Source organism: Cupressus sempervirens, chromosome 2 (genome assembly GCF_028749045.1).
Source record: "Cupressus sempervirens isolate cs-2001-9-10 chromosome 2, ASM2874904v1, whole genome shotgun sequence".
Classification (NCBI taxonomy): domain Eukaryota; kingdom Viridiplantae; phylum Streptophyta; class Pinopsida; order Cupressales; family Cupressaceae; genus Cupressus; species Cupressus sempervirens.
Genome location: NC_143119.1, coordinates 528,353,043 through 528,425,131, shown reverse-complemented (window position 1 = coordinate 528,425,131; position 72,089 = coordinate 528,353,043).

Below are 72,089 nucleotides of genomic sequence, written 5' to 3'. Positions count from 1 at the left end.
AATCTTACCTTGAAAATCCAACCTTGACTTGCATTGGTTTGATAAAATTTTTGTTCATGGATATCACAAGTTTTACAAAAAGGGTATTTGAATTTTCTCTCTAATTTTCTATTCCACACTTGTATTTGCAAGAAAAATGGTTTTGTTATTGGATGGGGGGTTCACCTTAGTCAAATCCTAGTCTAGAATTAACCTTAAAATATAATTGAAACAATATATATGCATAAACAAAGTAAATGGAACTATTCACCTTGCTTATGTGGAAATCCTTATGGAGGATTTAAATCCTTGAATCCAAAAGTATAAATGCTCCAAATGTATGTAGAATAGGGGGAATACAACTAGATCCATGCAAAGACCCATTCAAGGTGCTTGACATGACCCCAGACTACTTACTTGAATGACTAAAAGCTCTTAACATGGAAGTGCTTCCATTTTAAGACAATACATCTGTTTATCCTTTCAATTTGCTTCCTCTAAGCATCTTCTTATCTTCCACACATTCTCACTCATTCAATCCTCAACTTGACCTTATACTTATATCATATACATTGTCAAGTTGGATTGAATACAACTTATGAAAATAATACTTCATTTCTTCAATTAATTAGAACCAACTAACAAATCCATTAAACTCAATATGCCAAAACAAGAACATCCTTTGTTAGCTGACCCTACTTGGTAGACACTAACACTGAAATGAATTTCACATGTTAACTAGTGAACTCAGTTAATACTACATCTTTGTAATCTTCCTTTGGCAATTGAGTGAGCTTGGTTAATACTAGTTCCATCCAACTTTTCCTTTGTTAATTGAGTGAGCTCAGTTAACACTCAACTTCTTTGAACTTCTCTTCAATTCTTGAGTGAACTTGGTAGACACTATCTTCTAAACCTAAAAAATACTAGAATTTTTGGTAGACATAGGAAATTTTCTTCATCACCCAAGTCAATTGGACATCTACTGACTAGTAAAGATATGGCATCTTGTGTAACATCAAAGATAATATATAATTGATCATTTTTTTCAACAATCTACCTCTTTGGCATTGATGGCAATACAATATATCATAATACAATGAAATTTTAGATAAAAATAAAAGTAAGCATAATATCTAGTTTCATTTTGATTCTCATCCATGGGAACTCTCTCTATCAATGTGAACTCCCTTTCACTTTAATTTCTCCCTCTATTGGTAAAATCTCCAAGTTCACTCTACCTTTAATATCTTCTTCTAATAAAAAAGTCTCCCTCTTTGATATCAGACCAAGTTCTCCTTCTTTGACATCTTCAAACAAAATTTTTGTGATCTATGATATGACAGTATACTCTCCCTCTTTAGAAATTTTTTATGATATGACAACCAAACTCTCCTTCTTTGACATCTTATACCAAAAAAAATAGTCAATGAATTTCATTGTACCTGATGTACTGATTCATATAAAATCTAACCTTTCATTACTACATCAACTTAACATTCTCAGGTTGATACATCACTAAACCTCATTTAGTGAGCTTTAGATAGGGGAATAACCCCTAGCTTACCTCTTAGACTAAAAAATGCCTCCTTAAGTAATGGCTTTGTGAATGTGTCTACAATTTGTTCTTTAGTATTCATATATTCCAATCTCACCTCTTTGCCTTGGACTAATTCTCTAAGAAAATGATATTTTATTGCAATGTGCTTGGTCTTGGTATGAATCACATGATACTTTGATATATTAATTGCACTAGTGTTATCATAGAAGATAACCATTGGATCCTTGATTTCTACCTTCATACCTACCAACAATTGCTTGAACCAAACAATATTGGAATAGTTGAATATTGCTACAACATAATCTACCTCTATTGTAGATTGAGAAAATAAATTCTTCTTATTACTTGTCCAAGACACTAGTCTCTTACAAAGAAAGAATGCCCCACCACTAGTGCTCTTCCTATCATCAACACTACCTACCCAATCTGCATCAGTGAAGGCTTTCACATCTAAGGTGCCTCCTTTCTTGTACCATAATCTATAATCTTCAATACCCTTAAGATACCTCATGATTCTCTTTATTTCCACCATATGATTTTCTTTAGGATTAGCTTAAAAGCTTTCCACCATACCAGCTAAAAGAGCAATATAATGACTAGTATGTACTACATACTATAGTTTTCAAATCATTGATTTGTATGTGGTCTAATTTACCTCCTTGGAATTATTATTTTTTGAAAGCTTATGTCTAGTAGACATAGGTGTTCCAACTGGTCTTGAATCCTCCACTGCAAACTTCTTTAGTATCTCCTTGATATACTTTAGATTGAGTAATGTAGATACTATCCTTCTTCTATTGAATTTGCAAACCAACAAAGAATTTGATTTCTCCAAACATTGACATCTCAAATTCCTTACTCATTCCTCTAAAAAATATTTGCAAAAAAATCATTTCTAGTAAAAAATGTATCATCTACAAATATTTCTACCAACACAATATTCTTGTTTGATCCTTCTTTGATGTCTAGCCTATTGTTATCATTTATTCTTTAAAAAACAATCTTCATCCAATAATTATGAAGTCTTTCATAGCAAGATTTGGGAGCTTGTTTAAAACCATACCATTCTTTGTGTAGTTTACAAACCATATCTTTTTTTCTAGGATCTACGAAACCTTCAAGTTGATCTATCTAGACTTCTTCTAGAATTTCATTCAAGAATTCAGATTTCACATCCATCTTGTACACTTTAAATCCTTTATGTGCACCATAAGAAAGTAGAGTCATAACACCTTCTAATCTTGCAATAGGATAAATTTTTTCACCATAATCAATTCTTTCCTCTTGAGCATAACCCTTGCATAGTACCCTTTATTTGTTTCTTGAAACTTCTCCGTCTTCATTTAGCTTATTTCTAAAAGCACATTTTGTGCCTATTACATTCTTATCACTAGGTCTAGGAACAAGAGTCTATGTCTTATTCCTTTCTATCTGTTCTATCTCTTCATTCATTGCTTCAATCCAAATTTCATTATCTAAAGCATCTTTAAATGTTCTAGGTTCAAATTTAGTAAGAAAACATGTAATTTTCAACTTATTCCTTGTCATTCTACCATAAGTGCATGGTAGCTTTTGAAATATCTTGTTAAATAGGTAGTTTGGATTTAGAACTTGTTCTAATTACATCATCATGATCTTCTACATCATTCTCTAGTCCCACTGTCTATGATTTGGGTCTTTTAGAGTTAGACTCAAGTTGCATTAGGTACAACATGGTAGCCTTTGATTGTCACTTGGTTCCTTCAAACTAAGACTCAGGTTGCATTGGCTACAACTCAGGTGCTTCTGGAGATTTTGGGGACTCAAGAGGTAAAGCCTCTTGACTTCTAATTGGATCAAGCAATGTATTAGGTTCAAAGTAGATAAACTTTATGTAGTCTTCAGGTTCTTTGCTGCTCTCTTCTTCATTCTTTTCTACAAACTCATCAATCTTCACATGTGCACTTTCTATGATCTTATGAGTAGTTAGATTCAAAAATTTGTATGCTTTACTTCTACTAGAGTATCTTAAGAATATTCCTTCATCACTTTTGACATCAAATTTACATTGCCTAGTCTCTTTCAAATATAATATTTGCTACCAAATACTTTCAAGTAACATAAATTAGGTTTATAACCATACCATAGTTTATAAGGAGTTTGATTTGAGTCTTTCTTTAGATGTACTCTATTTAAGGTATGACCTATTGTACTGATTTCTTCCTTCTAGCATTTGATTTCAATATTCTTTTCTATCATCAGGGTTCTTGCAAAATCCATGATTGATTTGTTCCTTCTTTCTATTATACCATTCTGCTAAGGTGTACTAAGGGACGATACTTTCCTTTTCATCCTTTTCTCACTATAGAATTCATTGAATTCATCATAAATGAATTCACCTCCCCTATCTAATCTCAAACATTTTAGCTTGTTTCCTATTTCCTTCTCAACTCTAGCTAGATACCATTTAAAATTTTGAAAAGATTTAGACTTGTCTTTTAGATACATTCCTGTCATCATCCTAGAATAATCATCAACAAATAAAATAAAATACTTATCTCTACTATAGATCTCTATGCCAATAGGTCCACAAAGGTCTATATGAACTAGCTCCAAGATTTCTTTAGAATGATAGCTCTTACCCTTGAAACTTTTCTTTCCCATCTTACCAATTTGACAATTCTTGTACAAGCCCATGTCAGGTTTCCTCAAACTATGAATAAATCTTACTCTCTCTTTTTTTTAATCTTATCTTGATCAAGTTATCAAAGTTCACATGACACAACCTTTTATACCATAACCAACTTTCTTCTACTTGAGCAATGAATCATGAACTTTCACTTAGATATAGGTAGAATAAGTTACCTTTTGTTTTATTACAAGACCCAACTAGATTTCCTTTTCCATCTAGTAGCTTGGCCTTCCCATTCATGAACATTGAATCCAATGTTATTCAACTATTCTACACTTAGTAGATTATGTTTCAATCCTTCAACTCAATAAGCAGTGTCACATCTGAGTTCATTGGTTAGAGAAATACAATCTTTTCCTTTTATGCAACATGGTTTATTGATTCCAAATCTTACACTTCCACCATCATAGTGTTCCATATGTTCAAAATTTGTTTTATCACCAATAATATGATGAGAACAACCACTATCAATAATCTATGAATCATTTTTTCTAACATGAGAAATAAGTACCATATTAACTTCTTCATTACCTAATTCATCTTATACAACAATGTAAACCATTTCATCATCACCACTACTATTTGAATTTTTAGCCGCATCTTCTTATCTTTATCCTTGTAGTCCTTGTAGTTTTTAAAAATCCTTCTTGCCTTTTTAATTTCTATTATTCTTTTCATCTTTTTATTCTCTATTTGGATACCTTGTAGCAATGTGACCAACTTCTTCACAAGAAAAATAGATTAGAGGAATTTTACCTTTATACTTTCCTTTTCCTTTGGGATATACTCTTGCAAGTGATGCTTCAATGGATTCAAGATCACTATCAAAACTATCTTCCTCTTCACTTTAGATTGTTTTCCTTTAGATTTTGCAACTTTCTTCTTGACTGACAAATTAGCTTCAAATGCAAATTCAAGATTGCTATAACTAGGAACATAATTATCATAGTTATCTAGCTCAAATGATGTCAATCTTCCCACTAGAGAATCCAAGGTTATTTTATTATTTGGATGACATCTCACCTCTTTAATAGTTGACACTCTAATTGCATAGATAGGAAGAATGGTTTTGAGTACCTTGCCCACCATTGTTGTAATACCCCAAAATTGGCTCATTGCCATCTCAACCAATTCTGGTCTATTTTGATCAACCCTAAAGTCCTATTTCACTAGACAATTATCATTTTATTTTTTGCTATTTGACTTAATTTTCAAATGCAAAAAATCATAATCTACATTAATCATGCTATTTATTTAATTCATAAAGTATTGACTTAGATTAGCTACATTAAACCTATTGATTAAAATTTGATTTAATTTCAAGTATTTATACTTTAATTAAATTAAATTATCTCCTAAGGCTAATGTACTAAGGAATTAAATTTATTTAATTTAATAGTGCTCTCATTTTAATTATTGAATGTAATTATTCAATTAATGGGAATATGCATTTATGAGGTCATATCTCATTTTTATTAAATTAAATAACCTTCTAATTTCATCTATCCAATTCAGGAATGGGAATTCCAAGTGATCTACCTCTCGAATTGGAACTGGCTTAATCCACTTATTCTCACACTTGGGTGAATTCCAATTAACTTTTCATTACACTCAATATATGAGTTAGTTAACCTCACCTACACTAGAAATCTTCTATCCTGACTAAATCTCAACTTCAATCTTGACCATTAATTGATTTTGGGAATTCTATTTAAGAGGCTTCTAATTCCTCATTTAAGAGGCTAGAATTTGAATTGCATCGAAATACTATTGAATTGCATACTTAATTACTCAATCTTGTCATAGCTTTTTGAATTGTTGAGCATTAATATCATATTAGATTAAAAATGCATCCATCTAGTTTAATTCTCTTTTACTTGTTATTAGATTAAAATTGCACATCATCTAGCTTAAATACATTTTCACATTATTGCAAAAAATCCTTTGTATTAAAGAGTCTGGTTGCTTGTTTCTTGGTCTAAGAGTGAATAGGAAAAATACCTCTAGTTAGAAGGCAATAGGTTGTTCTTTCAAACCTCTCAGATGGAAAATTCAATGTTCATTCTGGGATGATCTTGTGGGTAAGGACCATGTTGAAGTGTATGTTTAAGTTTGAGGTTACATTTTTGCATATACATTTCTGGTGCCCATCACGAGGCTGAAAAAACCAATTTTTCTAGCCTCATTTATCTTATTTTCTAATATTTTTGTCATTCTACCGTACTTGTACATATTGACTTCCAAATTGTTGCATGGAAAATCTCACTTTTGCACAAATATTTGAGGATTTTTCTTGCTTCTTTGCACTTTGTCGTGTGAAAAAGTGCCTTATTGCACTTTTTTTCGTGCAGTACCTCATTTTCTCATGCAAGTCTATGTAAGATTTCTCACAGATCTGCATAAAAGTTTGCACAAGATCTTGCAACAACATATTTAAAATGCAAACTTTCAATGTTGTTTATCATTTCATTTCATTAATGCATTATCTCTGAAGCATCTTTATTTCAATTTTCTAATTTTCTATAGCATAATAGTTGTCTACAGGACGTTTTGACAAATAGTCCTTTTTATACCAACTTTCCAAACATGAACTGACTATGTGTTTTTAGGATGTTGTAAAAGATATGATTGTCGAAGATCAATTTTAAAACCCACATAAAACATTGTGTCTTTTTCCCACTTTCCAAACATAGTCTAAATAGAGCTTGTGAACTTCGTAGGGTGCAAGATAGGGGAATAGGGGAGTATGCTCTTCACCACTTGGAGGTCATGACCAAGGGTGAATAAAAAATATATAAGCCTCTGATAGAAAACATTTGAGGGAGGCAAGCAACTTAGTGGTTCTCTAGTGTGAATCCTCTTCTATGACGGGATGATGATTTCCTTTTAGGGAATCAGAATCTTGAGAAAGGATAAGTCTAGATCGATTAATCTAAGTCAATGATTAATGTGTTTTGTGTGTTTGGGTGAGGTAATAAGGTAGAGGAGTATGCTCTTTCCCCCTAAATGAAATTAGAAACTCAGACCCTTAGATTCGAACCACCAGTCCAAGTCAACCCTTAGAGGCCCTGCCAAAGTGATCCAACCTTTGGGAACAACCCAAGTGAGCACACTCCTTTTGTCAAAGATTCCAAGTCACTATAATAAAGAAGCTTTTTAAAATGAAAGACTCCAAAGCTATATTAATTTCCTTTTCTTTATTCTTGATATCGCATATCAAGAAGAGGCTCTATCTATTGCACTGGTCAGCATCAACCCAAGTCTTACTAGTCAAGTGTGTGCACTTTCATATGATGGTGTGAGTTGCTAGTCTCAAATATACTTGTGGAGCCACTAGGGATTAATTCAAATGGAATCCAAGTAAAAACCTTTAGATAGTTGCTACTTGAGTCACCTCTGAAAGGGGGCATAATCTTTGTGCAAGGAGTGGGAAGAATCTCTCTTGTAGAACTCACCAGAGACATGCTACTATGCATTGGAATTTGGTATACACTCTTGACCCCTACCACAAGGTTGTTTATTCAACATATATGTTATTGAGCCCTTTGAATACACAAAAAATATGAGTGCCCCCTAGGGGGTGACTTAACTATGTGAGGTGCACACATGCACATAAGTTGTGGGACAAAGGTTTTCCCTTCTCTACCATTTTTGGTTCTAGGGATAAAGTGTGTTTTTTATCAAGTCTTAAACATGTCCAAACCTATCTAAACAAACTAAAAGTCAAGACTCCCCCATCCCTGCGAGTTTTTTTTCCTCGGTTGGATTGTATTCGACTACTATTTGATTCCTATGTCTTTCTAAAAACCCATTGGTCTTGTTTGAAACCAAATTTTGTTCAACAACTTGAAAAGCAACCTTTCTATCTATTTGAAATATGCTACATCAACTAATAATCTATCTAGAATAGTTTGAAACCTTCAAAGTCTCTTCAAAATCTAGTTTTTATTGTTAGCTTGGTCTCTATTTTTGCGTGGGGACCTTTTTGTTCTGCACTTTCTTGTGTATCTCTAGAAAAGTCTTCACACGATCCCACAAGACTTTGTGCGAGATATTGTCAATCTTGTCTTTTATGTCCTATCATTCTAGCACTTCATTGTGTGGCCCTATAAAGGTCTTTGCATGAGAAATTTGGTTCAAAATTGCTATTTTAAATATTCACCTAGCCTTTTACATTTTCTCACATAGATCTATAATAAGCTTCATGCAGCATCTTGCACCCAAACTGTAAAAATTTTCTATTTGAACTACCTATGCTCTTAGTGTAGTCTGTTCCCTACAAAAGTCTAAAACAATGGCATCCTTCTTAGCTGATGACTTGTGATCCACATTTCAACTAGTCTTGTCTCTCAGTTACCTTGTTCTTGTTCTTTAGTGCTAGTTGTACTCTGTGTCATGATAGTCATAATCTTTGGCTATTCTAGCACTTACTCAGACTAATTGTACCTTAGTATACTGCACTCTTATCTCACCTTTTTGAGACTATGTTCTAGTGTGTTCCTTGTCTAGGTTTTTTTCTTCTTGTCCTTGTCTATGACTATGACAACAAGAAGTGTAAAAAGTGTTTTATCCCCTTAGACTTAGAAGAGGAAGAGCTAGGGGTCATAATCACAATAGAGGTCACATTCTTGTTTTTATATGGTCTATGTCCAATTCATCCAATGGGGAGTCTTCAAAATATCCATCACTTGTTAAATCACCTCACATCTAGAGAACATTCTTTATAAATTTACAACAAACCAGGAACCCCTTGTATCAAGAGGATCCTAAAACTAGCAAAGGTCCTAAATCTCCAAACCACACAATTGAATTCTTAAAAAGAGGACCTTTCCAATCAAAACATACTAAAACCATTCACATTCCTACAATGGTTGATCATGAGCCTGAACATGGTGAACACAATAGAAACCAAGACCAGCCTAGGAATGACAAAGAGAAACACCATTCCACTGATGAGGAGTAGGAAGAGGTGAAAATACTTCCTAAAGACATAGAAAAGAATTTTCAAAAGGTCATGGAATTTTTTCTCAATGAAGATAAAGGAAAATACCTTCTCAAATTTTCCCAAGAGGAAGCTTAGCTACCCCATCATTTCAATGTGGAAACTATCATCACTCCTAAAGAGGAAACTAAAACTTCCAAACTCCAAAAAAAACTAAAAATCATGCAAAAACAACTAGCTTAGATGATGCATGATAAAGGCAAACATATGAAAATATACACCTTAACACTCTTTGTCCATTCCCATTCGAGAAGAGTATAGACATGCCTCCTTTTCGACAAGGAGTTGAGTTACCCAAGTATGATAAATAATTTGGAACTACCAATACCCAAGATCATTTGTAGGAATTTAGTACCTTGTCTATGGAATTTATGCATAATTAGACATATGTCATGCATCTTTTCCTAGGAAGTTTAGGTGGTTATGCTATGGAGTAGTTTTCACACTTACCTCCTAGTATCAAAAAGTTTGATGAAATTGCCAACTTGTTCATCTAGTAGTATTCTTAGAACACTCAACACCCTATTAACATTTGAGATTTGTGTAACCTTGAGCAGAGGGTTGGGGAGCCTTTCCTCACATTCCTTTAGAGATGGAGACAACTTTATACTAAATATTAATGCAAGATTCCTAAAATGGAAAAGCTTGACATCTTTACTGATAATCTCCTACTTGATTTTGGGTATAGAGTCCAACTTCAAGGTCCATGCACCTTCGACGAAATGGTCACATAAGCTATCTGCATAGAGGACACAACTATTAAGAAGTGTGAACTTACCCTTTAGAAGGACACAAAACAATGATCCACATCTAACAAGGACAAACCCAAGTACATCAACAAGAATTGAGAAATTATACATGATGGGGTTGTTGACAATGTTACTCCTAAACTTGCTAAGGCAACCTTTAATCTCACAGATAGTCTCAACACAAAGAAGAATTTTAAGAAACCTCCTCCTGACAACAAGACATCTAGAAATAAATTGAGAAAATCATGGGCTACATGCCCTAAACAAGAGTATACACCTCTAGGTGAACCTTTGGACATGGTTTACAAGACCTTGCTACAAAACAAGCTCATTTCACCATTGGACAACTCTCACCTTTATGACCTACAACCATTCCTACTATGATGGAATGAAACCACGTTCTCTGAGTACCACCAAAATAAGAGACACAAAACTAGAAACTACATAAAATTGTGTCACAAAGTCTAGGATATGATTCATGATGGTGACATTGTGGTAGATAGACATAACAAGAGCTCAAATCACAAGGCTTTCAAGGAGCCCTTCCCATCTTACAAAAAGGTAGAGAGCTCGAAACCAAAATCTAACAACAAGGTCAACTATACATACTCTAATGAAAAAAATGTGATCAACAATTAATAAATCTTCACAATATTGTGCCAATGCTATTACACATTCTTGTGCCAAGTTAGTACTCAAAAGCCTTGTGCCTTCTACTCTTGATCTTGAATAGCACAAAGATAAAACCCTTGTTGGTCCATTTGTTAGAGGTGCAAAACTTGTAACAAATTTAGTAGCCACCAGCTATAGTGTCCTCAATCAATTAAAATGAACTAATTCTCAAATCACAATCTTTGAACTACTTAAAATATCACCTTCCCATAGGTAGATTCTTGACAAAGTCCTCACAGAGGTTAATGTTTTTCAAGATCTTGATCTTGAGAAATTTCAATCTATGTTAGGTCATCTACCCTCACCTTATTATATGTCCTTCTCTAAGAAGGATGATCATTCATTGAGTCATGCACACAATCAATCTCTACACATTGAGGTCATGATACATCAAACATGTGTATGTTAGTTACTTATCGATAATGGAGCTGTGTTGAACATTGTCTCTACTACTCTACTTAGACAAATAGACTATTCTAAGGAGTCTATTGATCCTTATCACAAGATCACTATTAAAACATATGATGAAGTCAAGTGAAAGTCTTTAGGTCTCGTGGTGTTATCTCTCTATATTGGTCCTGTAGAAAGGGATGTCACTTGTGAAGTCCTTGACATCCCCTTGGCTTACAATATTTTGCTAGGAAGGCCATGGATACATGAGATGTGCACTGTGCCATACCCATACCATCAATGCATAAAATTCCCATTTCATGGCTTTGAAGTCACTATCCCTAAAAGTACTAGCTATACCTACAATATGTTGAGAGTTGTTGAGAATTTTGTACCCACTAATAGGGAATCTACTAATTCTCATGATAACAAGCTAAAGCAAATTGAGTAGTCATTCAAGCAGAAAGAAACTAGCATGGGTAAATACCACATGGAACTAGTGCTGCCATTGACATCTCATCCAGACTCTCCCTGTCATTATGGGAGACCATATGAAGTGAAGAGGCCATTTGTGTTGACACCTCAAACCAAGTACAATGGTACTTTTGTCAAGGCTATAGTCCCCTTAGAGGATGAAAGTGAAAATAGAGACATTGCTACATGGCTTTATAAAGAGGAGGCTCTGGTTGACCTCACAGAATAGGCTCATGAGATCACTCTTGAGAAATATGGCCCTGGTCTTAGACTCATGAAATGCTTTGGCTATAAGGGAATTGGTCCTATTGGATGCAACAAAAATGATCTTATTGATCCTGTTAAAGCAATAGCTCAAAGAAACAAACACACATTTGGTTTAGGTATCAAGAAAGTTCCCTTCCATTTAGGGATTAACAAATACATGCTAGAACCTGAGAGTTCATTTGGAAATGAGTCACAAGCTGAGTCTAATGTTCAAGAAGATAATATTGATGATGAGGATCCTTATCCTTATCCTATTCCTCATGATCTTGCAAAATTCTTTGCTAAACTTGATGACTTTGTGCCACGTGTTAGCACTATGGACGGTACTAGTGATTCTTCTTAGGACAATACTGATCCACACCATGCCCATTCAGAATAGGGAGAGTTTAGTCAGGCATTATGCATTGAGTACCTATGAAAAAATCCAAATGATGAAGGGAAGTATGTCCCTACCACTGATGGGGAATTCTAAAGTCTGTCACCATGTACTATTGATTCTAAGGAATCAAAATTTGACTCCATTTCAGAAAAAAATACAAATAAAGACATCAATCAAGTTCATGTCTATGAAAACCAAGTTGAAGTAGGTGAAACATCTAGGGTTAGGTTGGACAAGTCCGATCCAACTAGTTTCCTTGAGTTTTTGATTGGTGATGCTAGTACTCAATGACATTCAAACACACTTGTGGACGATGCCACTCTAGGTCTTGAATTGTTGGTCTAAGCATTTAATGACTATACTATGAATGTAGGCGAACCCACCACTAATCTTTCACTCACATATCTTGAGCTTATAGACTAGAATTTCAATACATCTAGTGAAGTCCCCACATTCTAGAATGACTATGTTGTTGCCTACTACTTAAATGTTGTCAAACTAGTAACATCTTCCACTAGTGAACAAAGCATCAACATGACTAAAGCTGACATTAAATATCTTAGTCATAAAATTAAAAAAAATAAATAGAAGATTCGATGGTGAAAACTACATTATTGCAGTGTCAAAACATAAAAAAGTAAAAATGAAGGATGTATCCAAGGGTGAAAACCTCTCTAACATGAGATATTTGATGCACTTCCTAGTCATATTTTGGAAAGATGATTAGTGTTGATAGAGCCAACATGGCCGATTAACTTAGGCATAGAAGAGCATCTTCACATGATACATCTAGCACAGTCACTATCTCTAGAAGAAAAAGAGGATTTCATTTCCTTCTTTCAAGAAAAGAAGATAAACTTTGTGTAGACATATTCTGACATGCTAAGACTAGATCTTATTATCATTATGCATCATTTGTCCATAACACTAGGCATTAAACCAGTTAAACAAAAACTTCAGAAAATGCTTCCTCATGTTGCATTTCTTGTCAAAGTTTAATTGGAGAAGCTTTTGAAAGTTGGTTTCATCCATGCTATTGATTACACTGAATGGATATCCAACATTGTTCTAGTCTGCAAGCACAAAAAATCTATTAGAGTTTGTAAACACTTTTGGGATCTCATTTTAGTATGTCCCAAGGATGATTTTCAATTACCTAACATTGATATGATAGTGGACATGACAATAGGATATGAGATGTACTCACTCATGGATGGATTTTCTAGTTATAATCAAATCAAAATTGCACCAAAAGATCAGAGAAGACTAGTTTTACATGTGCACGAGGAAACTTTTGTTGGAATGTGATGCCATTTGGCTTGAAAAATGTCAGTTCTACATATCAGAGAGCAGTCACTGCAATTTTCCATGACATGGTACATAAGACCATGGAAGACTACGTGGATGATACCTTAGGTAAAGTGAAAAATTCATTACTCACCTTCAAGATTTGGGACCTATTCTGGATTAGATGGAAAAATTTAGTCTAAGACTTAATCCTAAGAAATGCACATTTGGTGTTACATTAGGAAAACTACTAGGATACATTGTGTCTATAAAAGAAATTGAGGTGGATCTAGAGAAAGTTCAAGAAATAATGGATATGCCTCCACCCTATAATATTATTTAGATGAGAGGCTTATAGGGAAGACTTCAATCTATTCACAGATTCATCTCACAATTGGCAGATAGATCACAACCTTTTACCAAGACTCTACATAAAGGTGTGAAATATAACTGGAGTCAGGATTGCAAGTAGAGCTTGACACAAATAAAACAATATCTTGCTAATCCACCAATCTTGATGCCTCCTATCTATGGGAAGCCTCTAATTTTGTACATTTCAGCAACTAAAACATCTTTGGGTATCTTACTAGCTCAAGAGGAAAATAGCAACAAGGAAAGAGCTATTTACTATCTAAGTCACACGCTGATCTCTTATGAGATGAATTACAATATCATTGAGAAAGCTTTCTTGGCGGTTGTCTTTGCTTCCCAAAAGTTGAGGCACTACATGCTCACTCAAACTACATGATTGGTGGCTAAGATTGATCTACTAAAGTACTTACTCAGTAAGGTAGCTCTAATAGGAAGATTAGCTAAGCAGGTAATGATACTAAATGAGTTTGACATCTAATATGTTGAATGAAAGGCTATCAAGGGACAAGAAATTGTTGATCAACTAGTGGATGCACCTATGTAGAATCTTCTTCTAATGAACATTGATTTTCCTAATGAATCAATCTTGACACTCACACACTAAACATGGATGATGTCCTTTGATGGTTCCTTCACACAATAGGGAGCTGGTGCTAGGTTACTCTTCATAACACCACAATGGTATTCGCTCCCAAAAGCATATAAGATTATGTTTCCTTGTAAAAACAACATTGTAGAATATAAGGCTCTAATTAATGGCATGAAAATAGTAGCTAAATGGAGAGTGGATTAGTTGAACATCTTTGGGGACTCTCATCTCATAATCAACCAGGTTAATGAAGTGTATTAGAAAAAGGATGAGAAATTATTCCCTTACAAATGCATGGTTGATGATATGAGGAAATAATTTCCTCATTTCAATTTTCAACAAATTCCTCAAGTAGACAATAAGCAACTGATGCCATGGCTACTTTGGCTTCCTTGCTACAAACGCTAGAAAATGATCTCCAACACGAGTTCCTAGTGGAAATGTTACTCTATCCTATCTATGATACCCTTGAATATAGGATGATCTATTCTACTGTAGGACAAGAATCATCTCACTACCACCACATCTACTCTTATCTCCATGAAAAAACTATTTTGGACAGTCTAACTTGGAATGAAAAATGTCACCTTATCTATAATGCTCCATGGTATGGCATTATCACTGATGACTTATTTAGGAGAGGTCTTGATGGAACACTCCTTAGGTGTCTAGAACCTGAAGAGTCCAAACATGCATTAATTGACATTCACAAGGGCATTTGCAAGTCTCACTCAAACGGCTTAACACTAGCTCGTAAACTTATTAGAGTTGGTTACTACCAGACAAATATGGAGCAAGAGGCAATCAAGTGTACCAAGTCTTGAAAATAGTGCCAGCTCCATGGGAATTTGATTTATGCTCCAACTAGGGAGTTGATTCCATCTACAACACTATGGCCATTTCAACAATGAGCCTTTGATCTTGTGGGTCAGATTCACCCATCTTCTTCTAATGGACATAAGTTGATTATTACAGCTATAGAATACTTCATAAAGTGAGTAGATGTAATACCTCTCACAATAGGAAATGGCAAAACTATAGCTCTATTTATGGAAAACTACATCATATGTTGGTATGGTGTACCATCCTCCATTATTACTGACACTGGAGGATAGTTCAAAAATAAAGACCTCAAGGAGTTATGCAAATTTTTCAGAATAATGCAACACTAGTCTTCTATCTATACCTCCAGGGTAATGGTCAATCAAAGGCATCCAACAAGGTGATACTCAAGATCTTGCATCACACAATTATAAAATCCAGGAGGGACTGACACCTCCAGATTAATCCATCTTTATGGGCATATAGAAAAAGTATTAGAAACACTATAGGTACAATGCCCTTTTCTTTGGTCTATGGAGTGGATGTTGTGCCTCCAATTGAGGTTGAGATTCCTACTCTGAGAATATCCATGAAGGGCCTCATCACTGATGATGACTATATAATATCTTGGCTTCAAGAGCTAGTGTTGTTAGATGAATGATGGCAAGTGGAGGGTGATAATATTTGAGCTTATTAGTAACATATGTCCAAAATTTATAATAAGAAAGTTAAGCCATGTAACTTCCAATTGGGTGATCTCATCCTAAGAGAAAACCCTAAGAATCAACAACAATGGGTCCAAAATTTTGAACCAAACTGGCTTGGTCCTACATAGTCACTATAGTGTTTGGATCCGGTACTTACCAAATTTCTATAGCCAAGGGATAAGTATTTAAGGATCCCATTAACACTCTCCACTTGAAGTGATTCTACAGCTAATCTGATCTCAAAAGTTCATTGCATATACTTAAATGTCTTGAAATTTTTTTTCTAAAAATTGTGAAAAGTCCTAAAAAAAATCATTAGCTTGGTAAAAACTTAGTATTGGGCACCTCATTAATACCAAAAAAATTTAAGAAAAAGAGAAAAAAATGGAAAAACAAGAAACAGTTCCATTGGTGAAAATCTAGAAATAGGCATCATGGTAGCAAAAAAATAGAATCTCTTCCAAGAAGGTGAAAACCTAGTAAATAGGCACCTCTTGTTCCCAATGCTCCATCTTGCAACACATCTTCTAGCTTCTTGTATAGTTTTTTTCCTACTTTCACTTCCTACTTTAGTTTCCTACTTTTTAGTCATGTATCCATGGATTGAATCTTGTTAGAACTTGGGGGCACCACCCCATAATGTCATGGAATCTATTTCACAACAATCACCAGTTGTTCCAACTGTGTCTGCCTACTATCACTAGTGTCCCTAATTTTTGAGATTCCTCTCATGGAGTCTCTCTCGTGACAGTCACTAGTTGTTCCAACTATGTCTGCCTACTATTGTTCATGTCACTTTTTGAGATTCCTCTCATGGAGTCTCTCTTGTGACAGTCACCAGTAGTTCTCACTACATGTGTCTATTGTCATTCATGTCACTTTTCAAGATTTTTCTCATGGAGTCTCTATCTTGATAGTCACTAGTGATTCACACTACATCTATCTAATATTGTTCATGTCCCTTTTTGAGATTCCTCTCATGGAGTCTTTCTCACAATAGTCACCAGTGGTTCTCACCACATTTTCCTACTATTGTTTGTATCACTTTTCAAGATTCCTCTCATGGCATCTCTCTCATGATAGTCACTAGTGGTTCTCACTATATCTTCCTATTGTTGTTCATGTCTCTTTTCAAGATCCCTCTCATGGAGTCTCTCTCGCAACAGTCACTAGTGGTTCTCACTATGTTTTCCTACTATTGTTTGTGTCACTTATGAGATTCCCTTTTATGAAAGATCTCTCTTGCATTAGTCACTAGTCATCCTGACTATGTGTATCTACTGTCACTTAGTTCCAACTGAGTTTCTTCTTCATGAAGATTCCTCTTTGATTTCAGTCACCAATTGTCTTGACTATGTCTATTTACTATCATCACCCTATTGAAGAGGTTTCTTTCATCCATGTTTTGAACATTGACCCTTGACATCAAAAACACAAAACTCAAAATGATATACTTGTTTGGATATGTCAAGATTTTTATTTTTTTATTTCACTTTCGCTTCATCATGTCTCCTTGAGCAACTCAGTGTTTCATTTTTGACTAGAGAAGCAATGACTGGGGACATGATCTTTTCTTTTCTTTCTGTTTGTGGTTTAGTTCCAATAATTTGAAGCATTCATATAAGAGGGGTGTCCATTATAAGAGTTTCCATCTTGTATTGGATGGCCATGTGTACCTCAATTTCTTTTATACAGATACATCAATAATGTTGGTTCTTCTCCTTTCTTATTGGAGTGAACTCTTCATGCTATAGTAAATACTGATACTTATCCTACTAAGTGAACATATGGGTCACTACATGCATATCTAGCACAATTCTATCTCAAGTTATGAATGCAAGGTTCATTGTGGATAGAACACTTACTAATTACTTAGCATAAGACAAATATCTTATGTGTCTGGTGTGTCTTCACACAAGCACCATTCTAGTCATCCTAGCATTTATGCTTTGAAGCTTATGTTAGCTTGCTACATTAAAAGGGACAAATTTTCTGGTCATTCTGGCTTCTTGTGCCTTGAATGCTTAGATTTCATCTCGAAAAAATTAGAACATATGTCCTATTCATATTCCCATGATTGCAATGTTAGTGGAAATTGTACAACATATAGAGTTTTTTTATATGCCCAGTGATGAAAATAGAAGAGGCTTGGTAACTAGACCGAGGGTTGCATCTACCATAGGTTTTCATTGCATACTTCACTTGGCTATACACATGATTCAATTCCAAATCTCCTTCCATCCTTTGTGATGCAAGATTGATGGTCTCTTCAAAGTATCATGTTACTTCACAACTATACAAGCATTTGATTCTTCAGTTCATCCTCTCACTCCTTGATGGGATACCTATCACTATCAAGCATAAACATAAAGCACTACATGAGATGTTAGCTCAACCACATTTTCATTTCATTCATAATTTCATAATTCATCTCATCTACACTATAGTTGCAAATCAAATCAAATATGCATCCATACACCACATCATGTTTGTATCTCATAATCATAGAATAGAACATCTCATATACATCATGTTAAAAGATAGACAATGACATGTACAAAGGATATTCGACTCAAAATCTTGTATATATATCAGTATCAAATAATATGTTAGTTGAAAAATGAGCACTACTCGAGCACTGTCGATACAAAGTGATACAAAATGGTGCTAGCATACCAATCGATACATAGCCAGATCAAAAACTCAAAGACAAAATCATTCTAACTCTCTCTAGCTCCCTCATCTCCTAAATGAGGATGAGGTGGTGGAGGCATATCTAGCCTAGTAGGTGGTCATGCACCTCCTGACTCCTGAGCATATTGTGAGAATCAAGGCTCTTGTTGAGCCTCATTTGGCACCACTATGGAGTAGGCTACAAAATAATATGCCGCATGTATTTCCTATAAGTGGACCTCATCCTATAGCTACTCTACCCTCTTCCCAACTATCTTTAGTTGCTCTCACAACCCACACATCTCATGATCCTCCTTAGAAATCTAGGTGTCTCGCACCACTATCTAGATCTACAGCTCTCCTAACTGTCGAGAGGCCTATCATATCCACTCTCTAGTTCTCCTCAAGACATCCTATGATCTAATAGCCAATTGGTCTTGCATCTCCTCCTCAAGTTGCTTAGCTTGCTGCTTGGCTAGCTACTACTCCTTATTTTGGGGTCTTTTCCACTGACCCTACTCTACCCCACCACTTCCTATGCCCAAATTTCTCCCCATCCATTGAGGGGGAATCTGCACTTGTCTAACTCAGTTCCTAACCTATTGTGGTCCCTGCTTTGGTGCCTGTGGTGGTCCCTATGGTGGCTGCAATGGTGGTACCTACTAGGCTACCTGTGGTCCATGAGTTGGCATCCCTACTAGATCTATAAATCATGGAAAGGGATGGCTAGAAAAATATGCCTAATAGGTAGGCATCATCCTAACATCTACTACTACTAGTAGGTAATCCCACTGTGTCACAACCAAGTTGCACACATCAATCATGGATCTCCTTAGATCCAACCTCAACAACCATCCATGACTCAAATCCCTGGCCAACCTCACATATGAGTAGTACTCCTTTGAGATGTCCTACAACCACTTGTACTGTCACCATATGCATGTGATAGGGAATATCTCAATGATCTGAGTTGAGAGGCCTATTAGTGGCTATGATGCAAATATATGGCTCAACTCCTGAGGAGCATCATCCTAGTCCTTAGTCTCTAGGGCCACCATATAATGAATATTAGGTCATTGAGACATGTTCTCCCTTGCTCAGTCTTCCCTAGAATTTTTTAGGTTAGTTGGCCTTTGTACCTACAAATGTATGTCGTTGTGAACTTTCACTCATCCTCAATTATGGGCCATATAATTGGAAAGTGCTCCAATGCCCAGATTTGCAACACATATAGCCCAATGGCCATACACTTCCACTCATGGTACACAATCTCATGCATCTCATTGAACATATGCACAAGCATGCACTGTCCCCACCCAAATCTCTCTAGAGCATCCATCATCCTCTACAATATCTATCCCCAACTGCACTCTAATCTATGCTACCCTTTGTCTAGCACTAGGAAGAAATTGATAAAGATCACCAACATTGAAGCTAATTTGTGCATGGGGCCATAGGTGTGGATGAGCTTGTGCCATGTGATGGCTTGCCCTATAGCTAAGGCTCATTAGAAGATGGCTTGGAGTGCCTTTGTACCTACTCTCAGTACTATATCATATACTAACCTCAGCCCATGGAAGGCTATGTGTAGAATCTTGTACATGTACTTAGGGGTGACTCATCTTTCCCTATGGTAAGTGGAATGTGTTCATCTTCGAATGGAAATGCTCCACAAATGTGGTCAACAAGCCATGATTCACCAACACTATTAGGATTTAACATAAGTCAAATAATCTTAGATGATCTATGTGAACCATGTCAGCATCATCAAGACTCTACAAATTTTTTTGTATGGAAGTTAGTGAGACCTGAATCTGATGTCATCAAAGATAACCTACACACATGACCAATAAAAACAAGAAAATGGTTAGTCCTTGCTCACAAAGTATGATGAAACAAAAATTATTTGAACTTAAATGTTGCAATTGACACTAGTTTCTCATGCAAGAAAGCACTTCCTTGCATGAGATTTCACATCTTTGCGCGAGAAAACAAGTTCTTGGATGAGAAACAATGAAACATTAAGTGACATGCACCTAATATCTTGTACATCTCATGTGAGAGGTGGGTGACTCTCTCATGAGGAACCTCACCTAGGTGCATGAAGAAACATTGGGTTGGTGAGTCTTTGCCTGAAGAAACATCAAGTCCGCATGGGGAAAAAAATCCTCATGTGAGTACCGATAGACCTAAAATTTAAAAATGCTAAAAATATGCTTAAAATGCCTAGAAAAGTGTGAAAAACTTAATGCGAAGTGGGATTATCGACTACTCACTAGAGGTCTATAGTCTGCTAGCTAGTTGTGTCATTGAGAGCACTCAAAATGATGAGAAGACATGGGGACCGCCATTTTCACCTTAGAGCTCTCCTATTTACTAAAGACAAAAGTGCAAATGATTTGAAAATGACTATTTGGTCCCTTATATAGGTTTTGACCTAATTTTTCAAAGTGCTCTTATTTGTGCAAAAATCACCCCTAGCTAATTTGACTGCTCAAAATCTATTTTCGGGATCGAATTTGAAATCTGACACACTTAAGTAGCTCAAAATCACATTTTAAATTTTTTGGACTAACGTGATCAAATGCTTGTGCAGTTCAATTTTCTCTAATACTTTGTGAATCATGGAATCTTTTCAACTCAAAATTACTTCAGATTGCCTCATAAATTTGGAAAAAGTCAACTATGGTCAAATTTGGTCAACTTTTGGTCAAACTTGGTCTTCTGGACCTTGAAAACACTACAAATTGACTCCAATTTTTCTTTTGATCATTTTGACCTCTTCTATATTCTTTGCACTCTATGATATCTTTCATATTTCTTGCTATACTACTCTACCTCATATTTTTGGTGTGTCATCTTTTGATTTCACTCCCAAGGGAATAGGATGATTACGTCATTGAATCTAAATTTCAAACTCAACCTAAATCTTATGTCCTCATTACTGAGGGCATTTTATCACTCAAGGCATCTCATCTCCATTCTATCTGACATCTTTGTTATCTATTTCATCTTGTCATCAGTTCATCACATCTTATAGAAATTTTTATTAGAGTTTGATGGATAGGTATTGGGATAGTCTAAACTTTGGCTCCTGAGGATCAAGCCTCATTTTGAGGATGATTCTATGACTTATGGTGGGATCTTGTTATCTTTTGTCAATCTAGGTATCTAGGTGTTCTATCTGGATCCCTTAAGGTTAACCTTCATTTTGGAGATGATCTTTAAAAGCTTGTCAATCTAGATATCTAGGTGTTCTACCTAGATCCCTTAAGATTAAGCTCCATTCTAGAGATAATCTTTAAAAGTTTGTCAATCCAGGTATCTAGGTGTTCTACCTAGACCCATTAAGATTAAGCTTTGTTCTAGAGATAATCTGTAAAAGCTTATTCATCTTAAGTATCTAGGTTTTCTATCTAGATCCCTTAAGGTTAAGCTCCATTCTAGAGATAATCTTTAAAAGCTTATCAATTGGTCTCTATTTCATCAATTTCAAAACCAATCTTTATCAATCTAGGTATCTAGGTGCTCTATCTAGATCCGTTAAGATTAAGCTCAATTCTAGAGATAACCTTTAAAAGCTTATCAATTGGTTTCTATGTCATCAAATTGCAGAATCAATCTCATTTCTTGATCTGTGCATCATGATTTCTTATTCTCTTTAAATTGAATGTGTTGCTCACACATTTATTCAAAGAGGGGCAAAATGTAATACCCCAAAATTGGCTCATTTACATCTCAACCAATTCTGGTCTATTTTGATCAACCCTAAAGTCTTATTTCATTAGGCAATTCTCATTTTGACTTTTGCTACTTGACTTAATTGTTAAATGTAGAAAACCCTAATCTACATTAATCATGCTATTTATTTAATTCCTAAAGTATTGACTCAGATTAGCTACATTAAACCTATTGATTAAGATTTGATTTAATTTGAAGTGTTTATACTTTAATTAAACTAAATTATCTCCTAAGGCTAATGCACTAAGGAATTAAATTTATTTAATTTAATAATGCTCTCATTTTAATTATTGAATGTAATTATTCAATTAATGGGAATATGCATTTATGAGGTCATATCTAATTTTCATTAAATTAAATAACCTTCCAATTTCATCTCTCTAGTTTAGGAATGGGAATTCCAAGTAATCTACCTCTTGAATTGGAATCGGCTTAATCCACTTACTCTCACACTTGGGTGAATTTTAGTTAACTTTTTAGTACACTCAGGATCTGAGTTAGTTAACCTCACCTACATTGGGAATCTTCCATCTTGACTGGATCTCACCTTCAATCCTAACCATTGATATGAGTTGATCTTGACTGTTAATTAATTTTGGGAATTCTATTTAAGAGGCTTCTAATTCCTCATTTAGGATGTTGGAATTTGAATTGCATCGAAATGCTATCGAATTGCATACTTAGTTACTCAATCTTGTCATAGCTTTTTGAATTGCTTAGAATTAATGTCATATTAGATTAAAAGTGCATCCATCTAGTTTAATTCTCTTTTACTTGTTATTAGATTAAAATTAAACATCATCTAGCTTAAATGCATTTTCATATTATTGCATAAAATCCTTTGCATTAAAGGGTCTAGTTGCCTACTTCTCGGTCTAAAAGCGAATAGGAAAAATTCCTTTAGTTAGAAGGCAACATGTCATTTTGTCAGACCTCTAGGATGGACAATTCAATGTTCATTCTAGGATGATCTTGTGGGTAAGGACCATGTTGAAGTGTATGTGAAAGTTTGAGGTCACATTTTTGCATATGCAACTATCACATCATCAATTTTCCCTCCAAAGGATTTGATTGCACTTACACTAGCTTTGATTCTCTCAACATATTTTTCAATGTTTTGCCTTCCCTCATCTTCATCTAATTGAATTGAGATTTCAAGCTTTCTTTTTTGGGTCTTCTCACATTATCATCACCTCCGTAGATATCTTTTAGCTTGGTCCACATCTCATGAGTAGTATCACACCCTTTGACTTCATCAAATTCAACATAGTTAGGAGTGAATGCAATGTCAATCATAATAATGTTATGATTCTTCTTTTCAATAATCTCCTCCTTAATCAAAGTTCTAGTAGGAGCCTTATACCAAGTCTTCAAATATTTTAGACCTGAATCACTAATGGTTTCTAGATGTAGCTTCATAAGTTCTTTCTATGCATCAAAGTTATCTTTGTTCAACTTGGGAATTTTTCTCCTATAAGACATCTTGATCTTTGGCTTAGGTCTTTGAAACCTTCTCTGCAAGCACCAAAAAATTTGAGACCAATTGTTGGAAATATAAGAGGAGTAACTAAGAGTGGAGGGGTTAATTAGTTACCACAAAAGTAAATCCTAGATCCCTTAGATGTTAGTACAAAATATAAACTCTATTAAAACTATTGTTACTCAGTTAATACATAGATACTTGGTTAACACTAACAATATTCTATAACTTGGCAAGCATTGAATTAATAACTATAACTCAACAAATATTGAACATGTAGATCTTAAGATATTAAGTGTGATTCACCTTAATTAACTTTATTGCATACACATAAAATAAATAGCATAAACACAATTAACACCAAGATTTAACGTGGAAACCCAATTTTAGAAAAAACTACCAATTACAACTAGTTACTGATTTTCACTCTTCTTAAGTGAGCTCTATTAGGAGCCAACCATACTAAAATTTTTAAAGCATACTGTTAGGTGTGACCCTGATAGAGGATCTAGTTACTCTATTAGAAGTGGCCTTGTTAGAGGTCTTTAGACACTTCAATCTAGAAATGCCACCTTGTTAGAGGATTTACAAATATATGTTAGGCTAACTCTATTAAGAGATTTAGTTCACTACTACAATGGTTAGAGTAAAAATGAAATGACTTGATTGTTAATGCAATTATATTGTTGATTTAAGATCTCAATTTTGGCTCGAATACTTGATCCATCCTGATCAAATTAATATTTTTTGCCCAGCAAGGATATTCTACTTATCCTTCTAATTCACTTCCTCTAAGAATATTCTTATCTTCCACACATTCTCACTCATTCAATTATCAACTTTACCTTTTATCATATACATTGTCAAGTTGTCTTGCATATAGCTTATAACATAATACTTCATTTCTTCAATCGGCTAGAACCAACAAACAAATCTATTACACTTAATATGCCAAAACAAGAAAATCCTTTGTTAGCTAGCCATATTCAGTAGACACTAACATTGAAATGATTTTCATCTTTTAACCAAGTGAACTCAATTAACATTTCATATTTGTAATATTCCTTTGGTAATAGAGTGATCTCAGGTAACACTGGTTCCATCCAATGTTTCCTTTGTTAACTAAGTGAGCTCAATTAACACTCAAATTCTGCGAACTTCACTTTAACACCTAAACGAACTTGGTATAAACTATCTTATGAACTTGAAAAACACTAGAATTCTCAATAGACACAGGAAACTATCTTTGTTGCTTAAGTGAGTTTGACATAAATTGACCAATAAAGATATGGAATTTTGTGTAACATCAAAGACAATATACAATTTATCAATTGTTTTCAACAATTTGTCTATTCAATTGACATGTCTTTCATATTCACCATTTTTGACATGCTAATTATACATCCTTATTCTTAATTGAAATGATTTTCATGCCCTATGTATGAGTATGCTATGCACCTTTATGCTTAGTATCCTTTCTTCATATCCAAGTATAATATTGCATATTTAGTAGTGGGGTTATTTTTCACAAATTCCAATAAGTTGCAACACTAATTTGGGCAATCAATCCCTTATTTAGACATGGATAGATATGATTGGTCAATTTATAGAGAGTTAATAGACCCCTTAACATTTAGCTTATAAGGATTCTAACCCACTATGTTGTACTATATTGGACATAATTGACTAATACTAGGTCATGTGATTAGCATTCTAGTAATATTAATTTGTAGGATGATAATGTATATATTTACTTTTGGTTGATTTGTGACCCAAATAAAATGTGTAATTGTCATATGTAAGAGAGAGTTGAGGCATTGAGTACATCACCACCCAAGCATAGGAGGCATGCTATTGTAAGCACTAATGAAAGTGGTAATTATTTTTTGGAGTTATATTGTCAACTACTTTTAAAAGTAAAGAACTTGTCATATATATGTTTTGAACAATACTATAAATAAGGTTTCATTGATTTATGCTATACAAAAAAATAGATAGTGATTGGGGTGGAAGAGATGGTGGTTGATGTTGATAGAAACTAAAATAGTTATAGGGATAAGTTTGAGTTTTAGGGGAAGATACATCTAATGAGGGTGATGAAGAGAGCATAGATGATGATTATGGAGAAGGAAAATTTTTTTATTCCAATGCTTAAAAAAAGGAAGAGTGTGCCCCAATCAAAGACAAGGTCTAATTATTATTTTCCTTTCTCATTTTTATTTCTTATCCATAGGCTTCTATTAGTTTCTTATATCTACATGGATAGTTGAATTTCAAGTTTCTTTATGTTGGCATGGTTCTTGAATGTTTGAGACAAAATTATGTGTGCAAGAATGTATGCATCATTAAACAAAAAATTTGGGAGGCAAGTTTGTCTTCTTTTTTATGTACAAAGCATATCAAAATGAAGGTCATAGGTTTTGGGATCTATACAAGCTGAATATGTATAAGATGGTAAAGCACAAACTTGCATTAATTTCAATGTGAATATGTGACCTTCTGGGAGAAAATAAATCTTTTAAAGGGGAGGTGCCTCTAGGAGATTATCAACTACTTTATGAGAGTGAAGTATAATATGCATAGAATACAGTGCACAATGCTCTGATGATCTCCCAAAGGAAGGAAATAAATAGATTTCTAATGAAATTGTTGTTTACAATAGTTCTCTAGTGAGGACTAGAGAAGGAATAGGCTTTTGTGTTTGTTCAAACACAAGAAATTACTAAAAAAGGTAGTCAACAATTGTCACATGTAGTGTATTCTTTTATGTATTTGCAAGTGCAATGTGATATTTGCATGCATGATAATATGTTGTAAAGTTACCACTAGTATTATGATGGGTTTTTTCTAGGGAAGATCATAGAGGCAGTTTGTAGTCTTCAAAAAATGATCAGAGGAGGGATGTTGCAAGGAGGAACAAAGGAAAGATGCATGATGGAGGTCCATAAATAATAAATGAAATATGGCAATGCATTGTACATGTTTCTTTTAGAGTCTAATGATGTAAATTATTTTAGAGGAAATTGAGTTTGTTATTTGTGGTTATAAACTTTATGAATCCTTGACATTTTTTTTGTAATAATGAGACTATAAAATTATTTTTTGGTAGGTTTTTTGTAATGTAGTTTGTGGTGGGAATTTGACAAGGGTATAATTTGAGAAACAAATGAATTTTTTTTAAAAAAATCTATTACCTACAATGAGAAGCTATTACATTCATTATAATCCAAAAAAACTCAACTATATAACCTATAGTTGCAAAGTTATTAGATTTTGGAGAGAAAACCTTACATAGTACCTTCTCCCTAAAACCCCCCCAAATTTGTGTTAGAAATAGGGAATATAGAGAGGGGCAGGTGGGTGGGGGTGAATTAGCATTCCACAAACATTTTTCCAACTATGGATATTATTAATAATTTCTAAACTTGCATTTAGATCAACTAAAAAGTAAACATAACCATTACACAATGTAACTTATAACACCATAATTTACTAACTAGGGAATTAAACCATGGTCTAGGGAAAACCTTGGTGGGGATGGTACCCACAAAATGATTCACTAATCAAAAGTATCTTGTGAAAGATATTAGCCCTATTAGAAGTCTATTACATTCGTATAGTGTATATGTACTTGTTAGAGGACTAATCATTGTTAGAAGCCTCAACCCTTTTAGGAGTTGGTATAACAATATAGAAGTATGCAAGAAGAGCCCACTACTCAAACATACAAGTACAACTTTATAATGCTATCAATAGAGATAAATACATAAACCTTTATGTAGTGCTAATATCTTCAATATCTGATCAGCCTTTTGGTTCCTTCTTCAAAACTAATCATACAATTGTATTGCTCTAAACTAGCATCAAACTTCTAACTATACTGATAATAAAAAGTGCATATTAAAATATTATATCATTAAAATATCATGCCACACTTTGCTTAAAAAAAAATTCTTCCTTTATATCAAATTATTTCTTCCTTTTGGCCTTGCTATTCGATAATTTGCTAAATCATTTTTTTACTCCTACAAGTAATCATATTGCCAGTTAGTGTCAAAACTATGCATAGAAACCAAGCTATTGTATTTCTCAAGAAATTAAGGAGGAGATAAGTGAGTATTACAATTATGCCCAAGCTCAAGTATTCACTAAGTAATTCAACTTATACCAAGGTGAAGAGTTAGGTAGAGTTTACCAAGCTACATAGAGATTACCAAGAAAATGTTTACCAAGTGATAGTATCATAACACTGTATTTACTGAGTGATTCAAAGACAACATCAAATTTTATTTGGTACAAAATTTAATGCTACATTATTATACTAAGAAAGGAAAAGGGCTTAAATTGATTCAAATATTTTTTTGAAATATTTTTCTTGAAAAATGTGAATTAATTGTTGCTGATTTTAAGGTTTGAAGAACCAATGATAATAAGGGATGAAAGAGAAATCAAATGGTATACAATTCTAATCTTTGGGTGAATCAAAGAAAAATATGGAAATCTACAAAAAACCTAATTAGGTGAGTTAGTAAAAAAAGGGAAAAACAAATCTATAAAAGTAGTACATAATTGTTTATGGTTGTTGTTGTTGTAGTTATTGTTGGTTAAAGAGATTGAGAGAAGTATTATTGAAAAGATAGTGAAGAGTTATGCTATTTTTGAATAGGGTATTGAAGTGAGAAGATAAAAGATAGGTCAGAGATCAGGATTCATGATAGTTTTAAAATGATTAGTACAAAAGGTGATAATTATAGAGAAAAAGAGAGATTGAATTAGGAAAGTAAGTTTCTACTATAAAGATCATTGATGCTAGTATTTAACCACTATAGTAGTTTCCTAAATCCTTGAAAAGGTGGACATAATAGTCTTATATGTAAATATCCTAACCAAGGACACACTTGAAGGGTGTTGTAAAATCCTTGAAAAATGTATATCCTTACATATCTTATTGTATACTCCTAACTAAGTCATCAGAAGTAACAAAAAAATTATCCCTAATAAGGCACCATCCTATTGCAGTAGTAATCGATTTGTGGGTACTATCCCCACCATATTTTTTCCTCTAACCAAGGGTTTCTAAAATACAAAATGAATGTGTTATGTGTTATATTAAATGACCTTATTTGTTTAAGTTGGTAAATGTTAAACTAGCATTGCTACTTTTATTTATTAAGTATTGGGATAAGAGGATAGTGATTAATGAGTTATAGAAGAAAGAAAGTAAAAGTTATAAATCTTCTTAAAGTAAAAGGTTTTAGAGGATATTGGTTCACAACCCCCTCTTAGAATCCTATCTATCCTTACCATTCCAACATTAGTTGGTATCAAAGATTAGTTCTCTTATTGAAGGTTTTACCGCATGAGAGTAACAGATCAAAATAATGGAGAAGAATAGGTTGGATAGGAATACTGAGAATGAAATACTTGAGTGATGGATGACCATGAATCAAATCAATGAGCTAAAGAACAACCTAAAGTAGTCCTTCAATAGGAGAAAATAAATTGACTAAAAAATCAATGAGACAACCTACCAAGAGAAAGTTAATGACAAAATATTTGATGGAAACGTGTCTAATGAATTAGACACTATTATAAATGATCTATTGGAAAAATAAAAATCTTATTAAGTAGGTAAAATCACTAAAAAGGGAACACAAATTGTAGTCTATAATGTGTTGGTGTTTTTCAACTATTGAATAACAAAGGCTCAATACCAAAATAATAATAATCACAAATCTAAGGATTAGCTATGTCCTATTAACAATTATGCTTGCATATTATCTGGAACCAACTTCAACAAAACTAGGATTGGCTTTCTACTCTTTAGGCTTTGTAAAACCAAGGTGGGTATACCTGAGGGATAATTCAAAGTGAATGCTATTATATGAGAAGTTTATTCATTTCATTTTGATTCTCATCTTATACCTCTAACATATATATATGTATATATGTATGTATGTATGTATGTATGTATGTATATGTATATGTGTGTATATATATATACATATATGTATATATATATATACATATATATGTATATGTATATATATACATATACATATATATGTATATGTATATGTATATGTATATGTATATGTATATGTATATATATATACATATACATATGTATATGTGTATATATATATATATATCATCTGAAAGTGACAAGAAAAGAATAAACTATATATATATAGAGTTTATTCATTTCTTGTCACTTTTAGATGATATGTATCCCTTATAAGAAGATTTGGTCATAATCCTTCTCAGATTTGCAAGTATTTCTAACCATAGTAGCTAACTAAAGCTACAACGTTACATACAAACAGGTGTTGACCAGCTTTGGAACTCTTCAAATAGTAAAATAAAGGTGATTTTGATTTTAGAATTGATGCTTATTCATGATCTACCTATCTTTAGACTAGATTAATTAGATCAATGCTGATTCTATTGGGATTCAAAGTCTACTCCAATTTATAGATCTGATTTGTTGCATTACAACAAATATTATCAACAATTCTTACTGGATTTCATTCTTATAGACATCCTTTCTATTACCATAGCAATCCCATCAAATTCACTAAAGCTTTTACTTAATTTATTGAATTAATAGCAACAATGAATTGACATACAACCTAAGTGAATTGTATTCAATTGGACAAGCTTTACTTACAATATATCAAAATAACCAAGCAATAAAAAAGGAGATAAACTTCAACAAGAATAGATATGGGAGTTCAATTTTGTATTAATTTTCCCTGAAAATTGTATACAATTGCAGTAAAACTCAGAATGAATCTAAAAAGAAACAAGGATCATATGATATCAATGTATTCTGAGAGAAATTTACAGAGAAGATACATCATGAAATTTGCTACCATAACTAGACTAAACTATACTCAATATAGACTCAAATTGTATTAGAAATTAGACCCCCTCTCTAGCCTTGGGATCTCACTTATATAATGTGATATGCAACAAGCTTCAAGCATAGAGAATTGACAATTGTCTTTTTACAAAAGGTATTTACATACAACTATCACAAAAAGACAAAATTGTGTGTAACAGAAAGACTTATGCATCATAATATTCTTTTGGTAGGCCACTCTTCTATTACATCTTTTGGAAAACTACAAACTCCATAATTTTAACACTTTATTCATTTGATTCTTTAGAGTAGGTGGCTATCAGGCTTAAGAGTGACCTATCTTGTTCTATTGCTTGCAAGCTCACTTCAAGTCAAGGGTTCTCACTATCCTTATCATGAACTATTAGAGTAACAGTCACATCTGCTTCTTCCTCTACCCCTTTACCTTTTGCCATCTATTCTGCAGACAAAAAATGTTCCTTCCACTCATTGAAAGCAATGTCATCAGGCCAATCAAAATTTAGGATTTCCTTCTATACTATTACAATAGAATTTCCAACTTCTATCTCAACAAGGTCCTTTCTGATGGCTTTATAGAAGAACTGCACTTTAACCAATTCTTCATTGGTCATTGCCCATAGTAAATGCCTAGTTTCATTTACAACATTAATCATTCTTTGGAAAAATATTTCATCCAATTCCTTTTGCCTCTCTTCCTTTTCCTTTATCTTATCAACATTTTTTAGAACACTAGGAAAAGGTCAAACTTCTCAGCTATGTACTTGGAGAAACAATTTGTTATTCTTTTTCAAATAAAATCATGGTTGTCATCAAAACCCTCCAACTTAGTTAGCAAATCAAAAATCTTCTCTATTTGGTGACATGGCAGCTAGATGATAGATCTACACATAGTACTAATGTCATTATTTCTTTCAATCCATTTCTATACAATAGGTATCAATGTACCTTCATCTCTTTTTATTTCATCATTGATAGCTGCAATTCTTGCCAACTGATCATAAAATGTTGGCCATTCAATTCTATCTATTAAATATATTATAGCCTACCTTATTTTCTCTTCATATTGATTATTTAACTCTACATGCATTGCATACAATTTATTGTTCTCTTCTTCAAATTCTTCTGTAGTGTAGAATTTTGGCCTCTATGGGGTGTTTGGTATTTCAACAATTCAAGTTGACTTGAAAGGTTCAACTAGTGGTCAGATATATACAATTTTTGGTCTATTGGACTCTCCAACCTTTCTCTTGCCAAGCTACTTATCCATTTGAGATACTTGATTTTCTAGTAATAGTATCTGCTTACCCCTCTCCTCATATGCCTTTAACACTTCTTCAAGTTTGGCATTCAGTTCCAAGAACTTATCTTGTTCTTGTCCAGACACCAAATTCCCAAATGTTACTATTTTTGAAGCCATTCCAAAAATTTGTTGACTACTTACTTCAGCAGCCCTATATACTATAAGAGCACCAATATGTTCGGAACTAGAGATTTCTTACATTCTGGTTTTGTCTCTCTTCTCAATTGACTAGATTACTAGGGCTTGGTGGTCATCACTGAATTTAAATCCCCTAAGTGCCGGCAGTATCTCTTCCTTAGTTTTATACTATAAATCTTTTTCTTTTTGAATTGAATCAAAAATCATAGCATTAGCTATATCCCACTCTAGAAAAATATGGACCCTTGACTCTTTAATTATCTACCTCTTAGCATCAAGTGTGAAATGGGAAAAATCACTAAAATTTTTGGCTTTTACCTCTTCCTTAATAATAGAGTCTAGTTTACCACGTTGCTTCGCTTTATTTTCTCACATATTTTCTCAAAATTTCCTATATTTTTTCTCCACAAAAATTGTGCAAATGCCCTAGATTTAATAAAAATTTCATCATCAATAAATTTCTATGAAGCTTGAGCTATGATTGGGTCTATCTCCTTACCTTGATAATTAGCAATTGTAAGGTCTAAGGAGGGTATAGGAGGCTCTTGAGGCACTCCTCTTTCCGTGTCTATAGTAGCAACAATTGCATCCCCTTCTCCACCAATCTGTCCCAACTACTCCCTTAAGGATGCTTCATTGTCTATTCTAATTGGGGTTCAGCTTGGGGAGTAGTCTTCTACATGAGAAGAGGATCCTTGTTCCAATTTCTACCTCTTTGGGGCACAAGCTATAGGTGGGCTCTACGGCCTTGGTCTTCTTTGAGGGGGAACCTATTGTATGTCCTAAACTATCACATACCCAACCCTCTTCTGCAATGTATACTAACTAGGAGCAACTATCATTCTACTATTTATTCTTCTTTGTACTGCTGCAACTCTATCTTGATAGGCTTTAACATGTGAATCCTTCTTCTCATTCATTGTTTGCATTATTGCAGAAAATTTATTCATCAACACATGCATTTTGGCTCACCAATATTTCTTATCTTTGAAAGGATCATAATCAGAGTAAAATGTATTGATGAATTCCCAAACTTTGTTGAATACTATCTACTTTTCTTTCCTAACCTCCTACTCCTATAAAGAGAAAATATTTTTGACAATATCTTTAGGAAAGTATACTTGCTATATCATATGAAAAACTTTTCTTCTTTCTCTCAAAAGATCATAAAATCCCTCTAGATCAATATGTCTTGCATGGGACTCTACCATATTCTATCTATTCACAAATAAATTGAGGTGCCTCCATCCCTTTTTTAGAAAAATAAAATCATGGGCCACAGTGACTACTGGAGAAAAGGTACCTTTAATTTTGTTAATCATATCTCTCTCCTATATGGTTCTGATATGCCACATTAGTTTAGCTATCCCTATCTTTAATGGCACATGGAAGGGCAATACATGAGGTTTTCCCAAAAATCCATACACTCTAATTAATTCCAACAATGACCATGGGATTCTAGGGCTATCCCCTCTCAAAAGCAATTTGAGCCTAGATGAAAAATACCTATCAAACCTTACATAACTAGCATTCCAAGCCTCCCTAGTCATATAAATGCTCCATAATTGGGCTGAAAGCTTGTCACCATTCCTTGTTAATTCCAATTCCATACCCTTAGAGAAAAAGGTAGCTCCCTTAAAAAGACATATGCGTATGAGAAATGAGTACCAACAAAAGGGTCTTTTTACCTTTCCTTTTGATATCCCCACCAAACCATTATGAATTTCTTGTGTAAGGAAAGTGGAAATATCAAGAATACTACTCATTCTAAATTGTAATGTGTGAGCCATGATTAGAACAATAGAGCCTTTGATGTGTTCCTCCTCATCCATTCCAAAAAATTTGCAGAGGGTGAAGTATAATGCTTTAGCACTAGGATTGAAATGTATGTTTCCTCATTAATGGATCTAGAGTATTGGTTGTAACCAAGGGTAATGTGTCAATCCTAGTAAAATGCTATTGCAGAGGCCTTGTCCTTAGGCACATTCTCTGTGCATCATACCTTTCCTAAAGGTCATCCATGTCAATGACCTCATGCACAACATGGTTAGGGTTAAGTTTTAAAAACTCCCTAATTAGTTCATTAAAAACCTTAAAAATATTTTCTCCAACATAATTCTTTACAAATCTAGTAATATGATCATACTTCTTAGCCAAATCAGCAAGCAGATCACTGTCAAAGGAAAACCCAGGGACTACTAGTTTCCTAATGTCAAATTCCTAGACATTTCTCAAAGGAGTATCTAGGTTTCTCTCAGCAAACCATTTTTTGAATAATTCTGGTCCTCCCATAGAAACCTGGGCATCTCTTACCCAATTAGGTCTATCATAAAAATTCTTTGCTACAACTAACCTAGGGTTCTTTGGAATAAGCTCTCTCCCCTTGGTTATTTCATTTATAGACAATGGGGATTGTTCAAGAAAATTATCATGTATAGACCTCTAAAGGTAACAAATTTGTCCAAAGAATTCCTTTTGTGGAGGTATTTTTGAAGATTTTAAACTTTCGCAACATGAATTTCTTAATTTTCACAAGTTGCAGATCACTTACCTCCTAAATTATGCCTCTTTTCTATAGAATTTTCACTGAAATTGACTAAATCACCTAGTAAAATTTTGTTCCCTAGCTATAAAATTTCTTTGTGCTTTGATAACCTTTTACACTTTTGTGGTTTAATAATGGTGGCTTTGTGAATTTTATTCATGCATTGAGATCACACGAATGAGCTCTTAGCAACATTAACTTCCATTAGTCATTATTTCCATGTTGCATTCAAATTTGAATCTTATCCATTGATTTCATTAGATCAGATGGCCCTAATTCAAAAATTATAATTTCTTTACAGCTTTAAAGATTTGGCCATGTGTCAAATAGGTGCTTCCCGGCATTGATTAAATCTATTGCATTTTGATAAAGCAGGCAAGTGCCAGCCATTGATCTTCCCTCAAATCAACGGTCATGAGAAATAAAACAATCTTGTAGCAATGTGTGAAAAGGTGTAATACAACTAGTCATAATAAATCTTCCAACTTGGCACACATCAACCCACCTTGTTAGTAGTTGGTCCCAATTTGCTGCATGTCATGTTAGCATTTCCCTGCATTGCTTAAATTTCTTGCACCTTGAAAATGCAAGCAAGCACCCACTCTTGATCATTGTTAAATCAATGATCATAGATTAGGGCCTATTTGGTTGCAAGCGTAGGAATTGAGAATTAGAATAGAAAATTTGAATGAGAATAGAGAATGAAGAATAGTAATGGAAAAATGCAATCCAATCTTGTTTATCCCTTGTTTGGTTATGCAAGCTTAACTTGGAATAGGGTTAACTTGCAATCGGCACCATTTGAAAATATTTTTGAAGATGCAATTGGCACCATTGGAAAATCACAGAAATATTTGAAAATATTGAAAACAAAGTTCCAGCGCTCACCCCAGGTCAAAGCAGATTTGAAAATTTAATCAAATTTGAGAAAGTTAAAATGAATGCAAGAATAGCAATTCCAATTACAAGTATTTTTTGGAATGGAAAAAAGCTCATTTTGGAGCTAAAAGGAGAATAGGTATTCCTATTCCCTATTCCTATTCCACACACCAAACAAAGAATACAAATCATATTCTAATTTCCTATTCCTATTTTAGTTGTATTCCAACAACCAAACGGGCCCTTATTGTACTACTATAACACCCAGTCAGTTGCATCGACCAATACAAAATCTTTGTGTGAAGTAGAACATTTTGAAAAACTCAACGTAAATAGGTACCTTATTATCTCCTGAAGGGGTGGGTCCCTGATGTCACATTTTCCATGCATTAGGCTGGTGCTTGCCTGCTTTATCTAACTAGTGAGCACTTTCAAAATGCGGGCAAGTGCTAGTCGTCAATCTTTGAAAGATCAATGGTAGCATAACTAAAACCATTTTAGTAGTCTAAGAGAAAAGTGATGACATTATTAAAGACACATGTCACCAAGGAACTTACCCACTTTATTTATCTGTCATGCAACTTCACCAAGCAAGAAAGTGCCATCAGTTGATTAAGTCAAGATCAATGGTCACACAAACTTGTACTCTTATATCATCCATCTAGCTATCTTGTCTAATAGGATCTCACTCTTTAAATGAATGTGCTCTAACAAGTCTAATAGTGGCACATATTGAAATATTAATTTAGAGAATTTTTGTGCCCATGACATCATTTGCAAATTGGCATATATGAGTTGTGTTCCACCAATGAATGTGCTCCAATTCAGCAAGGCTTTACAACCTGGCATGACTTAGCATCCTCTTCAAAGCTTGGCCCCACTGTGCCATGTAGTGTATTAGCACTTTCCTACATTGTTTAAAATCTATGCATGTTCAAAATGTGGGGAAGCACTATCTGTCAATTTTACCAAAATTGATCGTGAATCAAAATCTTTCCTCATTAGGATCCAGTCAATCGAGTCAACCAATGAAAACTTGCTATATGCTCTAGCTCATCTAACAACTACCATGTGAGACACATTACTAATATCCTCTAAAAGAGTGGGTTCATGATGTCACTAGGTGCCATGTGTCAAATAGGCACTTGCTTGCTTTATATAATAGTCATGCATTTTCTTAGAGCGGGGAAGTGCCAACCATTAATCTTTGAAAGATCAACGGTGACACAATTTGAATCTTAAAGGCTATTAGTAGCATGTCATTTGTCATCATCAAGGACAAGTGTCGACATAGTTCTTTCCTACTTTACATAAACCTCTATCAACTTCATAAAGTGGGCAAGCACTAATCATTGATTTAGCATAGATCAACGATGCAACAAAATTGAATGCAAAGTGTCATCCATATTAAATGTTCTAACCAATAACATTGCTGGAAATTAGAACATGCACTAACAAGCACTGACAACTCTATAGAAAAGGTCTAACAATCTGACATTCTATAGACTTTGCAATGCACTAAGGTCTTAACATGAGTGAGGGCTATGTGGCTTAAAGGTGCTTTCCTACATTACTTAAAATTCTTGCACATCCTTAATGCAAGAAAGCACCAACCTTTGATCTTATCAAGATCGACAACTGATCAAAATCTCACTGTAGTTAAGGTTTTTTAAATGAAACAATTCAAAATAATAATTTTGGATAAAGACTAGGTTAGCAAGGATGTATAATGTAAAAATATATATGTAATAAACTTTGCAACAAAACAGTTTTTAGGGTAAAGTTATCTTGCCTAAAATCTTTTTGAAATATTACTTTCAAAAACCTTCAAGAACTAGAGCAGAATTGAATAAGGCTTTAGGAATTTTTAGGGATCTTACCCAGGGTCTTAGTTAAGATTCAAGATTTTCAAAACACACACTTAGGGTTTTTCACTGCTGAATGCAACAAAGCAAGAATGGTGAAAAACCAAGCCAATAGTGGCTCTGTCTAGGGACAATGAATAAGAAAAATTCATATGAGAGCTCAAAATCTTTGGAAGAAGTAGACCACAAGCTTGACATTTTAATTACTAAAAAATTTGAGAGAGTAATAGCCATAGGAAAAAATATGTATAGGAAACTACACAAAGACCAAAGGATTTACAAATGTATAGAAAAATCCTAGACTACTATTCATGGAAGAAATAAGTATTTTTTAGGAAAAATACCTCTTCAAGAACTATTCATGAATTGGTAGTTCAAGAATGTTGTCTAAAAAATCTTTGAGAATATAAGAGTCTTCTCCCCATGTATTTTCAATCAAATAGGGACCTAACCATATAGGAACACACTTACCATATTTTCCTTTATCCTCAATTCTAGCATTCCACATGAGGACTAAATCTCCATCTTCAATTTTTTTTGTTTAGTGTCATTTTTTCATATAATGTCTTAACCTATAATTGTAACTTTTGGTTCTTGAGAGATGCTTCTCTCTTGGTTTCTGCTAGTCCTACAAGCTCATCCATCCTTTCTTGCATATCATCAATGATATCCTCATCATACATTTGAATGTAGTTATACAAGCTCATTAGGTTATTCTGAGGCATCCTTGCCTGAATAGAATATACCATATCAAATGGGGCCACACCAATGGCTTTCTTCACAGTCACCCTGTTAGCCCATATTGCTAGCTACAACTTGGAATCCCATGCCTTCTTGTTATCATCCAAGGTCCTCTTAATGACTTTTAACAAGATTTTATTTGTGGATTCAACTTGTCCATTTCCTTGTGGATGATAAGGAGAGGATGTTGATCTTGTAATTCCATATTTGTCACAAAATTTTATGAATTCCTCATACCTAAAACACATTGCATTATCTATTATAATTCTCTGAGGACAACCAAATGTGGAAATAATGTTATTTAGCAAGAAATTTTTGACAAGCTTACTAGTTTCAATTCTTGTAGGGACTGCCTCCACCCACTTTGTGAAATAATTAGTAGCAACTAAAATCCAAGAATAGCTAGTGCTAGATTTAGGAGAGATCTCACCTATGAAATCCATACCCCATTGCTAATATGGTGCTTGAACCTGAACTGGCTTTAGTGGAGTATTACCTAAGAATTTTAATTTTTCAGTAAACCTTTGACAAGCATCACATTTCCTAACCATGATCTGAGCATCCTTAAAGAGGGATGGCCACTATAATCCAACTCTCATTACCTTGTGTGCCATTTTCTTGGCCATATAATACCCTTCACAAACTCCAGCATGCATCTCATTCAAGATTTATTTTGCCTTTTCTTGATCAACACATTTTAGTAAGACTCCCTCAAAATTTGTCCATCATAAACTGTCCTTGACAATTATGTACCTGATGGCTTGTAACTTAGTACTCCTCTTCTAATTTTTAGTCAAATGGGATGGGGCTTCCATGTGTTGTAGATAATGGATAACATTAGTATACCACTCATAGTGACCCATGTCACATAAGTCAAATTTGAGGTCATCAACTACCATATTTATCTGATTAGCATCTAAATTAGACTGAGCCATAATTTTAGCTTTTCCTTGACCTCTTATTAGTTTTGTTATCTATATTTCAATGTTAAATTCTTGGATCTTATTAATCCACCTAAATTTTCTACCTAATACTTCTTGTTGAGAAAAAATGTCCTTTACATAAACACTTGGTACAAATGCAATGACAATGGCATCTATCAAATAGAATCCAAAAGCCTTAACAACCTTTACTAGAGCATATTATTGTTTCTAATTTATCTCATATTTTAGTTCAATAGGTTGTAATGACTTACTAAAGAATGCAATTGGCTGTTCATATCCTTCCTCATTCTTCTACAACAAGACTGTAGCTACAGTATCGAAAGATGCAAAAGAGAATATGTGCATTGGTTTTTTGTAATCTGGAGTCTTATAGACTAGAGCATTCTTTATAGAAATTTTAATATCTTGAAATGCCTATGAAGGTTCACCATCCCAGTTAACAGTAGCTCCTTTCTTGAGCATTTTGGAAATGGGTCTACTAATCTCAACAAAGTTTGTAACAAATCTCTTTAGAAAGTTAACTTGCCCAAAGAAAGATTGTATTCCCTTCACACTTTTTGGCTTAGGGACCTTATCAATGGCCACTACTCTTTTAGGATCTATCTTTACTCCATCCTTTGATATTATATGTCCCAATAATTTTCCTTTAGTTACCCCAAATGTACACTTCTTAGGGTTTAATGATACTCCATACTCCAATGCTTTGATAAAAATCTTCTCCACATGCCTACAGTGGTCTTCAACCTTCTTGGAATAAGCTGTAAGGTCATCTTGATATACAACCATGAAATTATTGATATACTAATGGAAAGCTACATCTATAGCCCTTTGAAAAGTAGCACTAGCATTAATCAATCCAAATGGCTTCCTCACATATACATAAGTTCCCTAGGGAGTTGTGAATGTCATCTTAAACTACTCTTCTTCTTTCACCTGAACTTGATTGTACCCTGAGAACCCATCCATCATGGACATAAACTCAGACCTAGTTGCTTGTTGTAACATAGCTTCCATGTTTGGCAATCCATAATTATCTTTTAGGGAAGTAATGTTCAAATTTCTGAAATCCACTCACAGTCTGATATCTCCATTCTTTTTCCTAAAAGGTACTATATTTGAGACCCAAGTGGAATGTATAATAGGTTTAATTATCTCTCCATCCCTTAACTTCATTAATTCCTCTTGAATTTTAGTGGCTAGAGTGAGATTTATTGGTCTCTGTTTCTACCTAAAAGGTTTTGCATTATCCTTCAGTGGTATAACATGTTGAAAAAGATCTTCCATATAAGACTTTAAGTCATCATATGACCATGCAAAAATATGGCTATACTTCCTTAGTAATTCAATCAAAGACTTTCTAATTTTGGATGACAAATTCTCACCAATATAAACTTTCTTAGGGGCCTCATTACTACCCAAATTTATCTCTTCTAGCTCTTGAGGTTTATAATCTTTAGCCCCAGGCTTTACCCTATCGTGGTTATCAAACATGTTCTCAAAAACAACCAAACCTTTAGGTACTTTATTAGTCTTTAATTGTATAACCTCTTGGCCAAAGATTGTTTTCCTTCCCATCTATGGTTTCAACCAAATCACTACAATCCAACTCTTGACCATAGTATTTATCTTCATTCAATAAGAAATTCATAATATCTTTGTCATCTTCAAATACTTGCCTATGTTCAATATTATCAGGTATTGAGGGTCTATTTTGGACCTCAATTTGTAAAACTCCTACAAAGGATACCTCCTATGGTTTAATTGCTACATTTACTAATAAGTTAGCCATTTTGTTCTAAGTTCTATCTCTCCATGAGATACCAAATGCGTCAAATAATTCTATCTAATCCTAGAAAACATTCCTATACTATTTCAATCTTTTATTCTTAGATGCATACACCCCTTTTATCTATAAAATAACCAAATCTAAATCACCTATAACATGCAACGTTTTAATTCCATGGTGGGTAGCAACTTTCAATCCTAATAGCAAGGCTTCATAGTCAGCTATATTGTTGGTGCATGAAAAATTTAGGGTGAAGGGGTATCTAAAAGTATTCTTTTTAGAAGAAATAAAAAATACCCCTACACCTGCACCTTCTTTAGAACTAGCCCCATCAAAGAACATGGTCCATAATATTGGTAAACTCCATACAACACTCAACTTCATGTTTGATCTAAGCAGGAAACTTCTCAACTTCTTGGATAATTAACTCAGCTCTGAATGCATTCACACCCATGTCTAAAAAATGAGTAGCATTTTTGTCAATTTCTTCCCCCAAGATATGACTGACCCTTGGTTCTCTATTTACTTGAACAACTTTATCTCCTATGTGAAAAGTTGCATAGCTTAGGTCACATTGTAAACTACCTCCCATAGCAACACTCCATTTTGTAGAGAGCAACATTCCATAGTTTGGAGGAATATCAACTATAAGGACTGACATGGTCAATTCTACCTTAGGGTAAGAAGCTAGCCTAAATGGTAAAGAATTTATAGTACATATAACTGGGACTTCTCTAGCATCCATACCTCTACATCTTCCTTGCTTAGTATCTACTTTCAACCCTAGGGCTTCCATTACTTTGAAAGGCATGATGGTGTTAGAGGCTCCTGAGTCTCTCATGCAATTTTTTAGGATTTTTCCCTTTATAATCAGGCTGAGAAATAATGGATCAATGTCTTCTATATATGCTACTGACGAATCATCCAAGAACACTTGAGGAATCTGAGACAATATATTACTATCTTCTACTACCAATGGGGTTTGGGTTTGCTGAGAGGAATTTTGTTCTACATTGTTGTTATTATTTCTTATCCCTCCCAACCATCACAAGGCTTTGCTCTTATGCTCTTCAATTCTAAATAGTTTAGATAAGGGCACTTTAGCAATAATTTGTGACAACATGAATATCATATTGATAGGATCAGATATAGTGGGTTTCACAGTCATACCTAGAGTAGGAACCTTTTGAGTAGTAGGAACTATTATTTTCTTGATAGTATTAGATCCTGATCCTTTTTCTTGCACAATTGCTTTTGCTATCTCATTTGTTTGAAATTGAACTTTCTTCTTGGGTTCCCACTTCTTGGTTTTGATATCTTTAACTTTAACTCTCTCCACATTAGTCTCCTTATTTTCATCCCTCATCTTATGTGTAACATCTTTTATAAATATACTAGAAGGCTTTCCAATATCATTGTTAACTATTTAGTTTCTCAAATTGTAGTTGATATGTACTTGGGAAATAATTTCTGTAGTGGTCCCATCAATTTCCTCTTTAGAAGGAATTCTCAAGTTCACATGACCAACTTTAGAAGATGTAGTACATACATGATCTTCATCATACCCTTCATTATCTAAGAACACTTGTTGATGGTATAACTATAAGCAATTTTCTTGTTTTCAAGATCACTTTCATTCTCTTCCAAATCAGAATCCACACAGTCACTACACATGATCACCATGTTACAACTTACATTAGCATGGCTTTTTTCTTCTTCTTCCTCCTCATCTTGTGCACTATGACTTGAAGAAAATGACTAAGCAACTGCATAATACTCTAAAGAGTGAGGTGATTGACAAATGATACACCATGGCACATCATTATTCATATTAATAGAACTTTTTTTCAAAGGAATATGGTGTGCCCTTGTCTTTTACATTCTGGGTTTCACTAGGAATTGGCTTACCATCTTTCCACTGAGTGGTATAATGTTAATTCTACATTTTGGGTTATCTATTGAAGTTGCTATTATTCATTTCGGCTTTCTCACCAACATTTGGCTTATATGTATTGAAAGTAGTTGGGTTCATCCTTTTTAGCAATTCTAATACCTAACCTATTGTGGCTTCTTCATTTTTCTTACCTATAGGAGTTTTATCAACTTCTTTCTTATTGTTTTTTTTTTGGATTGAACAACTTTGAATCATCTCTCCTACCTAGGTTCCCTCCTAAGATGATTTCCTATTATTTTCAATATTTGCTACAATCTTATAAGCATCCATCAAATTTTTAGGATCTTTATCCCTCAATTGGTAAGCCATCTTGCTATCAAATACATTCAAATAAATTGTAAGGAAAACATCCTCATTCAACCTCATAACCTAGAAAAAATTGTACATACCTTTTTGGATTCTCACATTGAAATCAAATTTAGACTCATTAGGATTCTTCTTGATGTTATTGAATTCATTTAGCATGAACCCAACATTAGTATTATCTCCATATTGTTCTTTGAACAACTTCTCTAAATCACTCCATGAACTAATGTTGTCATCAGGTAACCTTCTAAACCAATCCCTTACATCCTCAATCAGTGAATGAACAAATAACTTTACCACCACATCCTCATGTTCAACTTCATTGTCATTTAGCATATCTATGAAAACTCTTAAGTTCTCTTCACTAGTAACAACATTATTTCCAGAGAACTTGACAACTTTATCTCTTAAATCAAAAGATATGGGATGTGGAGCACCAGGGTTTCCTGCAAATGACATTTGTTTATATTTTTCCATGTAGATGAGTTTCTTCTAAAAACCAGCAACATTTGAGGTGCTTGCTACATCGGCTTGGATAAGAACAACATTTTAGGATTATTGAGGTTGGACAAGAGGGGATTGAGTACTAATGGTGGATGATGAAGTAGGGGTAGATTAAGATATTCCCTAAGTTGGAATTATTGGACCACTAGCTAGTGCAAAAGTTATAGCTAGGGTAGACAAGTCTAGCCATGAAGCCAATGCAGAATTAGACTTAATGAACTAGATTTTTCTCCTAGTTTCTATGGCTTGAGCTTCATTCTAAACCTTCTTGAGTTCTTTTGCAAGATCTTCTTTCTCTTTCCTAGCTTTTTCTAGATCTAGATCTAATTTTGACATTGGGGGGTTCACAGATTTACTGGTTGTAGCTTGGGGCTCATTTATCTAGATTCCTATGGCTTTTCCTTTTCCTTTATCTATCTGCTTGATAGTAGGCTCTAACTAGTTACACTGGATAGGCTTATAGGGTTGAACTTGGAAATAATAGGTTCTTGTTTTTGGCTTAGGAGTTTTTCTTGCTCTTGAACTTTGGTTCTCAAGCTATCTACATCTCCAAGAACATTAGCATGAAGGAATGCAATTCTTTCTTCTAACTTCTTCTTTTGTTCTTTTAAGGAAACCATCCTTCTACGTAGATTATCTCTTTCAACAAGGGCTTCTAGGGTGGCTTGCTATCTTTCCTTTTCTAGACGAGCATGTTTGGCCTCCTCATCAGCAACCTATTTCTTTAGAACTCCTATCTCTGACTGTACTTCTTTAGGATATGTAGAAGTAGCTTCTAAATCAATAGGATCATCTAGATCTATAAGATTAGGTTCCATGTCTGGGGACACTCTAGGATTAAAAGGATCCCTAGATGAACTTCTGAGTCCTAGCCTATGGTTCATCTCATATATTAGGTCTGGCCTCAGGGATGCATTCCCTATTGGTGGCCTATCCTTGTCTTTATATGTTCTTTCATCTAGTAATGAGGTATTGAATAGTCCTCCTAAAAGCCTTGTGGTTTTTGATTTAGAGCTGGGTGAAGAGGACTCTCTCCCTACCACCAGAATTCATTGACACACTACCTCTTGGTTTCTATGTGGGGTTTGGTTCTACCTTTTACTTATTTAGGTTCTTCCTACCACCTTGGGGTAATTTAGTATACATCGATACATTAGGATTGGCTCTTGTGTATGCTCTTGTGTTTTTTCTCTTATCAATCATATTTGTTATTTATCAAATGAGCACTAGCTTCAAAACCTTAACTAAGTCACCATCCTATTCTAGGGAAAATATAACAATGAAAAGTACTTCTAACTTTAAAGAAAGGACACAAGACAATATAAAAATATTTGAGATACAAATGAACCAATCAATGAGATCATAAGACTGCAACTCTTCCTTAACAGATAAGACACTTGGAAGGGTTGTATACATTGGTGTGCATCTATGGCATTTGATTTTCTTTTTCCCCTTTTAAACAAAATTCTCAAGGTTTGTCACTAAGACATGTCCACTATGACCACAAGACGTACCAAAGGATCGAACAGACACATACACAACAAGACCAAAGACACTACAGTATGTTTTTACACTTGTGTTGGACAACTCCCCAACAAAGTTACCATTTTATTGGTTTTTTTCAACTATTGAATAACAAAGGCTCAATAATAAGATAATAATACTCACAAATCTAAGGATTAGCTACATCCTATTAACAATTATGCTTGCATATTATCTGGAACCAACCTCAACAAAACCAGGACTGGCTTTCTACTCCTCAAGCTCTGCAAAACCAAGGTGGGTATACCTAAGGGATAATTTAGAATGAATACTATTATATGAGAAGTTTATTAGTTTCATTATGATTCTAATCTTATACCTCTAACATATATATATATATATATATATATATATATAGTTTTTTCATTTCTTGTCACTTTCAAATGATATGTATCCCTTATAAGAAAATTTGGTCACAATTCTTCTTAGATTTGCAAGTATTTGTAACCATAGAAGCTACCTCAAGCTAAAATGTTACATGGAAACAAGTGCTGACCAGCTTTGAAAATCTTCAAATAGTAAATTAAAGGTGATTTTGATTTTATACTTGATGCTTATTCATGATCTACCTATCTGTAGACTGGATTAATTAGATCAGTGCCTATTCCATTGGGATTCAAAGCCTACTCCAATTTATAGATCTGATTTGTTGCATTACAACAAATATTATTGGACTTCATTCTTATAGACATCCTTTCTATTACCATACCAATCCCATCAAATTCACTAAAGCCTTCACTTAATTCATTGAATTAATAGCAATAATGAATTGACATAGAACCTAAGTGAATTGCATTCAATTGGACAAGCTTTACTTACACAATATCAAAATAACTAGCTAATAACAAAGGAGACAAACTTCAGCAAGAATAGATATGGGAATAGTTCAATTTTGTATTAATTATCCTTGAAAATTGTATACAATTACAGAAAAACTCAAAATGACTCTAAAAAGACACAAGAATCATATGATATCAATGTATTCTGAGATAAATTTACAGAGAAGATACATCATGAAATTTTCTAGAATAACTAGACCAAACTATACTCAATATAGACTCAAATTGTATTAGAAATTAGACCCTTTGTCTAGCCTTGGGATCTCACTTATATAATGTGAGATGCAACAAGCTTTAGGCATAGAGAATTGACAGGTATTCTTTTACAAACGGTATTTACATAGAGCTGTCACAAAAAGACAAAATTGTGTGTAATAGAAAGACTTGTGCATCATAATATTCTTTTGGTAGGCACCTCTTCTATTATGTCTTTTGGAAAACTAAAAACTCCATAATTTTGACCCATTATTCATCTAATTCTTTGGAGTAGGTGGCTATTAGGTTTAAGAGTGACATGTCCTATTATATTGCCTACAAGATAACTTCAACTTGGGGGTTCTCACTATCCTCATCATGAACTATTAGAGTAACAGTCATATCTACATCTTTCTCTACCCCATTATCTTTTGCCATCTATTTTGCAGACAAAAAATGTTCCTTCCACTTGTTGAAAGCAGTGTCATTAGGCCAATCAAAATTTAGGATTTCACTTTGTACTATTACAATAGAATTTCCAACTACTTCTATCTCAATGAGGTCCTTTCCGATGGCTTTATAGAATAACTACACTTTAACCAATTCTTCATTGGTCATTGCCCATAGTAAATGCCCAATTTCATTTACAACATTATTCATTCTTTGGAAAAATATTTCATCCAATTCCTTTTTCCATTATTCATTTTCCTTTATCTTATCAACCTTTTTTAGAGCACTGGGAAAAAGGTCAAACTTCTCAGCTATGTACTTGGAGAAACAATTTTTTATTCTTTTTTGAATAAAATCCCACTTTTCATCAAAACCCTCTAGGTTAGTTAACAAATCAAAAATATTTTCTATTTGGTGACATGGCAACTAGATGATAGATATGCACATAGCAGTAAAGTCATTATTTCTTTTAGCTATTTTTGTACAATAGGTATCAATTTACCTTCATCTCTTTTTATTTCATCACAGATAGCTACAATTCTTGCCAACTAATCATAAAATGCTGGCCATTCAATTCTATCTATTAAATACATTATAGCCTACCTTATTTTTTCTTCATATTGATTATTTAACTCTACATGCATTACATACAATTTATTCTTCTCTTCTTCAAATTCTTCTGCAATGTAGAATTCAGGCCTCTGTGGGGTGTCTGGTATTTCAAAAATTGGAGTTAACTTGAAAGGTTCAACTAGTGGTTGGGGATATACAATTCTTGGCCTGCTGGACTCTCCAACCTTGCTCTTCCCAAGCTACTTATCCATTTGAGATACTTGATTTTCTAGTACTGTATCCACTTACCCCTTTCCTCATATACCTTTAACACTTCTTCAAGTTTGGAATTGAGTTCTAGGAACTTACCCTATTATTGTCTAGGCACCATGTTTCCAAATTTTACTATTTATGAAGCCATTCCAATTTTTTTTTTTGACTACTTACTTCACCAACCCTATATACTGTAAGACCACCATTATGTTCTACACTAGAGATTTCTTGCATTCTGGTTTTGTCTCTCTTCTCAATTGACCAAATTAATAGGGCTTGGTGGTCATCATTGAACTTAAATCCCCTATGTGTCTGTAGTATCTCTTCCTTAGTTTTATACTGTACATCTTTTTCTTTTCTAATTGAATAAAAAATCATAGCATTAGCTATGTCCCACTTTGGAAAAATTATGACCCCTGACTCTTTAACTATTTGCCTCCTGGCCTTAGGTGTGAACTGGGAAAAATCACTCAAAAATTTGGCTTTTACCTCTTCCTTAATAATATAGTCTGGTTTACCAAGTTGTTCCACTTTTATTTTCTCACAAGTTTTCTCAAAATTTCCTATATCTTTTCTCTACAAAAATTGTGCAAATGCCCTAGATTTAACAAAATTTTCAACATCAATAAATTTCTATGAAGCTTGAGCTATAATTGGGTCTATCTCCTTACCTTGATAATCAGCAATTGTAAGGTCCAGGAAGGGTGCAAGAGGCTCTTGAGGCACTCCTCTTTCCATATCTATGTCTACAGTAGTAACAATTACATCCCCTTCTCCACCAATCTGTCTCAACTGCTCCTTTAAGGATGCTTTATCATCTATTCTGATTAGGGTTTGGCTTGGGGAGTACTCTTCTACATGAGAAGAGGATCCTTGTTCCAAGTTCTACCTCTTTGGGGCACTAGCTATAGGTGGGCTCTACGGCCTTGGTCTTCTTTGATGGGGAACCTATTGTATGTTCTGAACTATCACATACCCAACCCTCTTGTGTAATGTATATTGACCAAGAGCAACTATCATTCTACTATTTATTCTTCTTTGCACTTTTGTAGCTCTATCTAGATAGGCTTTAACATATTAATCCTTCTTCTCATTCATTGTTTGCATTATTGCAGCAAAGTTATTCATCAACACATGCATTTTGGCTCACCAATATTTCTTATCTTTTAAAGGATCATAATTAGAGTCAAATGCATTGATGAATTCCAAAACTTTGCTGAATACTATCCACTTTTCTTTCCTAACCTCTTGCTCCTATAAAAAGAAAATATTTCTGATAATATCTTCAAGAAAGCATACTTGTGTCATATGAGCAACTTTTGTTCTTTCTCTCAAAAGATCATGAAATCCCTCTGGATCAATATATCTTGCATGGGACTCTGCCATATTGTATCTGTTCAAAAATAAATTGAGGTACCTCCATCCCTTTTTTACAAAAACAATATCATGGGCCACATTGACTACTAAGAAAAAGGTACCTTTACTTTTGTTAATCATATTTCTCTCCTCTATGGTTTTGATCTGCCACAATAGTACAAGTATCCCTATCTTTAATGGCACATGGAAGGGTAGTGCATGAAGTTTTCCCAAAAAACTATACACTCTTATCATTGTAGAAATGTTATATGGGATTACATCCCCCCAATTGTGCCTAACCAAGAGTCCTTTTGCAAGATCTTTGCACCTAATTAATTCCAAAAATGACTGTGGGATTCTAGGGCTATCCCCTCTCAAAAGCAATCTAAGCCTAGATGCAAAATACCTATCAAACCTTATGTAATTGGCATTCCTAGCCTCCCCAGTGATATCAATGCTCCACAATTGCACTAGTAGCTTGTCACCATCCCTTGTTAATTCCAATTCCATACCCTTAGAGAAAAAGGTAACTCCCTTAAAAAGATATATGTGCATGAGCAATGAGTACCAACAAAAGGGTCTATTTACCTTTCCTTTTGATATCCCCACCAAACTATTATGAATTTCTTGTGCAAGGAAAGTGGAAAAATCAAGAATACCACTCATTCTCAATTGTAATGTCTAAGCCATGATAAGAACAATAGAGCCTTTAATGTGTTCCTTCTCGTCCATTCCAAAAATTTTGCAGAGGTTGAAGTATAACACTTGAGCCCTAGGATTAAAATGTTTCCTCATTAATGGCTCTAGAGTATTGGCTATAACCAAGGGTAATATGTCAATCCTATAAAAATGTTATTGTAGAGGCCTTGTCCTTATGTACATTCTCTATGCATCATGCCTTTCTTGAAGGTCATCCATGTCAATGACCTCATGCATAACATGGTTAGGGTTAAGGTTGAAAACCTCCCTAATTAGTTCATGAGAAACCTTAAAAAGATTTTCTCCAGCATAATTCTTCACTAATCTAGTAATATGATCATACTTCTTACCCAAATTTGCAAGTAGATCACTATCAAAGAAAACCCTAGGGATTACTAGTTTCCCAATGTAGAATTCCCAGACATGTCTCAAAGGGGTATCTAGATTTCTCTCAGCAAACCATTTTTTGAATAATTCTAGTCTTCCCATAGAAACCTAGGTGTCTCTTACCCAATTAGCTCTATCATAAAAAATTCTTTGCTACAACTAACCTAGGGTTCTTTGGAATAAGCTCTCTCCCCTTGGTTATTTCATTTACAGACAATTGGAATTGTTCAAGAAAATCATCTTGTATGGACCTCTTAAGGTAATTAGTTTGTCTAGAGAATTCCTTTTGTGGAGGCATTTTTTAAGATTTTGAACTTTCACAACATGAATTTCTTAATTTTCACAAGTTACAGATCACTTACCCACAATTGTGCCTCTTTTATGTAGAATTTTCACTAAAATTGACTGAATAACCTAGTAAAATTATGTTCCCTAGCTTTAGAAGTTCTTTATGCTTTGATAACCTTTTACAATTTTGTGGTTCAATAATGGTGGCTTCATGGATTTTATTATTGCATTGAGATAACGTGAATGAGCTTTGAGCAACACTAACTTCCATTAGCTATTATTTCCATGTTGCATTCAAATTTGAATATTATCCATTGATTTCATTAGATCAGATGGCCCTAAATCAAAAAGTAGAATTGATTGATAGCTTTAAAGATCTAGCCATGTGTTGAATAGGTGCTTCCCCACATTGCTTAAATCTGTTGCATTTTGATAAAGTGGGCAAGTGTCAGCCATTGATCTCCCCTTAGATCAATGGTAATGAGAAATAAAACAATCTTGTAGAAATATGTGAAAAGGTGTAATACAACTGGTTGTAATAAATCTTCCAACCTAGCACACATCAACCCACCTTGGTAGCAATTGGTCCAACTTTAACACATGTCATGTTAGCGCTTCCCTACATTTCTTAAATTTCTTGCATCTTGAAAATGTGGGCAAGCACCCACCCTTGATCATGGTTAAATCAATGATCATAGCTTATTGTACTACTATAACACCTAGTCAATTGCATTAACCAATAGAAAATCTCCATGTGAAGTAGTACATTCTAACAAACTTAATGTAAACAAATACCTTATTATCTCTTGAAGGGGTGGGTCCTAGATGTCACATTTTCCACATGTTAGGTTGGTGCTTGCCCACTTTATCTAACTAGTGAGCACTTTCAAAATGTGGGAAAGTACCAGCTGTTGATCTCTAAAAGATCAATGATGGCATAACTAAAACCCTTTTAGTAGTTTGAGAGAAAAGTGATGACATCATTAAGGACATGTGTCACCAAGGCACTTATCCACTTTATTTATCTATCATGCAACTTCACCAAGCAGGAAAGTGTCATCCATTGATTAAGTCAAGATCGATGGTCACACAAACTTGTACCCTTATATCATCCATTCATCTATCTTGTCTAATAGGATGTCACCTTTTAAATGAATGTGCTTTGACAAGTTTGATAGTGGTGTAGATTGCAATATTAATTATGAGAGTTTCTATGCCCATGAAATCATTTGCAACTTGGCATATATGTGTCATGTTCCACCAATGAGTGTGCTCCAATTCAGCAAGGCTTTACAACTTGGCATGACTTAGTGTCCTCTTCAAATCTTGGTCCTAGTATGCCACATAGTGCATTGAAACTTGCCTGCATTGTTTAAAATTTGTGCATGTTCAAAATGTGGGGAAGCACTATCTGTCGATTTTACCAAAATCAATGGTGAATTCAGATCTTCACTCATTAGGATCCACTCAGCTAAGTCAACCAATGAAAACTTTCCATATGCTCCAGCTCATCTGACAGCTACCACAGGAGACACATTACTAATATCCTCTAAAGGAGTGGGTTCATGATATCACTAGGTACCATGTGTTGAACAAGCACTTCCCTAATTTATATAGCCGTCGTGCAGTTTCTTAGAGTAGGGAAGTGCTAGCCATTGATCTTTGAAAGATCAACAGTGGCTCAATCTAAATTTTAAAGGCTGCTAGTATCACATCATCAGTCATCATCTTGGACAAGTGTCATCATAGTGCTTGCCTTGTTTACATAAATCTCTATCAACTTCATCAAGTGGGTAGCACTGATTGTTGATTTAGCATAGAGCAACAGTGCAACAAAATTGAATGCAAAGTGTCGTCCATATTAAATGGGTTGACCAATGACATTGCTAGAAATTAGAACATATACTGACAAGCACTGACAACTCTATAGAAAAGGTCTGACACATTTGACATTCTACAGACTTTGTGGCACACTAAGGTTCCATAATTAGTGAGGGCTACATGGCATAAAGGCACTTGCCCGCATTACTTAAAATTCATGCACGTCCTTAATGCAAGAAATTGCTAGCCTTTGATATTATCAAGATCAACAACTAATCAAAATCTCACTACAGTTAAGGTTTTTTAAATAAAACAATTCAAAATAATAACTGCAGACAAAGAGTAGGTTAGCAAGGATGTATAATGTAAAAATATATGTGTAATAAACCTTGCAACATAACACTTTTTAGGGTAAAGTTATCCTACTTAAAATATTTTTGAAACATTACTTTCAGAAACCTTTTAGAACTAGAGCATAATTAAATAAGACTTTAGGGGTTTGTAAGGATCTTACCCAAGGTCTTAGTCAAGATTCAAGATTTTCAAAACACATACTTAGGGTTTTTCATTGTTGAATGCAACAAAGCAAGAATAGTAAAAAACAAGGCCAACACAAGGATGTGTGAAGTAATGGAATGAAAGAGAAAGGTTGAGGATAAAAACTAAATGATGGAAGAAGACAAGAGAAAAAATTTCTACAAGAATGGATGCCAAAGATGAATAAATTTCAAAATTAACACAAAATCACTTTGACACAAAAAACCATCTACTCAATATAAATCATGAAATTGACAAGAAGATGGAAGAAATTATTAAGTTAATCATTGAAAATGAAATATTAAAGACTGAATTTAAATTTTAGAAAGATATGATTGAAATAATTAAGAAATCACAAAAAACTATCAAAATAATAAATGATTAACTCAAAGGATAGAGGCAACCAAGAGATACAACTACCTTAGGCTATACCGAGCAAGTTGAATTATCAAAGAAAGTTGAAGAAATAAATGTGCACACCAATCCAAAGGTAAAGAAACCTACATGTTATTATTGTGGAAATCTTAAACACCCAATAAATGTATGTAGGAGCAAAATGATAAGATCAATGTTACTCCAAAATTTGATGGTTATTGTTATCATTGTAATAAGTATAGACATCAAGAATTTGAGTGTAGGTCCAAGTTCAATTAGTGAACTAAGAAGTATGCATTTAATTGTTATTTCTATACTTACAATAAGTTTTGACACAGGTGACAAGAATGTAATCACTGATGAAGACCAACTGGAAATGAAAGAGGAAAGGTAATATAATCAATTGAGATTACAACACATGGAATTCGTGTACTGCATGTAGAAAATATGCTCACATTTCTAAAAATTTCATGTGATTACACTTTGGAGGATGATCTAGTAATTGGAGAAATTTTGAAATGGCATCTTATCACTATCAGAAGGTCGGTCATCTAAGAAAGAACTACAAAAATGGAGTGTCAACACCAAAATAAGTATATCCAAAAGGTAAAGACAAGATAAGTTTGGATGAAATTCATGAACAGATAAAAAATACATGAAGAAGAAAGTCAAAAGAAAATGACACATCAAGTGAAATAAATGGTGACACCTTATCCAATGGATTAGGTGTATCTACCTATTCCAGCTAAGCCTTAGGAGAAGGAAAGAAATCACATGACTAAAAGATTTATCCTACACTAGTTCTTATAATTAAATGGATGAAATTATGTATCTCCATAATAATTGATGCATAAGAACAATACATGGAGAATGGAAGTATTGTAATTAGTTAGCTTTACCAAGTTTGTTAGTAACTATATGCTAGTAGTGGAAACTAAGATAGTAAGACCAATGGTACAATGATGCTTTACCCGAGTTTGAGTTAAGTTCACCACTTTACCTAATAGATGACGAAAGTGTGAAGTGACCAAGAAACTAATATTAATTGAGTTCATTAAAGATAATATAATGTGAAGTACAATGAATTTAATGTTCCCTAATGGTTGAAAAGGTAACTTTATTATATATACAGGGTTTTCAATGTGTATTGCCTTACCCTACATTTCAAAGAGAGAAGAGAACAAGTCAAGCAATTTGAGTGGAGGATCATTTGTAGAAGATTTGTAGTGAGAATTTATTAGTGAATCTGTGCACCAAAGTGAGTGGGAAGTAAATTGAGTGAACAATAAAGCATATTCTAAAACCCTACCAAGTGAAAATGACTTTAAGCTCTACTAGTGTGAAATGATAGATGAAGGAAAATATAAATCTGGAAAAGTTAATTTGGAATGATTCATGTAAAGAACCAAAGTGTAAATTATATCAAATAATTTCCACACAAAAGAATAAGGTGGGTGAAATTCCACCTAGGGTTTTTCTTATTAATGATATTTGTTCTTTTTATCATTGTAAAATTGGCAAAGTCAAACACCATGAATTGTGAAAGGCATATGGAAAGATGTGTGTTGATGAAAATTTAAAAAATGAGTATGAGAATTTTGAATCAGCCAATATTTTTCATGCCCTACATTTTCTAAAATAATTCAAGGTAAACTAGATTAGGGTAGTTTTGAGCAGAGTTCATAACATGCACATGTGTGTAAATGAACTAGCCAAGATTACTGAAGATGTTATTCACATGGTCACCAGATATCTGGTTACTAAGAAGGTCAAAACCTTTTGGATGACATCAAAGAATGAGATTAAAGGTAACACAAATGTGCAATGAGATAAAAGAGGTCTAAAACTAGACATTGTATGAGAGTTTGAGATAAATTTCAAAGTGTATGTGATTGCATACAAGATCTTTCAGTATAGAAGGTTAAAGAGTTTTCCATGCATTGTAGTTGACTTAGGTTATAAAATTGTGAAGAAAGGAAACAAGTATGACATTGTCAAGCTACAACTCATGCAACTTGTAGACAACTTAAAGACTATTTGAGTTGCTAGGATAAATACATGCAAGTTTGGTTCACTTTTGGTATGTATTTTCTTTTATATGAAAAACTGTTTCCATCAACTAGTCAAGTAAACTAGAAGATAAAGATACCCCAATTATTTACCAAATTAACGAGTATATTAAGGAACAGGGGAATACTTTTGAGAGTGTTATGAATGAATACTTGTAAAATTTTCAAATTGAGAATAAACCAAAGGTTTAGGATACCCCCTAAAATGGTTGAGAAGTACCATGGTGATATTTTTTTTCTTGTTGACATTGATAGTACATTTATCAAAGCTATTCTATCAAGGGGTGCATGGCTAGAACCCATGGATCACAAGTAAATATAGAGTAGGCAACTAAGGCCATGTAAGCTCTATTAAATAAGCCTATGAACAAGGATGCACTGTGATTTAACACATATGAGAAGGAAAAAGAGAAGATACAAACTAATATAGCTATTACCAAAATTGGTAAGAAGTCAAAGAAGAGTTCAATTTTGAACATTGGTCATGGCTACCACCCTGAATAATTGGATATTTGGAAGGGGGACAAAAATGATTAATATTTCTGGCTACTCAGGGGGGATGCTTGCACCAGTGACCTTAAGAAATCCATTGGGCTGTAGAGTAACAAAAAATAAAACCCATTATGCAAATAACCAAAAATACTATGCAGTGCCTCTCGTGTTTATAGTCTATACCTTATCTATTTTTGATTCAAGAGATACTTGATACTCTTATTATATGTACCTTGAGATGACCTGAGGGTTAGAGGTTTTACTTTGATTTTAGTACCATAGATGCTTTACTACTATGCTATTCAATTTATCATATTTGCATGTTGATGTCATTTTGAGATGAAAGTTGGCCTATGATGATATCCGATTATCTAGTATTTGGGCATATTTTGTAATTATGTCATGTGATGGACTTTATGCTATGGTTATTTACTTCATTATTGTCTATTTATGCTTTATGCAAACACTAGTGATGTAAATGGTTTAATTAGGTATTTAATGCATTATTGCTTCAGCTATCATATTATATACAATTGCACTTGATTGTGTATCCTAGTATGTAAGAATTTTATCCTTGGTAGTGGCCTTTGGAGTTAGTGATTTAGCTATAAATTTTACCAATATCGTCCTTGTATGGTTGATGTATCCTTATTATAGTTGTTTAAATTAAACCTTTTGATAATTATTAAATCTAAACTCATTTGCATTATGTGATTAGACCAATGAGCATGTTTATGCAGTTGGAGGTTCACATTGTCATGAAAGTTGTTAAGTTAATTTGTATGATTTTGGGTTTTTGGGCTTTAATTTTTCTTGGATTTAATTTATGGCAGGTTTTGCATAGATGAATTCCCATTACAAGGAATAACATGTTTTATTTTGGGTGGAATCAAAGTCTAACTAATCTAATTGGTTATTTGACCTAATCAATTATTCACTTGAAAAGTCAATATGTATTGAAAAAGGGATTTGTTTTCCCACTTTTAAAATTTTAAATGTAGAAATTGGAGAGCTTTTCTAAAATCCTCTTTTTGAAGGATTAATTTTTTGTTTGTTCTAAGACCTGTCAGTGTGGGATCTTTGTGAGTTCAATCTCATTAGATCTAGCTCAAGGAGACCTTGCTTTACCATCACTTTTGGTAGTATTAGTAGGTTATTTATCTTATTAGGCTATTTCTAGTTTCTACCCCTTTTGTTATTAGGTACGGCTTTCCCATTATCTTGTTTCTACTTCATTTAAGTTTCTATTTCTAGTAGTAGCTTGTTAGGAGGCTAAGAACTAGTGTTCTCCTCCATTTCTATTTTTTGGTTCTACCTAGTTAGTTGGGTATGAAGATTTTCCCCAATTTTTTGGATGGGGGTTTGGGGTTTTGCATTGTTATGATGGCTATTTTACATACAATGTCTGAGCCCAAATATTATTAGATTTTTGAGGGTTTTGTACCCAAAGACCAAATGAGTTTTTATTTTGAAGTTTTCTAGTTTTTGGGGTTTTTGTTGTCATAAGAGGTTGTGATAGGCCAACACTAGGGAAAATAATTAACAATTTATGATGAAATTCAGCTTGGTCTATTTGTGTCAATCCGAGAGCATAAGATTGCGAAAGGTGTCTGAGAAATATGCCATCAAGGGATGTTACTTATGATATGAGGGATTATGAATGCATCTAGAACACACAAGAATAAATCTGCAACAAACTAAAGTAATTCTAGTGACAAGAACTATAATTTTCTGGCAATAACAGTTTCAATAGATCTAATAATCTAAAAAGAAAACTCTCAAATGCAAAGAAAACTGATCTACAAACCATAAATGTGCATAAGATATGGATGGTTAATCTGATAACATAATTTCTTAATGCACAATTATTTCTCTTCTAATTCTGTGATAAAAATTCTATAGAAACTACAATACAAGAATGTGACAAGAACTACATTATAGAAATTAAGACAAATTATAATAGAAATCAAATTTGAAAGCCATATCAGCTAGATCTACAACATTGAAATAAAAATAGATTATTAACACTCATTGAATATAGAAATATAATATTAACTAACAAAAATTATTAAACTAGTAAACATAAAAATATAAAACATAATAAACAAATGCCAAACACACTAGAATAAATTATTTACAATCTATCAATTGCTGGAGAGTGGGCATCCTTCTTCCCAATGAACCGATTGAAGAAAATGCTCAAAGAACTCTTAAATCAGCTCAGAACAATAACATATTTATGATATTATAATTCATACATTCTTCTCCTCCTCTTTTGAATATGTGATGGCTTATATAGCCTTTTACATATAAAATAAACAATTCCATTTTTATCATGGAATTTCAGTCTTTATGGCTGAAACTTATTTTTTTATTTTTAATAAAGAGTGTTAAATATATGACCACTCTTTTTATAACACAATAAACTAATTTCTTAACAATATACTAATTATTTGCAAACTAATTTTCTAATAATATAACAAATAAACAATATGAAAATCTGGCCGAAATGGTAAATCTAAAATTTTGGCCTTTAGAAAACCACTCATAACTCCTTTTTCATTCACTTTATGAAGATATTGGCATTTGAGAGTTGAATTGGCTCTATTCTGGACAAAACCCATATCTCAGATTTTTTAGATTCTTCTTCATTTTTTGAGAAACTACCACACAATATTGACTATAGAAAATGTTTTAATTGTGATTTCTTGCCAAATTCTAATAAATATAGTAATATCATTATATTTTCTTCAACATATTTCTTAGTCAATATTGATGGAATAGAAAATACTCCAAATAAATACCAACAAGAGTCCTGCATAGAAGATGAAGAAGGTGACAGGAAGTTGCAGACCCGACTGGCAGCTATAGGAAGTTTTTAAATAATAGGAAGATCTACAACAATGAATCAACATGGTATAGTAGTAAAGATTAGTAAAACATAATCAATAATGAATTTTCCATATTTTAATCCCAAAACAATATTAAATACTACTTAATAATTTTAAATTATACGCAACATTATAATGGTAAAATGGAATGAAATGAGATACAAATGGAATAGAGAAGTATGTAGGAAAGTGCATAAGATAGATTAAAATAGAGCATTAAATAGGTTATAATTGGCTCTCATCATTTCCCCCAATTTAGCATATTGCATGCCCTCGTGCAATTAATATTATCAAGGGGTTTCTGGTTTGAACTAGAAGTACTTTGGATTTATCATTTTGGCTTTGTCTCTACGCTAAACCATGATAATCCATAGATAAACACAAATCCCTTTCTTTGCTTCACATGACAAGGTTTTTTATTTTTTAATTTTTCAAATAGGGATATCTCTTTTAACTTTTCATAAATTATTTCTCTTTTCTCTTTTCTTTTTCTTTTATTTTTATTTTTTTATAGTATCATGGTTCAAAAGGTTACATATAGGGGAAATTTATCTCAATTTGCATAAGAGGAGTTTAAATGGGCAAAATAGAAGAGATGAGATAAATGTTATTGTATGATGGATATAATAGATATTATGATGGAATTATTGAGGGAGATGGATGGAAGATAATAGGATGACATTCCTCCCCCCAACTTAAAGGTTGAGTGTCCATAGGAAACAAGGAGAGGGCATGTTGGTGTGTTGCATAGTGATCAATATAATAAAAAATACAAATAAAATAAGGAAAAAAACAAAAACAAAATTGATAATATAAAGTTAAGAGATAAAATAAGGAAAAAAACAAAATCGATTGTTTTACCAACATGCATGGGTAGAGAGACCAAGGTGGGAAGATGGAGTAACTCAGCAACTATCGCCAGCAAAAGTGATGAATCAACCAAAAATGAATGAAGAAAGGCACCCCAAACTATATTGCAACACCACAGAAGACCACCATTTGACTGAAAGCAGCAAAGAGAAGATGACTAGAAGCAATCATAAAACATGGGACAAAGAGGGCAATCTGTGGGGCCACCATTATCAAATAAAGCACTGGAGATCATACAGTAGGTACCAAAATCCACTGAAACACCTCAAAAAATAATGCAACACATACTAGGGGTGATGACAGATGTGAGGATCATGTTGAAGAGGAGCAGAGTTGCAGAAGTGAGTGACAGGAGATGAAAAGAACCACTAAAACCAATGAGTGTTCCTGAAAAGAATGATTAGTAGAAAAACCAAGGACACCAATTATTGCTTTTTTTCTTTTTTCTTTTTCCTTTAAAAAAAATAAATTTTGATAACGATAAGTGACTGCTGGCAAGCCAATTTTCAATCACTCACTGCTTAATGGTGCTGTAAAAACAATTTTCACCATTAAGGATTTATTTTGCAAGTAACATCTGCTAGAAACTAGTTTTCAGATATTAACTGGCCAACAATGCCCGAAGGTTTTCATTGTTGGATCTTTTATTGTTTTTTTTCTTTTTTCTTTTTTTTTTTCATTTATTTTTTCTTTTTTCTTTTTATTTTTGGATTTTTTTTCAATTTTTCAATAACTACATAGAATGACCAAAGAAATGAAATCTTGACATGGATGATGAAAAATGATACCATCCAAATCTTGATTTTTGACCATGACCACATAGAAGGCACTATTGAAACTTGATTGCATAATGAACTTGAAATGATCACCGAGAATAACCTCATCAAAATTGGAACCACAAACCACTACACTAGAAATTTTTTTGATCTATGTATCTCTCACCACTGAATCTAAAAACTGATTGTAGAGCTTCAAAACATATTGAGATACTTGGGTAAGAGTATTACTCACAAGGATGATGATTCCCATATTTTTCTATGCTAACTAAATAAGAAGACATCTCTTGAAGATATAAAACCCTATTCTTGTGAAGCTTGTGAAATATCCATGGTAGGAAAATTTAATGTTGCAAGTAACACACCTTCATTACCAAATATATGAGTATGGAATGAAAACCAATAGTTGTCACCAATGTATCCATAGAACTCTAGAGAGACACAACTTGAGGGAGTGTTGTAGCTAGCATTGTATTCAAAGTATTGTAAGATGTGTTTGTTGAATAATCATGAACCTCATAGACCATGTTCCATACTTTCCTCCATTGAATTAATCACCAAAGAAAGGAAATCTTGTCTCAAAGTGGTGAACACCCTATGCCAAAATTTGCATGTGATCTTGAATAGTGAAGCACCAGTGAAATGGAGATGCACAAGATAGCTAGCAAGCCCACACAATGTGAACAAAGCCAACATAGTGTGCTATGCAATGCTTGTGTAGAGAAGCATCATCAACTAGCATTTATTCTAAGATTATCACACCATAACAAGAGACTTGTAACCACATTCTCTAAACCAAGCATATCAAGTATATTAAATAAATATCATCCATTTAATAACTCTATCATTAAGTAGGTTATTTAGTTTTACAAATGATAGATAGAGTCATTACTATGAATATATACTTGATAGAATGGATAAATACAAATAAACTCTTGTGTTCATATAATAGCAATGCAAATTTAACACTAGAGCACATACCTTGAATTGTGGATACATCACATGTTAAGGTTTGCTAAAAGGACCAACAAAACAATCAATGAAGCTTGATTTGAAATCATCCAAGAACCACAAGATTTGAGGGATTCCCCCCAACGTAACTTCATGCTACAAGGTCATGAAATCATTAGGATAACTAAAGAAATTAGGTAACCTAAAGAGAGTAACACATCTTTAGAATTTTTTGAGCCTTATTGAATGATAGATAAATCAAAATTTTCAATAATTTGATGGATAGATTCCCAGATAAACTGTAGGTTATAAAAGTAGAGGGAAGTCACCTCATTCAAGGAATCAAGAAATTAGCATGTATAATCAATGAATGATCATTATAAGATACAAGAACCAAGAATAAAGAAAATATGGATATTAATACTTTGATCCTTGTTAAATAAATGAATCATCCATAGTTTATTTGGTCTTCATAGGACAATAAGAAGAATCAACAATGAGGGCTAACAATCATCCAAGTTTTAACATTTTTGCCATTAATGCATAGAATCCCTTACGATAATGCTTAATCAATTATTGGTCCCATATCAACAAGTATATGAGGAATGCACAGTTTAATCATAAGCCTCTAAATATCAATATGTGTAAGTACAAAAGTAATAGAATATAGATCTTGGAGGATTTGGAAACATATTTGTGGAATATGGAATACATATGGTTTAATATTACTTAGTGTGTGATTGATATTAACACACCTACTCATGAGTCCATTAATTAAAATTGATGCAATTTGAAGTATGGGCTCATTTGTAGGTATTTGGAATTCACTAGAAAAGAAGAACAAAGTTGATTATATTTCAATAAATAATAATATTGTTCTTCTAAGTTAATTGAACCAAAATCCCATTCCTTAAGTCCATCGATATATTCCAATGTTGATTTATCAATTTCAAGCACATCATTATATGGTAAAGGGATTTGTGAAAGTTTATTAACCACCTTATTATGAAGTCTTGTATGAGACAATATAGTTTCATTTGGTGGATATGGCGGAGTGGGTAGAATATGATATGAATGAGATAATGAATATGGTAAGAAGTGTGAAGAAGATAAGGTAGATGGGAATAAGAAGGATGGATGTGGTGGAATATAAGAGGGATATACGGGTTGTTGTGAGCATGCATGATTACATTCGTTGTGCATGCTAGCTGGAGAAGTACATTTTGAAGAAATATGTTGAATTTGTAATGAATTAGAGTGACAGTGCATGTTATCAACATAATGCATACCTTGATCTTCTTGGATTGGTGCTTGAGATTTTTCATCCATTATAAGGAATACTTCGTCACTTCCACCCTTATCATGGTAAGGATCAGAAATAGCTTGTACCTCATTCACCATGTTCTCATGATTGTTTGAGCATATGCAATGGACATCTTTCCTATAGCAGTTAAAACAAGTGGTTAGATTTTCATCATCAAAATCACATTGTTCTAAGAATTCATCAATGATATTTTCTTGGTCATATGTAAAGATACCATTTGTACATACTTGTGATAATGGAAGATTGAGAACATTTAAGTTGCATTCATTAGGTAGAGAGGGTTTTAAAATCTCACCTTTGGTCAATGTGATTTCCCCACCAATTTTTTCTTTTGTTTTTAAATTTGAAGGCGTGGGTCTAGGGGTGACAACCACCAATGGGGTCAAGGGGCAACACCTTGGAGCAATGCCCAAGCACATTTTTCCTCTCGTGTTCCCTTCAAATTTTGCATTTTTAAAACATTTTGCACCTAAAATTGATATACTTGAACAACCTTGAAAATGCATCATTTTAAATATTTTTTCTTCAAAATAGCTTCTTCTCTTTACCAACAATAACTCACAACAACTAGTGATAATGTTAAATTGAAATTGACTTCTAAAACATACTTGCAAACTCTAAAACAATGCATCTATATGATTTAAGCAACACAAATTAAGATTAATTACTTAAGCAAGGCTAGCAATTGCAAAAGCTTTCATCCTAACACATTGTTCCTAACTAAACTCATCAAGGTAACATGCCTTCGACAACTTTCCTCGACAATGATGTCAATATAATAGGCCAGCACTAGGGTAAATAATTAAGAAATAATTAACAATTTATGATGAAATTCAGCTTGGTCTATTCATGTTAATCTGAGAGCGTAAGCTTGCGAAAGGTGTCCGAGTAATATGCCATCAAGGGGTGTTGCTTATGATATGAGAGATTATGAATGCATCTAGAACACACAAGAATAAATCTACAGCAAACTAAAGTAATTTTGGTGACAAGAACTATCACTTCTTGGTGATAGGAACTATAATTTTCTAGAAATAATAGTATTAATAGATCTAATAATCTAAAAAAAAAATTCTCAAATACAAAGCAAACTGATCTACAAACCATAAATGTGCATAAGATATGGATGGTTAATCTGATAACATAATTTATTAATGCACAATTATTTCTCTTCTAATTCTATGATTAAAATTCTACAGAAACTACAATATAGGAATGCGACAAGAACTACATTACAAAAATTAAGACAAATTATAATAAAAATCAAATATGAAAGCCATATCAACTAGATCTGTAGCATTGAAATAAAAATAGATTATTAACACTCATTGAATATAGAAATATAATATTAACTAACAAAAATTATTAAACTATCAAACATAATAATATAAAACATAATAAACAAATGCCAAACACACTAGAATAAATTATTTATAGTCTATCAACTACTGGAGAGCGGGCGCCCTTCCTCCCAACAAACCGATTGAAGAGAATGCTCAAAGAACTCTTAAATTAGCTCAGCACAATAATATATTTATGATATTATGATTGATACATTCTTCTCCTCCTTTCTTGAATATGTGATGGCTTATATAGCCTTTTACATATAAAACAAACAATTCCATTTTTATCATGGAAGTTCTGTTTTTATGGCTGAAACATATTATTTTATTTTTAATAAAGAGTGTTAAATATATAACCACTCTTTCTATAACACAATAAACTAATTTCTTAACAATATACTAATTATTTGCAAACTAATTTTCTAATAATATAACAAACAAACAATATGAAAATCTGGCCGAAATGGTAAATCTAAAATTTTGGCCTTTAGAAAACCACTCATAACTCCTTTTTCAATCACTTTCTAAAGATTTTGTTGCGCGAGAGCTGAATTGGCTCTATTCTGGACAAAACCCATATCTTAGATTTTTCAAATTCTTCTTCATTTTCTCAAAAATTGCCATGCAATATTGACTATAGAAAATGTTTAAATTGTGATTTCTTGCAAAATTCTAATAAATATAATAATATCATTATATTTTCTTCAACATATTCCTTATTAAATATTGTTGGAATAGAAAATACTCCAAATAAATATAAACAAGAGTCCTGCATAGAAGGTGAATAAGGTGACAGGAAGTTGCAGTCTCGATTGGTAAGTGACAGGAGGTTGTTATAATAAGAAGATCTACAACAATGAATCAACATGCTACAGTAGTAAAGATTAGTAAAACATAATCAATAACAAATTTTCCATATTTTAATCCCAAAACAATATTAAATACTACTTAATTATATTAAACTATATGCAACATTATAATGGTAAAATGGAATGAAATGGGATACAAATGGAATAGAGAAGTATGTAGGAAAGTGCATAAGATAGATTAAAATAGAGCATTAAATAGGTTGTAATTGGCTCTCATTAGTTTTCACCCATGTCCAAAGTTTTTATCTAAGGACAACCTTGTGAAACATGGAAACAACCTGCAAGCTATGGGACTTGAACTATGAGGTTGAGTTTCCAAAGAAGGTTGGCTTCCTTTTCTATAAGGGTGCATCTAACTACTTATAGAGAGGAAAAGGGAGAAGGAATAAATAGAAGCAAAGCTACCTATTCTAACCTAAAGGGGTGATGCACCAAAAAAGAGTGTTTGAACCAATTTGTGCCCATACATGCACTATTGAACCATTATGACACCAAAACACATACACATTTAGACTTTCTTTAATCTAGCAATTGCATGCAAATCAGAAACTCAAATAAATGACACAAGGAAAGGGAAGATTCACTTATATATCATTCATAGGCCAAAAGAGATATAGTCATGCAATATTGTAGATATCCACAATACATCAATGACTAGAAGAGATAAGGAAGAATGTCATACAGTTTAGAGGCAAAAGGAATTTATACTGAAGTTATAGAGCAATATTAGAAAAAAATAGAGAAGAGTCTGACCCTAACAAAATCTACAAAATACCTCCTTTATAGCTTAGTCATAACTGATATTTTCTCTAATTGAAGTTACTCCACAACCACTACCATTTCCTTCGTTCACTAGGTGCAACATTCATTCGAGAGTGATTGGAATCGATCATGGAGATAAGATTGTGTAAGAAAACCTAATTTCCTTTGTTTCTAGCTTATGAGTCAGCAAAGTCAGCAAGTCTAACAAGTTCTATAACCAAAATGAGCCATGTGGGCCAATGATTTTATTTTGTTTTGCCACTCAAAAAGTCTCTACATGGTTGACCACCTTGCAATTGACTGAGCCACCTTTTAAAACCTTGACTATGGCAACTTCACAACTATTAGCCTTAACTATCAATGCCTTCTTGTACTACTCCTTAGCTAGGCCCATAGGGACACATGTCCTTTAGGAACTTTCCCACAATGTTTAAATACAATGTATCTTCATAAAGTGGGAAATAAATGATTTTTGATCTCTGTAAGATCAACGATCATTGATCATGAAAGATCCTTATTATACTGCACTTGCCCTCCAATTTTTTTGAGCCCATGGACCACTCAACAACCACCTCAGAAACCTGGCCTCCATCTGGCATCACCCCATGGCCTATAAAATATAACATGATCCCACAAAGATATGTGGTAGTAAGGTGCTTTCCCACATTCCTTAACATCCTTGCATCCTCATAAAGAGGGAAAGCACCATCCATTGATCTTGGGAGATCTAATAGTTAATGAGAACCCCTAGCTTGTTGATGATCTATGTCAGTACTTGACTAATGAAGTTTCTTCTATATGCCAACTTGACAGACAACCCTTTCCATTTTTATGGCCCACAAGAGAATATATTTGACCCCACCGATCCACGTGGCCCAATGATGCTTTCTCGCATTGTCAGGAAGTCTGATAAACACAGAATGCAGGAAAGCACCCACCAATCATATCCCCAGATCACCTAGTAGCTTCCCCCTCTTTGGCCCACAAGAGGAAATGGACCCACCTACCATGTGGTAGCGAGGCACTTTCCCATATTATGTAAAGGTAGTTCATTTTGATGAAGCAGGAAAGCGCTCGCCATAGATCTGGGTAAGATATGACGGCAAGGAAAATTGTGGACCCATGGAAACAAACTTAGGAAAAGTAAATGCCATAAGTCTTTTATTTGTTTTATTTTTGATATTTCCATTGGTATTTAAATAATTAAAAGTGGAAAGTGACCGTTGGTTGGGTTCAGGCTTTTGAATTCAAATTTTTGACGGGAGGCAAAAAATGGCCAACATTTTTGGCGACTCAAAGGGGATGCAAGCTAGCTATGCATATGACTAGTGACCTTATGCATCCATTGGGCCATAGAGTCATCAAAATGTGGATTAGTGCATTATGAAATCCTAACCCTACCTCTGTGAGAGCAAAAACAACCTGGAAAACTTGCCCTCTGCAACTGGAACCAGAGACCAAAACTCCTGCAACCTTCAAAACATGAAAAAGCTAGCTATCTCATAAAGAGAAACCTATACTCATGCACTTCTTGGAAAGTAGGAAACCAACAGAAAGAACTACTCTACTTATATACATGAAACCTTAATGGTCATTAGAAGCATGGTTTGAGATAGATCCCATTGACTAGGATAGGAAAAGTTTCACCATCATGCCTGCTTAATTAAAAAGAATTGGCCTGCTTGTAACTAACAATTACATAGGGACCACTCCATAGTGTATCATATTTCAAATGCTTACCCTTTTTTGCCCTATCTACATCCCATTCAATACTAGATCACCCTCCTTGAAGATTCTGACCCTGGCCTTCCTATCAAAACCCCTTTTCACTTGTTGTTAATGCATTTCTAGGGTCTACATGGCCTATTTTCTTTTCTCTTCTAGCTCCATCAGCTTTGTCATTATCACTTTCATGGCACATTCTTTAGGTAGCTCCAACTAATGAGCTAGTTCTAGGGATGGGAAGTCTAATGAAATTGGAAGCCTTTCTTCTCTTCCATATACCAACATAAATGGAAAATTTCCTATTGACCTCTTAGGTGTTATCCTATCAGCCCATAGCGCTATCTTCAGCTTCTGATGCCAACACCTTTGGTTATCTTCTATATATCATAATCCTGATTAAGTTTTTATTGGACGACTCAGCCAAACCATTTCCTTGAGGATAGTAGTTTGAGGATGTGCTCAAGTAGATATTATGGTCAACTGCCCATGCACAAATCTGAGCTCCTACAAAAGATTTTGCATTATCTAAAATGATGGTTGAAGGGGCACCAAACCTAGTCACAAATCCATCAAAGAATTCAACAACTAAATATTTGGTGGCCTCCTTCAATTCAATTTCCTACGTCCATCTAGTGAAGTAATTATTAGTGGCTAAAATCCGTTTATGACCAGAACTAGAAGAAGGATTGAAAGGGCCTATGAAATATAATCCCAATTAAGAAAAAGGCTAGTCCACCTAAATGGGGTGAAGGGGAAGAGTTGTGAGCTTTTTCTTATTAGAGAGGAAGGCACATTTTTCATACTTCCTCACATACTTATGACAATCATGAAATAGGGATGGCTAGTAGTAACCAACCCTCATGATCATCATTGTAGTTGTCCTTGCTAAGAAGTTGCCACCATCAAGACCATCATGAAGCTCTTTGACCATTCTTTTAGCTTGGTTTGTTTCAATGCATCTTAATAGGGTTCCATTAAATCTTTCTTAAAAAGGATACCATTAACTATGGCATAAGGAATTGACTGCAATCTATACTATTTCCTTTTAGTTCTATCTAATCCCTAAGGATATATTTTGCTTAACAAGAAATTCTTCATATCATCCATCTAATTCCTTGGGTCATCATTTCTTGTCTCTTGTTGTTTTGTTAGTATCATAGCGACTTCCTCACATGATTCTTGAGATGATATAATCTATTTACACAACCCCCTCCCTCTTACCAACTTGGTGATCTGGATGTCAACATCATATTCCATTACTTTAGTAATCCAACTAGCTCTCTTCTCACTAATATCTTTGCTCAAAAGGAAATGCTTCACACTAGCATGGGGTACTAAAAAATGAATCTTATTATGAGATAAAAGCTGTATAAATTTCTTTAAAGCTCTAATGACTCCAAGGGATTTCTTTTGCACATAGCTATATTTGTCTTCATATTCTTTAAGCCCTTCACAAAAGAAGGCTATGGGCTACTCTTCATCTTTATCATTTATTTGAGTCAAGACAACAGAAATGCTTGACTCACCACCTAGGGCATAAAGGATGAAATCCTTTTCAAAATTTGGATTAATGAGAGTAGGAGTTGAGGCTATCGCTACCTTGAACTCTTCAAAATTCTCCTCCCCTTCCTTGGTCCATGCAAAGATCATATTTTTCTTTAGCATAGCTATAAGGGATTTTACCATGGTAGCAAGATTAGGGATAAATATTCTCACAAAATTTATCCTACCCAAAAAACTTTGTTGCCCTTTCTTATGTTTAGGAAGAGAGAGAGCAAGTATTGCTTTTGTTCTCTCCAGATCAATGGTTAAACCATCCCTAGATACAATGTGTCCTAATAATTTTCCTTGATTGGTAACAAATACACACTTGCTTGGGTTGAGGGATACCCAAAACTCTCTACACCTTATGAACACCTATCTAAGATGATCAAAATGATCTTCTACATTCTTTGAATAAACTGTGATATCATCAAGGTAAACTAATACAAACTTTTCAATCATGTTTTCGAAGGCCACCTCCATTGCCTTCTAAAATGCAATACTTGCATTTCTTAGTCCAAATGGCACCTTACAATAAGCATAGGTACCCTATTTGGTAGTGTATGCAGTCTTGTATCTATCAAACCCTTTGACTAGCACTTGATTGTAACTAGAGAATTCATCAAGAAAAGAAAACCTCTCTGAACCACTAACCTTGGACAAAATTTCTCCATGGAAGGGAGAGGATGGTGATCTTTAAGGGAAGCTTGGTTAAGGTCCCTAAAGTCCACACATAATCTAATTTCTCCATTCTTCTTCCTAATACAAACAAGGTTTTCTACCCATGATGAGTGCTTGATAGGGAAAATTATATTGGCCTCAATCAATTTGGATAGCTCTTTTCTCATTAAGGGCTCAATTTTGTGATTCATTGGCCTTTGTTTTTATCTTACTAGTTTGACATTATTAATTAAATCTATGGTATGCTAAAATAGCCTTGGGTCAAAACCCTTTAAATCATCATACGTCCAAGAAAATACATCATTAAATTCTTGACATAGATGAATAAAACTTTCTTGCTCAATTTCAGAACATACCTTCCCCATGTTTAAGGATTTTCCATCAACAACCTTGACTGGGATGTGGTCATCTTTTTTAGTAGCTAGGTTCATGGCTCTTCCTCTTGCTTGGTCATCAAGATTGAAAACACTCTCTAAGGTAATGAGACCTTTAGGAAATTTGTTGGAACTAACATTAATGATCTGATCACCATACTAATCCTATAGTCTCAATTGGTTTCTATTTGAAATCTTTGCTTCATTCTGCAAGAAGCTTTCAATTTTTTTGTTAGATTCAAACAATTTCCAATGGATGTTTTTGTCATGAATGGAAGGCCTTACTACCATCTTGATCTATTGCTTCTTCTTCTCCTCAAGATTCCCTAGTACATCATAAGATGAACCTATTGTTACAAGTCTACCAACATATCTATTTTCTTTTCTAGGGATGGTATGAATATTAAATGCATTGAAACCTTCAAGAAAACCCCATACCCTATGTTTATAAGACTTGAGCAAACCATTCTTGGTGATATTCTAATTTCTCACTTGATTAACCACTAACTCACTATCTCCATATACACTTAAGGCCTAAATTCCTCTTTTTTGAGTGAGTAGGAGACCCTGCATCAAGGATTCATACTCAGCCACATTATTAGTGCAACTAAATTGAAGCCTAAAGGAGAAGTAATACCTTGCTTGTGTAGGAGAAATAAACATCACACCTACCCCTGATCCTTTCTTATTTGTTGATCCATCAAAGTACATGCTCCATACCCCACTCACACCTTCTTTATTCTTCATCAGACTGGGAACTAGAGCATATTTCTCTAATATACAATATGTACCAAGACCTATCTCAAGGATTTCTCATATAGGATCAAACTGGTATGCATTAGCCCATTCCTTTAAGAGAAAATCAAGTATGTTTATTGGAGAAGTGGCAAGCTCATTCACTATGTCATTCTCATCCATTTCTAGGATAGTGCAATTCATATTTAAGAGATTAGGGGTGTAGGGTTCAATGTGATGGAATGCTAAAGGCTCTACTCTAATTGAAGCTTTGGTCCCATATATTGTTCTAAAAAATTTATATGACCAATCAGAATATATGTAACCACCTATTTGGGCAATGAAGTCTCTTGACAAACAGATGGAAAAATGTGGCTTGACTTTAGCAATAGATATATCTTGAGTTATAGTACAACCAGTGCATGCACGTAGGGCCATTTCCACATTCCTAAGGATCCCTACAGTCTTGAAAATACTACCATCCAACTATAATACATCCCTAACAATGGGCTAATATTTCATTTCCAAAACATTAGCAACACACCCAGGCATCACTATACTACTAGCCCCTGAATCAATCATGCAATTGTGGACTAGTTTACCCCCTATAATTAGAGAAACATAAAATGAAGGGTTTCTAACATTTTTACTTGTTTCTACCTCCTTTGATGGCTATACTAGGCTTGTGGCACTTTCTGTGCTGGGTGGCTGATCCTTTGGTTCAATACTTTCCAATTCTTGTTGTAGCAACCTCTTCTGCATGGGTATAGTAGCAACAACATCCCACATGGAAATATTCACATTTGTCTTCTTCATTTTTTCTACCATACTAAATGGCCTATTAGGTACTTTGGTAGAAGCCTTGGGGGATGCATTTGTCAAAGGTTGAGATGGAACAACCTGAGGATCATTCTAATATTATTTCACCTTTGCTGCTAAAAATTATTTGATTGATCATTTACTGCTTGTATATGAGGTATTGCATTTGAAGTTGAAGCCTTATTGGGAGGAGGAGGAGGGGGCACATCTTCAATAGCTCTTCTTTTGTTCCTAGTGTTATGAGCAATGGAATCCTGGTTTACATTACAATGTTCTTCCACTTGATGATTCATGAAAGAACAATCCCTTGACTACTACAAATGGGCAAAATTAGTAGACTGAGGGTCATTACATTGTTTTCTAGCATATGGATCTTATGTAGCTACTGCTATGAATTCTTCTACCTTTTGGCACATACAAGAACCATATGAATAATTACAAGAAGGAGAAAAGTCTTGGTCTTGGGCCAAGTTGTTTTGAGGGATTATGACCCTACTTTGGTTTACTTTTGAGGTTGAAGCATGACTATTCTATCTACTCTAATCAAAAGAGTTATTTCCATAATTATGATTTTGAGGCCTACCATTGTTTAGAGTTTGATATTGAAATTAATGAGCCTTATTACCTTGAGATTTTTGCCTCTCCAAAGTCACCACCTTGTTGCTCACTTTCTACATCACCAAGAAGCTATCCTCCAACTTCTTCTCTTGGCCTTGTATTCTATTATCCATGTTCAACATCATAAATTGCATCATCTCCTTGATTTCACTCATCCCATTTGAAGACATGGAAGCGTGAGGGACTAGAGCAAGGGGTTGTGGTGTGGATGTTTTGGGAATAGGGGCCATCACTAGTTGGTGACTTGGGACATCAGGGAAGAAGGACATAG